The sequence below is a fragment of the Arachis hypogaea genome, chromosome 5 (assembly GCF_003086295.3).
Source record: "Arachis hypogaea cultivar Tifrunner chromosome 5, arahy.Tifrunner.gnm2.J5K5, whole genome shotgun sequence".
Lineage (NCBI taxonomy): Eukaryota > Viridiplantae > Streptophyta > Magnoliopsida > Fabales > Fabaceae > Arachis > Arachis hypogaea.
The window spans coordinates 36,932,958-37,005,046 of NC_092040.1; the positions used below are offsets into that span (position 1 = coordinate 36,932,958).

General features: G+C 35.0%; 2 protein-coding genes and 2 long non-coding RNA genes across 15 annotated transcripts; 1 reads left to right on the forward strand and 3 right to left on the reverse strand.

Annotated features, from left to right (window-relative positions):
- Positions 1-5,644: 5,644 nt before the first annotated feature.
- On the reverse strand, positions 5,645-8,219 carry LOC140184685 (uncharacterized). Its single transcript, XR_011881999.1, has 2 exons — positions 5,990-8,219; positions 5,645-5,887 (listed from the first exon to the last, which is right to left on the reverse strand). It is a non-coding gene; the product is annotated as an uncharacterized lncRNA (long non-coding RNA).
- Positions 8,220-28,507: 20,288 nt separating this feature from the next.
- Positions 28,508-32,392, forward strand: LOC114927762 (uncharacterized). The gene is made up of 4 exons (XR_011882000.1): positions 28,508-28,652; positions 28,754-29,047; positions 29,974-30,083; positions 30,955-32,392. It is a non-coding gene; the product is annotated as an uncharacterized lncRNA (long non-coding RNA).
- Positions 32,393-32,684: 292 nt separating this feature from the next.
- On the reverse strand, positions 32,685-38,394 carry LOC112801245 (uncharacterized). Of its 12 annotated transcripts, XM_025843870.3 has the most exons (8): positions 37,602-38,074; positions 36,926-37,070; positions 36,463-36,522; positions 36,270-36,333; positions 36,028-36,128; positions 35,449-35,597; positions 35,267-35,343; positions 32,685-34,233 (listed from the first exon to the last, which is right to left on the reverse strand). In XM_025843870.3, exons 6-8 carry the CDS (start codon positions 35,532-35,534, stop codon positions 33,440-33,442), a joined length of 957 nt encoding a protein of 318 aa, XP_025699655.1. In that variant the 5' UTR covers positions 35,535-35,597; positions 36,028-36,128; positions 36,270-36,333; positions 36,463-36,522; positions 36,926-37,070; positions 37,602-38,074; the 3' UTR covers positions 32,685-33,439. The 12 variants fall into 12 exon arrangements, with proteins under 12 accessions (XP_025699655.1, XP_025699656.1, XP_025699657.1 ...); XM_025843871.3 differs by lacking the exons at positions 36,028-36,128; positions 36,270-36,333 and adding an exon at positions 37,154-37,195 and having other exon boundaries at positions 37,602-38,029; XM_025843872.3 differs by lacking the exons at positions 36,028-36,128; positions 36,270-36,333 and adding an exon at positions 37,154-37,218 and having other exon boundaries at positions 37,602-38,012.
- Positions 38,395-40,901: 2,507 nt separating this feature from the next.
- Positions 40,902-42,286, reverse strand: LOC112801246 (2-hydroxyisoflavanone dehydratase). Its single transcript, XM_025843879.3, has one exon. It carries the CDS (start codon positions 42,054-42,056, stop codon positions 41,073-41,075), a length of 984 nt encoding a protein of 327 aa, XP_025699664.1. The 5' UTR covers positions 42,057-42,286; the 3' UTR covers positions 40,902-41,072.
- Between the last annotated feature and the right edge of the window lie 29,803 nt (positions 42,287-72,089).

Genomic DNA, 72,089 nt, shown 5'->3' on the forward strand with positions numbered 1-72,089 from the left:
GGTGTGGTAAGATTCTCAACCCTAGTGTAATTTGTTGTTCTATGATGTTTGAGTATTGAGATGTTGTGTATGGGTATGATGATTGTGGCTTAGGTTGTGTATGTGTGAATATTGGAGCTTGATTAGTGATATTGAAAAGCTTGAAAAGGAATTGGTCGTGAAAAATCTATTCTTGGAGGTGTTGAAGCCTTGAGAGCTTGAGGAAAAGTGGTTTGGAAGTGCTCCGGTTGAGCTTGGGAAATCGGCTAAGGTATGGTCTCGGTTTCCCGTATCTAATATGTAATGTGGTAGGAAATACTTAGGCTAGAGGCCCTAAGATAGGCATTGAATTGTTGATGTTGTTGAATGGTTGAAATATATGATGTGGTCATATATGTGATGATGATTATTGATGCCTTGATGGTATGATGTATGAGAAATATGCATGTTGTGGTATATGCTTGATGATTGATTATGGTTGAATTGTGGGTGGAACCATGTTGATGGTACGTATGATATTGATTGTGTACAATGATGATTTATTGGAATTGGTGTTGTTGAAAATTGGCATGATGAAGAGTATATGATATGTCAATATGTTTGAGTTTGAGCCACTTGGGTGAAGTGGGTTAAAATGATGGGATAGTGATTTTGTAAATTGTGGTAATGTGTCAATGTGTGAGTTGAGAAGGCTTGATGTTGAATTTGATATATTTTGATTGATTTCAAAGAAAAGGAATGAAATTGGCATGTTTTGATTGATTTTGAAAAGAGTTGAAAATGGCTTGTTTTGAAAATGGCACTTTGTGGTTTTGTATGAAAAACATGGTTTTTTGGGCATACTTTGGTGGGACATAACTTGGACTACGGATCTCCGTTTTGTGCCAAATCTATTTAGAAATGAAATTGGATCTGGGATGTCCATGCCGTTCGAAGAACGGGTGAAAAACGATTTAAAATTGGATCCGGGATGTCCATGCCGTTCGATGAGTTTTGTGGCCATCCACGCGTGTGCGTGGAGTGCGTGTACGCGTGGCCCTGTTTTCATTCCAAAGTTGATTTTTGAGTTTTAAAAGCCAAATCTCATACTTCTAAGCCTCCGATCTCACCACTTATATCCTAAATCATTATGATATGCCTAGCTATTAGAAAAGGAGCTAGGGGATGTGGTAACTTGCGAGTGAAGCAAGGAAAAAATGAATGATCAATGAGGATCAAAGATGATTATGTGAGAGGCGGAAAATGGCGGTGGAAGTGCTTGTTATGCCATGGGCCGAAAGGCCGTAATTGTTAATGGAATGGCTGGTTATAGATTTAACCGTGAGCCGAATGGCTGGTTATGGATTTAACCGTGAGCCGGATGGCTAGATTATTGCCGTGTTACGGCAGAGCCATGATTATGGCTAAGTATAAATGCATATATGCTGTTGAATGAATTGTGAATGTTGCACTTCCCCTATCGGAGATGAGAGTTTCCCTGGAAGGAAGCAGTGGCTAGCCACCACGTGCTCCAGGTTGAGACTCGAAGCTCTTTTGACCCTATGTCGTAAGGGTGGCCGGGCACTGTGAAAGCCCCGGATGAGCTCGCCCCCGTAAATATTCACCAGTGAAGGTGATGGATATAGATCATGATTATGATCAAGTTTATGATGAGTATAACTCGAGTTGGGGATGCGCGACAGAGGGACAGTCCAATGGTTAGCTACCAGGACTTGTCGGGTTGGCTCTATAACCGACAGATGATATCATCAGCCACTAGGGACAGGAATTCATCATATGCATACTATATGAATTGTTTGAGATTGCCTATTTGACTGCATATTACTTGCTAATTGTCTGAATGCCTTATATGTTCCTATTTGTATATCTCTTGTTTGATATAACTGTGTTTGCTACATTATACTCCTGCTGGTGATTGGGAGGTTTGAAGGAATTGGAAAGGGAAGTATTAGTTAGACTGAAGAATCTTTAGTCAGTCGCCACATATGGTTTAGCTTGTTTATAAGCTTTGATATTATCTAAAGGAAGTTCTAGGATTGCCTTTGGCTTTCCTCTATTATTATGTATTATATATGTGGAAGCTGTTACCATGCTGGGGACCTCTGGTTCTCACCCATGCGGATTTTATGGTTTTCAGATGCAGGACGTGAGGTTTCTCGCTGAGGCCTGCTGGAGACTTCTGGATTAGCGAAGATCTTTTGTTCTTGGGGACTCTGTTTTAGTTTATATGTTTTGCTTAGATACTTTTATCTCCATTAAATAATACAAACTGCGATGGCTCCTCTTATAGGAGATTTTGGAGAATAGGTTTTATGTATTTGTGTCCCTTTGGGTTTCCTTTGGGGTTTTCCTTATTTTATCATATGTATATATTGCTATGCTCGGACCGGTTATCTTCGCAGCCGGATTTTGAGTCTCGATATTCCTGTTTTTGACACTCCTTGTATATATACAATCTCGCGTTGGTTATCCTTGTTCGTTACGTTATCGATCGGAGTGTTGCGCTTTCGAGTTGCGATTTTTGTTTACCCCTTTTTCTACAAAGGCTCCTAGTTATAATCAATCATTCATACTACTATACTTACTAAATTTTTATTTTAGAGGTCGTAATACCTTGCCATCTCTGAATTATGACTTAAGCATAAGACTCTGTATGGTAGGATGTTACATCTAGTCCTTGCGCGGCCATGAGCTCATGTGTCGGTTTACATCCCACAACCCGACATTACCTGGGAACAATTAATGTGGACATTCCTGAGTTCAATAATCAAACAGTACCTGCACTGGGCATTGGGCAAGCAGGACAAAACCCTCGCCCTTGCCAGGCGATCCTTCAATCATTTAGTTCTCGTTTTCTAATCCTTATATCTTTCTCAATTAGTCTTAGCCATTCTTATTCTTAATCATTTATTCTTTCATATCAATTCTGTAAAATATTATTTCAGTCTCCTTTCTCTACTTTCTATGGCAAATATCCTTTCAATTATTTCAGTTTTTGTTAAATATTCTATTAGAGCAAAAAAAAATTCGTTATTTAAAATTCTTCCTTACCTTTCATCTTCAATGTCTTACATACTCTTATGTCTTCTCTCATACCTTTTCCTATATGTTTTATGAAGAAAATCAAAGGTTCTAAGATTAGCTTTGTCTTTCTAAAATTTTTAGAAAAACTTGTCTATTTACCACTTTTAGTTATATTTTGTTTTATTAAAAGATAATTATTTAAATAAAACAATAATTTTATAATATTTTGGAGATGAAATTCAATTAACAATATTTAGTTCTTAAAACTTTTGAAAAATCATTTTGACTACCAAACTTTTTAAAAATTGCACTTTAATCACTTAATTTTTAAAAATTTTGCTTTAACTCCCAAACTTTTTTTAATGAACTTTTAGCCCCAAAGTTTTTTTTTTCTTATTTATATTTTAACCACAAAATAATAAAAAATATTAGGATTTCATGTTCTTCAAAGAACGGAAGCAATTTCATCAAAATTCATCAAATTTTACTTGATTTTTAACCAAGTTTTCAATCTTTTCAGTAACTGATTTTTCTTAACTTTTACTTTAACCTTTTAACCTCCAAATCTTGTCAAATTCCTCAAGATCAAACTAAAAAATAGCACCAAATACCACCACAATAGTTTGGTTATTGGCTGGTCTATATTGATCGAACCACAAGCCAAAGAAAATCAACAACATTCAACTAATTTCAAGTTCAAAATCACTTAATTTCAAGCATAAAACATCAATTTATTAATCACATATCAAGAACACATTTAATTATCACAAATTATCAAATTCTACCTCCGCATAAAAATCACCAAAACCGAAGCACTAGGGTAGATTTTTGATCAAGAAATTGAATAAAAAAACGTCTAAAATTAGCTACTCCATAGTTATTAGAACTGAACCAATAATTAACCCGATTATACGACTGGGTCACTGGGTCACTAGTTCAATCGGTGAGTCACTGATTTACCCGGTTGACCCGGTCATAATTAAATAAAAATATAAAATTAAAAAGTTAACGCATGTTTTCAAAAATATATTAATAACAATCAAATATTAATTCTTAAACATAATTTATGGTGCAAAAAGAGATAATAAATTAATCACTAATAGAAAATATTTTCTCAATATAAATGAACGAGAGAAAACGAAAGATAATAAGATCAATCAATATATCAATATGTTTACATATCATGTGCTGTTATAATTTATTATATATATATTTTTTGTAACATGTATTATTGACAATTAAGATGGCGTGGTGGCAAGGAAGGAGGCAGAGCATGCAATATACTCCGTGTTTGAACCCTCTAAGCAACACTTTTGGAGTTATAGTGCATGGTTCCTATGGTGGTTCAGCAGTGCGCAGGTGTATCGTGGACCCGTGCAGGTCTGTCCGGTCTGAAGCGTGAACCGACTGGTTTTTAACAAGTCTACCTACCATTCACTAATTGAACTGGCCAAATTATCAGTTTATCGATTTTTCGGTTGAATCGACCAGTACAATCCAGTTCTAATAACTGTGGGCTACTCCATCTTGCTCCCACTTGGCCAACTCAATAGGTTTGACTTCTCAAAACCTAAAAGATGAATAAGATCTTACAAGTCAAATTGTTATGTATATTTATAGCAAGAATATATTATAATCCTTTCAGTTGTTAATACTTGTCACGGTATATGCACATTGATTAAGAAGCACATTATCAATATTTGACTATAAATTTGTTTACTTAATAACTAGTTTATGGTGTAAATGCTTTGTTGTTTATTGTGCTTAACATTGTGTGTGAAGGGTACATTTGGAAAATGCTTAATAGATGTGACATTGAAATATGAAAACAATGGATATATTGAACTAAGTTGCAGATATTGTGAATCAGAAGAATTATTATATTATATTATATTATATTATATTGCATAACATTATGAATTCTGCAGTTACCGAGAATAGGGAAAATTGGAGCATGGGTCAAAGACAGTTGGTCTGCCTTGGCCGCGTCTTACTAAAAAAAGCAAGATCCTAGTGCTTGACGAGGCTACGGCATCAGTTGATACAGCCACACATAATATTATTTAGCAAACAGTTAAGCATAATTTTTCAGACTGCACAATAATTATAATTGCTCATAGAATAACTTCAATCTGACAGTGACATAGTTCTGTTTCTTAATCAAGGCAAGAACCACTTCCCTTCTCTTTCGTTGCATTTCTCTTCTTTATTTGCCATACTTTTTTCTCTTGCCGGGAATATGAGTTATGTTAATATTGATCCTTCAGGAGTTATTGAGGAATATGATTCACCAAAAAAGTTGCTTAAGAACAAATCTTCAGCTCTTGCTCAACTAGTTGATGAATACACTCGAAGGTCAAACTCTTGTTTTGAAAGTTGAGACACCACTGAATTGAACCTTGTGTGGAACCAAATGTCCCATGGCCTATATTTTAGTGATCTTCACATATTTCATTGTTGTTGAGACTTGTATAGGAATGAATGCTTATGGCTGTAGTAGAAATGTAGAATGAGTAAAAGTTCTATTTTATGTGTTACTAATTAATAATAAATTTATATAGTAGTGACATATGTTAAACCATTTACGCGTTTATCACATATGTATGGAGAATGAAAAATTGAACTAACATCATAGCAAAGCTAAGTAAAATGACTATCGGTTCCAACTCTTCTTGATCACGAAAAATCTGAATGAGTTTATGAAAATCCTTAATACAATACAATACCCATAACAAACACAATATCAGAAATTACATATATCCTTCTATACTTCTCGAGTCACCACTCTAATATTGCTATGAAGATAATCGGTGATGCATTACAATATTACATGCTTTGCGCACCAAAACATCCACATATTCTATACCCTCTGTACTATACAAACCTATCATCAAAACCAAACTTGTTAGTTTAAAAACTAACATTATCGGGGTCGAAGTTCACAATTGAAAACAGCATAAATTAGAAACTAATACACAGATCACACCTTCTGAATACAAATTGCAAAAAAACAAGAATCCCACGTTAGACAAGATCTGGGAAGGCAATGGGTGTAATGTAGGCAATCTAACTGATCTTACTGTCAATGACTGATTCCGTAACTTGAACCCATGACCTCAAGACTCCTCCTCTACAACTGAATACAAATCACAGAACCAACAACATTAGCAAGCTATGCACCATTATGTAGAAGTTTCCATCCTTTCCACATTCATTAGCTGTGGATTTTGTTGCTTAGTTGAGGCAAAAAAGTATAAAGATCACCTGTTGTATACTTAAGATAGCATGCCAGTATATCTGAGATGTGAAAAAAATGCTATAGGTTCACCATGTATATATTATGTACCATTTTACCACCTAGATGTATTCACCCAAGAAATTCAAGCAAAAGGGAGAGAATACTCCCATCCTTCATCGTGTTTCTTTTAAATCTTGAATATGATTTCTTTTCATTTGATCCTGCAAGCTTGTTAGGGAATATGATTCACCAAGGAAACTACTTAAAGAAAAAATCTTCAACTCTTGCTAAATTAGTTGTACACATGGAAGCCAAACTCCTGTTCATATAATTGGTTTACATGTCCTGGTTTTATTGATTACAAAGTATATTAATGTATCAAACATCTTAGTGAAATAACGTATTAAGTTAGGATCAAATTTTCATGTACCTCAATGTGAGAGTTATTGCTTCCTCCCTTATGCAATTCATGTTCAAGCAAAATCTCTACAATCTCCAGACATATATAGTTAAATTTCTTCAATAACTAAAGACTGTAGTAGAAATGCAGATCGTGGAAGACACATTGTTACAAATTTACAGTGGTTCAAATATATAGGATTTTTAACACAAATAATGGAGTATAAATTAAAAACAAAAACAAAAAACAGATTAGGGGAAAAATTTATAAAAAAAAGAACGCTAGAATTCTAACATGAGTTTCCAAAGCTTCCATGTAATGGCAGGACAAGAGTAAAGTGAATCAAGTTATATCATACTTGCTTTATCAGAATTCTTACTAACATGAATGTCATTTCACGATGGAGAAAAGAAAAAGTTAAAATAACATATAAACTCCCTAGGTCAACATAAATAGCAGTAAATTCAACATTATTATAATAGTAATATCTCTATCACATTAATAAACACAAGAAAACCGTCACGGACAAGTGGCAAAATAAATAGAACTATTATCGCTGATTACTAATGGCATCAGAACATAGTAAATTCAACATGAACCAATCATAAGTCAGTTGATCATCAAACAAATTGAAGTAAATGCTTATAAACAAGCATACTGTTGAAATCTTAAGCCCCTTACGAGAATCTGCATTATAAAGAAAATACCCAAATTAGAGATTGCAATTCCAATTTTCTTCAAAATCGAATCTATCGACCATTCAAATCCAATCATCATGATCGCAGATAAATCATCAACACGTCCATAACTAAAATAAATATATATAATCGAACCCTATCTAAACAATTTAATTGCACTTTATTAATTTGAGTTTGAACCCTATCTAAACAATTCTTTTGCACATATAATCGAACAGAAGTACTACAAAGAGCACGTCGATCTACACATCTAAACCACTCTACATACTATAGCCGAATAACTGCCTCTGAAAGAAGAAAATCAGAAACGAAGGAATGTTTTCAATTGGCCACTATGAAGTCACTGCCGAAGAAGTCAATGACCAAATCGGGAGAGTCCGCGACGGGACTGACGGGAACGAACATAACGGACTTGGTGGCCATGAGCTTCTTCCGCTGCGGACAGCAAGGTCCGTATATCCTGGCAACGAAGAATGGGAAACCGTCAAAGGAAGCGGCAGCGTTGGCCTGAGGTTAAGCGGCCGCGGTGTCCTGCGGCGCATGCAACGTGGAGGAAGGAGGAGAAGTGCGACGGAGAGGGATCTGGCAGATGGAGCCGATCCGGTGAGATCTGGCGCTGATGATGCACGAATCGCGGATTCGAGCTAGGGCACCCGGTTTTAGGTACTTGTGGAAGTTGTGGTGGTGTTGAGGGATGGTTGTTCTAACCATAGTTGTCAGAACCGAACCGATGAGGTTATTGGGGCATGGGGTCACTGGTTTAACTGGTGGATCACTGGTTGAATCGGTTAACTCGGTATAATTAAATAATTATATAAAATTTAATTATTTGACTAGTTTAACCAAATATCATCTAATAATTTTCAACTATCAACCTCATATGAAGACAAAAAATAAAATAATATATTAAAAAAATAATATTAATAGATATCATATAATCATTAAAAAAAATAAATTGTGATTAATTAAATTTTTTGTTTATCTTTTTAATTTGTATATATTTAATAAAATTTATAGTTAAATAAAATGTAATTGATTTAAAAATGAGTAACTTTGAAATTAAAATAAATTGGATATAAGTGAAAAGAAAATATGCTGTATGTATTATAATTTCTATATTAATTGATGAGAAACATTTTAGCTTGGTGGTACAAAAATCATCACAAGTTTGACACTTGGCAGCGCCGCTGGAGGGTTTAGAACATGGTGGAGTTGCAGATTGTTGGTCCATTGTAGAATTTTTATCATTTCAAATCCCTATTCTTATTCAACGTTGACCGAGCGGTCCGAACAGGTCCGATTTTTGTCGGATTTGACCGATTTTCACCAGTTTACATCGGATTTGACCAATTCGTACCGGTTTTCTATCTTACACGGTCCAAATACCGAATCGGACCGACATAAGGTCTGGTTTATCGGTTTTCCTGTCGAACCGGCCGATCTGGTCCAGTTCTGACAACTATGGTTCTAACCCTTCGGTTCATGGCAGTGAGAGCGAGAGAGAGAGAGAGTGTGGTGAAGAAATGGAGGGATTAGGGATTTTAAAGGAAGAAAATGGGGAAGAGAGAGAAAGAGAGGGAGAGGCGGGAAAGGAGTGAAGGAGGATAGGAAAAGAGCGAGGATGGGATAGTGAGAGAGGCGGGATTTTTTATATCAATTCAAAAAGGGAAAGTATGAGGAGCCAATGAAATACTTGTACAATGTGTACAATGGAGGTTTATAGAGTATTAGAGATATAACCATTAATGTTACATTTTTCCATCAGTTGGATTTTTTAGAATGAGTGGTATCATGACATGATATTAAAGTACTAGATCTGAAAGGTCAAGAGTTCAATTCTTGGTGAATCCCAAAATCAGATCAAATATTCTAAGTATTTGAGGGATAAAAAATATACCAGCAACAGAAGAGAAGCTAAATCTTTAAAAAATTAGGTGAATATTTTATTTCTTTTTTACCAATCCTACCATTTATTTTCTTCTATAAAAAGGATACTAGTAATTATTACCTTCACAATAATTCTCTGTACTTCTTCCTACTTCTTTATAGTTCTTCGTTCCAATTTTTTTCATTAAAATAGTTCAGATTTGTTTTAATCACTAGCAAATTGAATATTTTAATTTTTTTATTATTTTTAATACTCATTTTCATATTTTAATTTTTATTTTCTTATTGTATTTTTTACTTATATTTTTTATTTATATGATAAATATTTTTATATTATTTGTGTAGTGTTCTGATTTCTTATATTATGTTTTTATGAGTTTTTTATCATTTACTGTACTATTTTTTATATGTATATTTTTTTATAAAATATTTTTTAATTTTTGTTTGACTTTGTTCATATGATTTTTTATTTATTTTATTGTATTTCTTTTATTCATATGACAAATGTTGTTGACTTTTTTACGATATTTTTATTATTTTTTTGTTTATATGAATTCTTTTTTTTATCCTTTACTACATTATATTTATGTTGTGTATGAAATTTTTTTATTTTTTATTTAATTTTATTCATACGAATTTTATTTATTTTTTATTGTATTTTTTTGTTTATATGATATATGTTGTTGATTTTATGGAATTTTTATTATTTCTTATTTGTATGATTTTTTTCTATTATTTGATGTACTCTATTTTTGTTTTATATTAATTGTTTTATTTTTTAGTCTGACTTTGTAAAATTTGTAATTGTAATTATTATATACTACGTTTATTATCAAAATTTTGTATAATATAAATTATGATCCTATAAAAATGACAAAATAAATAAAAAAATAATTTAAGTAACAATAAAGTCATAAATAATGAAAATTTATAGTCCAAAATAATACTAAATTAAAGAGTACTAACAGTACTAAAAAAATTATAGAATATTTTCTTTTTGTTTGACATTATAAAATTCATAGTACTCTCTTTCATATTTTTATTTTTTTATTGTATTTATTTTATTTATATGATAAATATTTTTTATATTATTTTTGTTAGTATTCTCTGATTTTGTATATATATAAAAAAATTATTTAAATTGATGTCTGTTTTAGTAATTTTTCATCTAAAAGTGATTTTGAGTAGTATAATCTAAACAACATTTATTTCACTACAATCAATTTTGATATAAAGATTGCTAAATATAAATCACATTAACTCAAACTTACTTTTCATCAAAATCAATTTTACAAAATCAATTTTATGCAAACTCTCATTTGCAAACTATAATCCAAACACACACTTAATTTATTTTCAACATGTTTAGCTACATTTTCAAGAATGTTTGAATGGTAGCCTAATACACGAGGCTCCCATCAGACTGCGACCTAATTTACAAGGTTGTGCATTGTATGTAGTTCACCCTCGGCATGAGGAGAGAGTTTACAAAAGTAGAAACAAGTTTCAAATAGCATCAAGATTGTTAAGAAACATATATAACTTTGGGTAAAATACAGGTCGTGTTGTGGTTAGATTTGGAATATTTTGTCAACAACAGCATGAAGAATTAGAAATTTTATCTAGAACAACTACACTTGCTTGTCATTCATTCTTGAACTCCTACTTCTCAATTTTAAATAAGCGAAGAAAATAAAAGTGAATGAAATTGGGGTGCTAATCAAGCTTTATTTATTAAATCTAAGAGGCCTGCTACACATACAAGTCTTTTTGGCTTACAAGTCTTATAAGTTGGTACAAGCCCAACAAAACACATGCATTACACTCCCACATTCAAGAGTAAATAAACCTACGTTATTCAACCACTTCCTGTTTCCAAAGCGCGCTACTCACCATGCATTGTGAACGACTCTTCTTCTTCCTTCATGAAAATGAGTTTCTTGCCAAATTTGAAGATAATGGAACTTCAGAAATACACCCAAACGATTACAAAAATACACCTAAACAATTACAGAAATACACCCAAGGAATTACAGAAATACACCCAAAACGGTTACAGGAATTCACCCAAACGATTATAGAAATACACCCAAAGGATTACAGAAATACACCCAAAGGATTACAAAACTACACCCAAAGGATTTAAGAAATACACCCAAAATTCGTTGAAGTACACCTTATGCATAATTCAGAACTCTTTCTCCTTCTCCTTCTCATCTTCTGCTACTTTTTCTTCTTCAAAAACGATTTCAGAGCTTGATGTCAAAAAATAATGGAAATCGAGAATAACGAAGAAAGAAACCAAAGAGAAAAGCACGTAAATGAAGAAGGAGAAAGAGAAGGCAAGAAATGAAAGAAAAGAAAAAGAAGAAGAACAGGAAGAGGAAGAAGAACGTGCAGCAAGAAGAAGAAGAAGAAGGTGCAGTGAAAACGTGCAGTAACGGTTGAAGAAGGAGAAAGAGAATGCAAGAAACGAAAGAAAAGAAGAAGAAGAAGAAGAGAAAGAGGAAGAAGAAGAACGTGCAGCAAGAAGAAGAAGAAGGTGCAGTGAAAACGTGCAGTACACGTTAATATAAATGACTTGTAAAAACTTGTATAAAAAAACGCTTGTATGTGGAGAATTTCTCTAAATCTAATTGAGATCATTTTGTGCATTCATAATGAAAATTTAAACCCAAATTTCTAACCATCACAACTCAACAAAAGACACACAGTTGATTAACTCACTGATTCTTGAGCAGCTCCTTTAATACCAAGAAGCTTATTGATGCTTGAACCGTGTTTCGATAGAGCCTTATCCGGTGCCTGAGACTTAACTGCTCAATCCCAACCCCCCATCCCCCAAGAAAGGAAGAAAAATGTTAAGAAAAGCATGACCAATTGAAAAAGGAACATCAAAATTGTAACTCAAGAAAGCACAAATTACCATTATTTGTATCGATTTCTGTTGCTCTAATAGTTAATCTCCTCCCTGAAATCAATTTTCACACAAAAACACCAAAACCATTAGTCCCCATGAAGCCACAAGCACCAAAAAAGCATAAAAATAACAAAATTAAGTGTCATTTGATTCATGAAAAACTAAACCTAAGCAAATTAGTACATGTTACATAGGAACACTAAAAATGGTACTTTGCAAAATTCAATGTTGTACTCTTTCAACAACCAAGAAAACCAGAAAGTGCTGTGATGAGTCAACCTACTGGTGAATGAGAAAGGAAGTGCAGGCACCTTTGTTCTTGTGCATGAGATTGTTGTTGTTCTTGGTAGGAGCTTGTAATTCTGAAATTGAGGAAGAAGCTTCAAAGGTTCCACACCCGAAACACTATAGAATACAAGTGGTGTGTTGATTGTGTTCTATGCCGTAAGTGATAAAGTTTTTTTATTTATTTATTTTAGGTAGACATTATTCATATTAAACAAAGTTTTTTAATGAAAGGGTAAGGTACTTTAAAGAGGGGAGTGGACCCTCTCCAGTGAAAAAAAAAAAAAACTGGATAGTGTCCAGTGTGTGATCTCATCATTTATTGTTTTCTCTTTTATTAATTTCTGGTCCCACTTATAGAATTAAAGGTGAGAGATTACACTTTATTCTCTCCAATAAAAAAATGGAGAGGATCCATTTCCCTTTGAAGTGTACGAGATTTGTGGTGTTTATGCTTATGGGGCGTCATTTGATTGCTTTGTTTACATATACTAAAATTAATTATTAATATAAAATATATATTAAAAATAAATTAAATAATATATATTAATATATAATAATTAATTTTAATATATAAATAATATTTTAATTATTCTCGACGTAAAAGTTATTTTTTCATACAAGTCATTTTACCCTAATTCACTTCACGCACCTCTTAATTTAACTAACTTTTTAATCAATGCCCGAATATATAACTATCTTTTTTGAAAGGATTTCGTTTCCATTTTCGAATTTTCTCGATGTTTTTTTATCTACGTTCTCTTTCATCTCTGCGTTCTCTGCGTTTCTCTTTGTTCGTTCTCTATGTTTTTGAAATCAAACTCTAAAATTAGTTTTGAACAGTTATCTCATTGTTGAAAATAATGAATAATTCAAGTTCAGATTGTCAATTGAACAAGAACGAAGTTTATTATTGTTTTGAATCCAATCAAGTGGATGAGGTGTGGTTCGATTCTAGTTAATGTTTTCGTTAGTAGTTTATGATTCTATAGGTGAATAATATTGTTTTTGTTTGTGAAAAATTATTGTTTATCGTTGATGGTTTGAATTGAATGTAATGTAAAAGTTCTGCATTAAAGAAATATTTTTCTGTATTTGCAGTAAATTTCGGTGTAGCACGAAGATATTTGAGTGTTTTGTTTAAGAATTTTCGGTGTATGTGTATTGATAAGTTTTGCATAATTCAAAACTCTTCTTCTCCCTCCTCCTCATCTTCTGCTACTTCTTCTTCTTCTTTTTCATCATCATCATCATCATCATCTTCTTCTTCTTCTTTTTTCTTGTTTTATCTTCTCAAATTTCTTCTTGTTTTACTCTCTTAACAAAAATAAAAATAAAAAAATTAAACAAAGAAGAAGAAGAAAGACATAATGGTAAAAAATTACTTGAAAGAGGATGAATTTACATTCATTCAATTAAAAGAAAGAAAGAAAGAAAGAAGAAGAAGAAGAAGTAGCAGAAGAAAATATTTTTCTGTATTTACAGCAAATTTAATTTGGGTGTAACACGAAGATATTTAGGTGTAACACGAAGATATTTGAGTGTATTGTTAAAGAATTTTCGGTGTATGTGTGCTAATATGTTCTGCATAATTCAAAACTCTTCCTCTTCCTCCTCCTCATCTTCTACTACTTCTTTTTCATCATCATCACCATCTTTTTTTTTCTTATTCATCTTTTTCTCTTTATTTTACCTTCTCAAGTTTCTTATATTTTATTCTCTTAACAAGAATAAAAACAAAAAATCAAACAAAGATAAAGAAGAAACACATAATGCTGCAAAATTACTTAGAAGATGATGAACTTACATTCATTCAACTAAAAAAAGAAATAAATAAGGAAAAAAAGAAGAAGAAAAAAATGCAGCATTAGAGAAAATATTTTTTGTATTTGCAGCAAATTTGGGTGTAACACGAAGATATTTGAGTATATTGTTTAAGATATTTCAGTGTATGTGTGTTGATAAGTTCTGCATAATTCAAAACTCTTCCTCTTCCTATTCCTCATCTTCTGCTTCTTCTTCTTCTTTTTTTTCATCATCACCATCTTCTTCTTTTTTTTTCTTATTCATCTTTTTCTTTTTGTTATACTACCTTTTTAGGTTTCTTATGTTTTACTCTCTTAACAAGAATAAAAACAAAAAAATTAAATAAAGAAGGAGAAGAAATAAATAATGCTGTAAAATTACTTGGAAGAGGATGAACTTACATTCATTCAACTAAAAGAAAGAAATAAATAAGAAAAAAGAAGAAGAAAAAATGCAGCATTAGAGGAAATATTTTTCTGTATTTGCAACAAATTTGGGTGCAACACGAAGATATTTCGGTATAACACGAAGATATTTGAGTGTATTGTTTAAGAATTTTTGGTGTATATGTGCTGATAAGTTCTGCATAATTCAAAACTCTTCATTTTCCCCCCTCATCTTCTGTTGCTTCTTCTTCTTCATTTTCTCATAATTCTTTTCGAATCTAACTTCGCAACTTTTTTCACTTTTCGCGACGATTTTCAGAGATTTTTGAGAGATTTTGATCCTTGTTTGAATTTTGAGTGTTGCTGTTTTGATTGAAGGAAAAAATTGTTTGCGTTATTCAAGAATTAGAAAAGTACATGTTTACATTAAATCTAAAATGAAGGTCGTTTTGTTGGGTTTGGGCCAACTTATATACAAAAAAACTTATATGTGTAGCAGATCTCATAATATTTTTATACTAAATTATATAAGGTCTACTTTATAGGAAATTATAGCATGTTTTCGAAACAGTTTAATAACTGTTCTAAGAATTTCAATATCGATTAATTTTTTATTTTATATTTAATTTTAAATATTAAATATTATAAATAAAAATAGTTTTTTATAAATATTTAAAAAATATATATTAAATATGTTTTAAAAATATTATGTTATAGTAATAACATTGTTATTAGGGTTAGAAGTGAGCCGAGCTAAACCAAGTTCAAGTTCGGCTTACGGAAATTGAGTTTGGTTCACGACTCAACTCATTAACAATTGAGCATATTTCTTAAACTCAAGCTCGACTCATCGAAAGCTCATGAACTGACTCGAGTTCACGAGCTGGCTCAAATAATAGGAACATAATCTATAATTCTATATCAATAATTATAACTTACATATTTTTTAAAATATTTAAAATATCAATTTTGTATATTCTGTATCTATCAATAAATTATAAATATTTTATTTATGTTTTATATCAAAATTATATATAAAAAATAAATATAAAATTTTAAATAATTAAGATCATCAATATATATATATATATATAATTTTCTCTTTTCTTACTTTTTCTTTCATTCAAATAAAAAATTCTTCTATTTTCTTTTCATCTATTTTCTCTTCATCCAAACATCACACAAAAAAGAGATAAATATGATTTTGGTCCCTAATGTATAGGTCAAAATTTTGTTTTCGTCCCGAACCTTTTTTTGCATACAAAATGGTCCATAAGATTTAACTTTGTTTTAAAATCGTCCCTAAAGTTAACTCGGTTTTAAATTTTGGTGGCGGAAGTAGAGGTAGAGGTGGATCATGGATAGCTTCTTCTTCTTCTCCCCTTCCCTCTTTGTAGGAGTAGAAACACTCTCCTTCTCTTTTTTTATTTTATAATTTTTATATTATGGATAATTTGGTCCAAAATTTTTAGATTTAAGTAAAAGGAATGATTTTAAAACTTGGTTTTAAACTTTAAGGACGATTTAGTATACAAAAAAAGGTTAAAATGAAAAAAAAATTTACCTAAAACTTAGAGACCAAAATCGTATTTAATCCCATAAAAAAATCCAATTTTTCTTTTATTTTCTTTCCTGTCATTTTTTCCTCTCAAATTTTCAGGTGAAAAAATAAAAAGTGATTTTACAATTGTTGCAGAGCTTTGCCTTAGGTGGAAAAAGTATATTTAGGTTCTTGGTGTTTTAGATAAAAAAAATTATAAAATAAAATAATAATTACATAAATATTCTCATCTTCTTCCTCTTCTCACATCTTCTTTCAACAACCACCAGGGAGGCTGCCGCCACCACCGTTCGTCGCGTATAGCTGCATCATCGCTGTCGTTCTGTCGTTGAGCTGCCGCCGTTGTCGTAGAGCCATCGTAGGGGAGAGAGAGATGCGTGAGAGAGAGAGAGAGAGAGAGCGCGCGCGCTAAAGGGAGCTGCTACAAACTCGCCATCGGGAGAGCCTGTATCCCCGTCACCTTGGCTTTTCCCGCCGACCCCTCACCGTTGCTGCTGGGTTGTCGTCGTCGTCGAGGGAGAAGCAGGTCACGCGAAGTTGGAAATTTACATTGCCGTCGAGCTGCTGAGGGTTGCGCCATCGCTCCTCTAGACACCGGAGAGTATCACTGACGTCGTCGTCTCTCTGCCACTATCGGAGTTTTTGGTCACCAGAAACAACGTAACTGTAAAGAAGAGGGGACAAAGGGCAAAAATGAATTTTTTTTTTTGAAACAAAGGAGTTCAACATACTAAAGTGGAGCAAATAGAATTAGACAATAAATAACAGAAAACTAAAAACCAAAAACACAAGACAATTGGTGCACGAAATTGTGATCAATACTTTTCACAAATCAAATAATCCTCAGTAATGAAACCAAAAACTTGGTGTTCAATACCATGGCATAAACACAACTTCGCACAACTAACCAGCAAGTGTACTGGGTCGTCCAAGTAATAAACCTTACGCGAGTAAGGGTCGATCCCACAGAGATTGTTGGTATGAAGCAAGCTATGGTCACCTTGTAAATCTTAGTCAGGCAAACTCAAATGGGTATGGTGATAAACGCATAAAACATAAAGATAAAGATAGAGATACTTATGTAATTCATTGGTAGGAATTTCAGATAAGCGTATGAAGATGCCTTCCCTTCCGTCTCTCTGCTTTCCTACTGTCTTCATCCAATCCTTCTTACTCCTTTCCATGGCAAGCTTAAGCAAGGGTTTCACCGTTGTCAGTGGCTACCTCCCATCCTCTCAGTGGAAATGTTCAACGCACCCTGTCACGGCACGGCTATCCATCTATCGGTTCTCGATCAGGCCGGAATAGAATCCAGTGATTCTTTTGCGTCTGTCACTAACGCCCCGCCCTCAGGAGTTTGAAGCACGTCACAGTCATTCAATCATTGAATCCTACTCAGAATACCACAGACAAGGTTAGACCTTCCGGATTCTCTTGAATGCCGCCATCAGTTCTAGCCTATACCACGAAGACTCTGATCTCACGGAATGGCTGGCTCGTTTGTCAGGCGAGCACTCGGTTGTCAGGCGATCAACCATGCATCGTGTATCAGGAATCCAAGAGATATTCACCCAATCGAAGGTAGAACGGAGGTGGTTGTCAGTCACACGTTCATAGGTGAGAATGATGATGAGTGTCACGGATCATCACATTCATCAAGTTGAAGAACAAGTGATATCTTAGAACAAGAACAAGCGGAATTGAATAGAAGAACAATAGTAATTGCATTAATACTCGAGGTACAGTAGAGCTCCACACCTTAATCTATGGTGTGTAGAAACTCCACCGTTGAAAATACATAAGAACAAGGTCTAGGCATGGCCGAATGGCCAGCCTCCCAATGATCTAAGAACTAGATGTCCAAAGATGATCCTAAGATCAAAAAATGATCCAAAGATCGAAAAATACAATAGTAAAAGGTCCTACTTATAGAGAACTAGTAGCCTAGGGTGTACAGAGATGAGTAAATGACATAAAAATCCACTTCTGGGCCCACTTGGTGTGTGCTTGGGCTGAGCAATGAAGCATTTTCGTGTAGAGACTCTTCTTGGAGTTAAACGCCAGCTTTTATGCCAGTTTGGGCGTTTAACTCCCATTTTGGTGCCAGTTCTGGCGTTTAACGCTGGAAATTCTGAGGGTGACTTTGAACGCCGGTTTGGGCCATCAAATCTTGGGCAAAGTATGGACTATCATATATTGCTGGAAAGCCCAGGATGTCTACTTTCCAACGCCGTTGAGAGCGCGCCAATTGGGCTTCTGTAACTCCAGAAAATCTACTTCGAGTGCAGGGAGGTCAGAATCCAACAGCATCTGCAGTCCTTTTTAGTCTCTGAATCAGATTTTTGCTCAGGTCCCTCAATTTCAGCCAGAAAATACCTGAAATCACAGAAAAACACACAAACTCATAGTAAAGTCCAGAAAAGTGAATTTTAACTAAAAACTAATAAAAATATACTAAAAACTAACTAGATCATACTAAAAACATACTAAAAACAATGCCAAAAAGCGTACAAATTATCCGCTCATCAACAATCCCCAAGTCATCTCCAGCATCGCCATCAACAACAAAAGGGATCCACACCTCTCCACTCATTGCAGCTATACAAGGTCATGTTGATAATTTCTTCTACACCTTTGCTTTGATTCTAAAAATTCCTTCTATTCCTTTCCAACCAAAGGTTCTAGACTATCGCACAGAAGCACATCAACCACTGTTTGCGATCCTCTTTTCTACGTGGTTCTTCTGTCCAGCTAAGAAAATGTTCTTTTAATGAACCCAGAAAAGACCACTGCCGGCCAAACACAGCTATCCACGCACACCATACCTGCCAAGCAAACTCACAGCCCAGAAACAAGTGATGGACCTGTCCACATCCTTGTTACAAAAAATGCACCCATTATCTTCTTGACTAAGAATCCCGAACCGACTCAGTCTTTCCTTAGTATTCACTCTTCCTACCAAGATAAACCAAGTAAACAGCTCCACTCTTGGGGGGACTACGCCTTTCCATATGGTCTTAGTGAAGTTATAACTGGATATTTCCTTTGGCAATAAATCCTCATGCAGTACCTGCACAAATGAGTTAGTCGAAAAAATACCTTACCTATCATATTTCCACACAAGTCTATCCTCTCTGTTATTTACTAGTTTCCCAGGTTGCAAAGCCTCATGTAGCTGATCCATAAGGTCCAACTCCCACTGAAAAAGCTATCTCTTCCATTGGAAGTTTCAAATCCACTTCAATCCATCCTAAAACCCACAATCCCCTATAACCAATCCATATTGGTTTGAAATAGAGAACAGCCTAGGGAACCGATCTTTCAAAGATCCACACTGTAACCATACATCCTCCCAAAATGGAGTCCGTCTCCCATCACCAACCTCCATGGACAAACCTGTAATCATCTTGTCCCTTATAAGTTGCTCCTTGATTTGGATTTGGCAAATGTCCTTCCATGGTCCTCCTCTAGTAGGTAGCACTTGAGTGGACAATAGCTCATTCGGATTCAGATTATTACAGGAGCAGACCACCCTCTTCCATAGCGGGCACTCTTCCTTTGCAAACCGCCACCACCACTTGAACAAAAGTGCAGTGTTACGAACTATGGCGTCGCCCACTCTCAACCCCCCAAGCTTCTTAGGAGCCCACACCACTTCCCATTTCACTAAAGCTATACCATTCCTCCCATCCACCTTGCTCCAAAAAAATTTTCTCTGCAAAGAGATCAGCTTCTCAGCCACAGCCTTTGGCATCTTATATAAACTCAAATAATACACTAACAAGCTATTCAACATCGCTTTTATAAGCACCAATTTCCCAGCCTTACTTAGCACCTTAGCTTTCCATAAGCTGAGTTTCTCCTCCACCTTGTCAATAATAGGCTTAAACAAGCTACATATGCGATCAACCCATTGCCCTTCACAATTGATTGGTATCAAGCTGAACTTGTAAAAATTTATACTTAGCCCTGACATCAATTCAAAGCAACGTAGAAGCCGCTTGTAATTCTTCACAGCCTCCTCTTCTGGTGGGGAAAACAGAATAGTGTCATCCGCGAAGTGAAGATGCGACAACTCTATACTATCCCTTCCAACCACCAAAGGTGATATGCACCCATTTCTGACTGCCTTTCCAACTATTTTGTGCAGAACATCTACTACAACCAGCACAAACAAAAAAGGAGATAACGGGTCACCTTGTCTCAATCCCCTTTCCATTTTGAACGGCTTAGATGGCGATCCATTAATCAAGATCGACATAGATGTGGTGGTCACACACTCCATTACCCATTCCCTCCACCTACTTCCAAACCACATTTGTTGCAACACAATATCTACAAAACTCCACTTGACTCTATCATAGGCCTTTTGAAAATCCAGCTTGATAATTGCTGCCTCCTTTTTCCTTAGTTTAAGCTAGTGAACAGTTTCACATGCAATGAGAGCCCCATCATGTATTTTTCTTCCTTTTACAAATGCACTCTGAGTCTCCCCTACCAGCCCTGGCATCACTGATCTCATCTTCCTCACTAGCACAAGATAACCTTATACACACACCCAACCATACTAATAGGCCTCAAGTCTTTGATCTCCTTCACACCAATGAACTTAGGTGCCAGAGCCACCCAAGTGATATTGGTGTCAGCCGGTAACCTGGACGTCTGAAAAAACCCCATCACAGCTGTCGTGAACTCAGACTCAATCTCATCCCAGCACCTCTTGATAAAATTCGTGTTATATCCATCACAACCTGGCGCCTTAGATGTCTCACAATCCCAAACCGCCTCTCTGATCTCCTCAGTGGATGGTATAGCCTCCAAATTCACAGAATCAACCTCATCTATCCTCTCCATCAGACCATCTCTGAACCCCACCAACGGAGACACTTCCTGATGATACAGCTCCTTATAGAACTCTCTAATAGCTATTTTAACTCTAGCTTGATTCCTTACAAGCCGGCCATTAACTACCAGAGCATCAATCATGTTATTCCTCCTTCTTGCTAAAGCTACATTGTGAAAGGATCTCGTGTTTTTGTCCATATTCGTCGCTTGTCGAGACCTCGACCTCTGCTTCCAGTGTACTTTTTTCCTCACATACCACTTTTCACAGCAAGTAACTAACGCCTTTCTTCTTGCCTCTATCGTGCCATCATACACTTCACTACCTACCATATCATCAATTCTCTTTATCTCATCCTCAAACTTTGAAATCTTCTTGTCCATCTCACTAAAGTTGACCTTATGCCACCTACCCAACGGGGCCGTCAAAGCCTTTAACTTATCTGTGAAATGCATCTCCCCTAGACCTCTCCATTCCTCATTCACCATTCTAAGAAACCCGTCATGTGTAAACCACGAATCTAGGCTACGAAACGGCATCAGGCCCCCTCTTTGCATGTTATCCTTCACAATTACAGGACAGTGATCTGACAAACCCCTTAGCCCACCTTTTAACCGAGTCTCTGAAAACACTTCTAGCCACTTCACACTAACCAGAGCTCTATCAATACAACTGCACGAATGGCCCCGAAACCAGGTAAACTTGCGGTCAGTGAGCGGCTGATAAACCACTATTTTATGGTTTATCTTGTGCTCAATTGAGTGGTTTTTATCAACTCTTTACCCACTTATTCATATGATTTGCATGGTTTTACAATTCCTTCCTGATTTCGTGCTATGATTAAAAACATGCTTCTTTGGCTTTTATTTTCTTTTATTTAAATCCTCTCTTATTACCATTAGATGCCTTGATATGTGTGTTAAGTGATTTCAGAGATTACAGGGCAGAAATGGCTTAGAGGATGGAAAGGAAGCATGCAAAAGTGGAAGGAACACAAGAAGTTGAAGAAATTGCTAAGCTGTCCAACCTGACCTCTCCGCACTCAAACGGTCATAACTTGAGCTACAGAGGTCCAAATGATGCGGTTCCAGTTGCGTTGGAAAACTAACGTCCGGGGCTTCGATTTGATATATAATTTGCCATATTGGCCGTACAGGTAGACGACGCGAACGCGCACTTCACGCGGATGCATCGCATCTGCGAACCTCAATCCACGCAAACGCGTGGACGACGCCTCCGCGTCACTTTCCCGCGACCTGTACGTACCAGACTTTGAAATCAGCGATTTCTGGGCTGTTTTTGACCTAGTTTTCAAAAAGCACGGATTAAAGGCTACAAAGTGGAGGAATGAGGGGGAGACGCAGAATTCACTTTCCATAATTTTAGATGTAGTTTTAGAGAGAGAGAGGCTCTCTCCTCTCTCTTAGGATTTATGATTAGGATTTTTAGAAATTAGGATTTATTTCTTCTTCATCACAGGTTAAATATTCCTTTTACTTTATATTTCTCTTCTACTTTGAGATACTTTAATGCTTTTATTTATGTTTGATTTATGTTGCCCAATTGGCTTATGAATATTTTCCATGTTAAATTTGACTGCGTTGAATGTATGTTGTTTGAGGTATTCCAGATATTTATGATTTTAATTTAGCTTTTTATATTATTGGCTTTAATTGATTAACTGGAAGCTCTTGAGTTATCAACTATTCATGATTGATTGTTATGTCGGCTAATTAACTGGAATTCCACTAACTCTAGTCTTTCCTTAGGAGTTGGCTAGGACTTGGGAAATCTAACCAATTGGTTCACTTGACTTTCCCTTGCTTATGCAAAGGTTAACTAAGTGGGGATTAACGTCCATTCTTATAGGAGTAACTAGGATAGGACTTCCGAATTTTCATATCTTGCTAAGAGTTTATTCTATAGTTAATTATTTATTTTATTTGTCATTTAATTTACTTGTTCCTCACTTTCAAAACCCCAATTTACAAAACCCATAACCAATAATAAGAACATACCTCCCTGCAATTCCTTGAGAAGACGACCCGAGGTTTGAATACTCGGTTATCAATTTTAAAAGGGTTTGTTACTTGTGACAACCAAAACGTTTGTAAGAAAGGTTGATTACTTGGTTTAGTAACTATACTTACAACGAGAGTTTACTATAACTTCTAAACCATCAATCTTCAGTTCTTCAGCGGCAAATCCACTAAGTGCATATCTTGTATCCAAGTCTTAAAATCCTCAGTAGACAGAGGTAGACAAGCAGTCCCTTTTCGTTCCTCCACATGAACTATCTCATTAAAGTCTCCCATGAAACAACAGGGAACCTAACATAGCCCAGAAACATAACTCAACTCCTTCCATATATATCTCTTCTCTTCTCTACTATGCGCACCATAGACCAAGAAAAAAGTACAGTTAAAACTATTCTGTAACATGACCCCTTCAATACACAGCCATCTATCCCCCTTATAGTAATTATTCAATTTAAACATCATCTCATCCCAAATGATCGACAGTCCCCCGGACGCACCTTCAGAGCCTACAAAATCCCACCCTGTACCGTCATTCCCCCATATTCTTGAAACGCTGAATCTCGTCACTACTTGCATTTTAGACTCAACCAAGCCTATCAAGCTTAGTCTATGTTTATTTTTTAGGTCCTTCACCATCCTTATCTTCCCATCACCCTGCAAACCCCTAACATTCAAAGAACCAAAAATCATTTAAAACTATTTTGACACACCTGTTTTTTGTTTTTGGGTCTGCACCGCCTCATCTTTGCTTTTTGTTTTGCCATCTTTCTTTTCTGAGCTATTTCTTCATTCTGTTCTTGAAGAATTGCCATGATATCGTCCGCCTCATCATACAAGACAGCACCTGACTCAATTGCCAACTCCTAAGTCTTTTTGTTTTCCAACATTTGTTCCTCCAACTTGGAGCACTGGGTGTTACAATCTCCGTCATCCTTTCTAGTGACCTCCTGCCCAACATCAGCCTCTCTAAAGCCTTCCCCATCCTGTTCGCATGCCCCCTACCCTCCATCTTGATCATACAAGATCCCTCCAACAGGCCCCTTTTCAACCTGCTTCTAGCCCCTGTTCCCGCATCAGATCATCTAACGTGGTCACCAACCGCAGCCGCATCACCCTCCTTCAAGACATTAAGAGAGCTTGCGTCACTTGCTGCCACAATAATTGGTTCCGCCGAGACCTTCCCTCCTTGCCCCACCGCATCTGACGGAACATCCGTCCCACTGGCGAACGTGGATCCATCATTAACTGAATCATCTCTGCCGGTTTGGTATTGTTCATCCCCAGCACAACCCAATCGGGCCCCTGGAACCACTAACCGCCCGATGCCCTTGTGACCTTCACTACCGCAGTAGCCACCAACGCTGTCAATGGAGTCCACACAATCAATGTAGGTTTGTTTCCCTCTACGTGTTTTGGTGAGCCCCCTGCTGCCTCTCTTCGGGTCTACTATTCCGCCTGGATTCACCAGCTCGGGTTTAGGACTAGGACCCGCTTGAGTTGTTCGGTTTAGGCCCAACCAAAAGGAGCCCCTTTCCATGTCCTTATAATTGCTTTTAGCCCAACCCTAATTTAGACAGCCTTGTTTTTGTTTCACCTTATTTGGGCCCATAATCAGCCCATTATCCAAAGTACCAAAAACACATGTTTCAGTTCTTTAAGAGTCCGTCTCATAACTCAAACCATAGCAACCCCCATAATCATCAATTCCTTGATTATCGCCATTCAATTCTTGGTATGTTACGTTCCTTTCGCAGAATTGACCGGTTATGTCTCCCCTCCATTCATTCAAAATAATATCCAGAATTACTATTCTACCCTATCATCTTCCTCTCCCCTCATCACCGCCATTAACAAACCTTCATCTCTATATTCCTCACTTGACAGATTCCGATCTGGACTCCGACTTGTTATCTCTTGATTCAAGGGCTCATAGGTGATACCTCCGTTATCAACATCGACCCTCTTACGCTGGACGTCACACGTCTCCTGTGCAATTTCCTTTACCAAAACATCAAATCCACCGGCTCCAACTATGATATGAATCCACTCGTGAATCACGTCCATTATACACGTATCAATCAACACCTGACTTGCACCGAATGAACTGCATAATTCCGTGTCTTCTAAACATCCAATTACTTTTTCCCACCAACCTCCTATCGTATTGAAAGTAGCTTCAAACCATGCGTGCAAGGAAACTCCAACTCATTGGAGCCACACTCTTCGAGTGTTATACCGCTGTGACTCCTTCCACCTCCATACCCTGTGAAAGACTTGTAACAGGCCATTCAAATGGAAGTTGTAAGTCTCCTCAGCATGCAGAACACTATCAAAAATCAAGAGGGCTTTATGTGCTCCCATATCCCGAATCTGAACAACAGAAGGAAAGCTCTTCACCATCGTTTCTGACAAGGAGATGAAATCCATAGGCTTTGTCATAGTTCCAACGAGACTTCTCTGCAACCATTCCATATTGTCTTCCGCCACCGCAACTTCCACCTTCCTCCTATCTTCATACCCATGCCTGTTTGCTACTATTTCGTCCGTCTGTAATTCTCGTCCAGCTAACAAAGGACCATCGTGGCCTACCTCTCGATATGTCTGACGAGAATTTGGGTCCCTCGTGCCATCTCCTCCCCGTTTCCTATTTATGTCCATGGTTTTCGATACTCTTTGATACTTAGCCTCTCCCAGAAAGATGACCTTGCCTCTCAGTCTCAGTCGATTCGTCTCTGCTATGGCTTTCAAAGTCCCTCCTTCAGTGGTATACCGTATGAAAGCAAAAATGTATAACTCACCATTTTTTAGTTTTCTTGAAAGGTATATATCATTGATGCGCCCAGTCCAGTGGAATAATTGGAATAACTCTCTCTTCGAGACGTCATCAGAAAGATTGTTCACAAAAATTGAAAAAGACTCATGTTCTAACCGTCGATACTCTTCTCTGTTCCAAATCCTTGGATCTTTGCCACCCCCTCCCTGTGTTTCCCACCCCCACTCTCTCTCGCGCGCTCTCTCTCATGTTCTCTCTAACATTTTCTAAAACTCCAAATTTCAAAAATGAAATTTTAAAATAGAATTATTTTTAAAAATATTTAAATATAAATATAATTATTATATTATTAATAAAAGTTTTAAATTTTAGCCATTGATTCAAAAAAATCTTGAAAATATTTTTTTTCACTAAAAAAAATTCCTTGTTGCAGTAAAAAAGTGATGGGTTGTTGATGATTTCTTCTTTTATGAATTTTTATCGCTGTGTTACCATGTTTAAAAAAAATTAAACTGAAGAATGAGACTATACATAAAAAATTAAAAAATATTATTCATTGATCATTAGTACATTAGAGTGAAATATATATATATGCGCTTCCACTACTAACACCCCTAAGTAACTAATTTTACTCTTTATAACAGAATTATTAAAAAGCTGCTTACTTAATTCTATTGGTTACAATCTATTTTTATAACAGATTCTTTATATATGTTAATGTGTAATCATTCGGTTAGTGGGTTAGATCAATCGGTTAGATCTAGACCAAATGATTGGAAGAGTAAAAATTTAAATATTTTATACAATGGCTAAAAAACACGATGGATTCGATATATAATACACTTGATCAGATAAGTATTAGAAAGCCTACGACAACTAGTTGATAAAATGATTCATTATCAATAATTTTTTGCAAGATAAATACCTATAAATAAATACTTTCTAGAGAATTTTGATTTTTTTCTCTCTCTGAGTATCACATTATAAAGAAAGAGTTGTGTAACTCTCTGTTGATTCTTGAAGATGAAATTACTTCAATGTATAATTATAATCGGTGTCTCTAAAAAATTCGGAGGTTAATACACATTTGGAGAAGAATATTGTATGTGTATTAATAGTGCCCATTGTTGTGAAGAAATAGTGTGATATCATTTTTTGCTTTAAGAATCACTTAGAACAAGGATTTTTTATTTTATTAAATAAAATAAATATAATATTAACCAAAATAAATATGTTTACGAGAATTTATCGATTTAAATTTTCTTGTCATATCTCGTTTACAATGTAAACGAGATGACAATGGGTATATCTCGTTTACACTGTACACGAGATATGGCACGTCTGAGTGTAAACGAGATATACGCATTGTCATATCGTTTACACTATAAACAAGATATGGCTTGTACGTGCCTATATATAGAAGTCGTTTACAGCTTAGTTCCGAACCCCAGTTCTTCACACCTTGAAGCACTACCTCTCGGCTTCTGAACCTGTGTCCGACCCAAAATTCCACACCGCCCTATAGGTTGTAATCCACTTCACAGGTATCAGAAATTGGGATCCTCTCATGCATCGCGTCTGATCTAGACTGTGATAGTGACTTGGCATAGCCGATAGCGTCAGAATCGGGTGAGGTGGAGGCAGCACATGGCGCGGCACAGCCCCTGCAGGTGTCTCCGGCACAAACTCATCCTCATCGCCACCATCGAAAGACTCACTGTCCACACTGTCCCCCACGTAATCCTCGTTCGACTCCTCCTCACCCTCCTCTGCCTCATGCTCCAGAATCGCGACATGAATGGGCAGTGGTGCGAGAGGTCGGTCGTCCTGCACATAGGTTTCGTGTACGGAACTCCCACTACCACCGTGACCTACCTCGGCGGACAACTCCATTACTTGTTCACACATGATCCTCCCATGAATGTCGAACATCAGTCACACATGCTCGTCCCCATGAAGTCTAAATAGTCGAAACTGGAAGACTCCATTTTCCATGGGTGCCAACAACCTATACGCCACCCTTCCGATTTCCCTCGCTTGTATCCCACCGAGTTTGCTCAATATCAAACTCTTCAAATCCGACAACGTCTCCACACGCTGAGTGCGAAACAATATCGGATTCTGACACTCAAATATCACCCGTTGTCGCCATTTTTCATACGACAATTAGGATAAAGAAGCACAACTATGAATGGATTGTTACTGGCCATTCAGCTTTGTTTTTGAGAGAAAACGGAGACAGAAAAATGATATGAAATGTGTGTGAAGAATACCAAGGGTTACACATTCTTTTATAGATGTTGAATATTTGTCTTATACATATATCTCGTTGTATACACGTGTCAGCCTGACTTGCCATATTTTGTTTACACTGTAAACGAAATACGTGAAAAATTAGCTCGTTTACACTGTAAACGAGATATGGTAAGGGAATTTAAATCGGTAAATACTCGTAAAAATATTTATTTTGATAAATATTACATTTATTTTATTTAATAAAATAAAAAATCCTATTTGCCTTCTACTAATTAGGCCAAATTAATTTATATTTTATTGCAATAGGCAGGTACGTTGCTAAGTTTAATATTTCAACTGGGAGGGAGTAAGTTTTTTTTTTTTGGTATTGAAACGAGACTAAAATCCAAAGAAGAGAAAATTAATTACAAATAAGGCGGGGTAAGGTAGCCCCTCTAACATCCTCCAAGAGGATAGCAACTAAATCTGCAGGAGGATTATCCCAAAACAAAAAACCCTCCTCCAACTGTATACTCATTTTTGCTAGGAAACCAGCACTCCTATTACCTTCTCTATATGTATGTACAAAAAGGACTCTTTAGTTTCTTCTTTTCATCCCAGAAATTTTTTTTACTAGAGAGTTGAGATGTTTCTCATGACATTTTTCTCTATTTACCAGGTTAATGACAACACTAGAGTCACTCTCCAGAATCACTTGCTTCAACCCCAACTCCCAGATTAGGTTCAGGCCTTGAACGATCCCCCATAGTTCTGCCTTGAAAGCTGTTCCGCATCCAATGTTGTGAGTGAACCCCGTCACCCACTTCTTCTCATCATTCCGAATGAGATCGCCACATCCCGCCCTGCCGTTGAGTCTTTGCTGAGTCTCATCGATGTTAATTTTTGCCCAGCCTGTTGGAGGTGGTTCCCACCGAATGTGTGCCTCTCTCCACTTATTCGACTGCCTCTTCAAGTAAGGCTTTCTCCATTGCTTGTTTGAACTCTGCTACTTGTTTGATAATCTTTATATGTGGCTTGTTTGGTTTTCTGTCATTCTCATAATGAATTTTCCTATTTCTTTAGTATCATAATCACCAACAAGTAGTGATGAATATGTCTTTCATGGCTGGGCTTGAGATGAACTTAGATTTTGTTTTAAGAGCACCTAAGAAGCCCACAATAATTGCAATTTGCAGCCCTCTGATTCCAATGATATTGGGAACTGGAATTTATTCTTTGGTAATAATAGTGGACAAGAAATTCTTAAAAAATTATGTTGAAACATACGAGTATAATAGACCCCAATGCTATTTTATATGGTCTATGGTTCTTAGTATCACAGGTTCCCTGTTCGTGCAAACATTCTTGTGGACCTTAAACTTCTCTACACTAGGCTTGGAAAATTGGCATTAAAAGTAGCAACACACAATGACTTCTATAATTGGATTATGTTTGCATTGGTGTTTCCATTTCTTGTTAATGGTTATAGAGCAATTTTCTCAATACTGTGTGTCATAGCTTTTATTCTCTTAAGCCACTTTGTGTTGCGCCCTTTGCTAGAAAAGATAGTGGCCAAGAAACCAAACAAGCATGATTGGACCAATTACCAGTTGTCATTTGTGATCATGGGGCTTTTCGCTTGCACGGGGCTTACCAATGTCCTCGGTGTGAATCCCCTTGTCGGGGCGTTGATTTACGGACTTGCCATTCCATGAGGAAGCTTCACCGAGATGTTGGTGGAGAGATCGGATGATTTTGGATCTAGATACTTAGCACCCTTGTTCTTTTTCAGTGGTGGCTTGAGGTGCAATGTAGTTAAGGTTTTGCAGACTGTAGATTTGGGTTTTGTTGTTATAGTGATCTTGTCTATCCTCACAAAGATTGTTACAACATTTGCAGTTACTCGCTACTATGGTATGCCTTTCAGAGAGAGTTTGGCTTTTGGGTTGCTTATGAACACCAAAGGCGTCTTGTCACTCATAGTGCTCAACATTGCATGGGATAATAAGGTGGTTAAATTGACTAGAAAAATGCTATATATTTTTTCTGTTCATCTAATCTTGATTATATATAGCATTGTTGGACATAGTTTGAATAACTTTGACTATAAATTATTGTTTCTTATCATGAAAAATTCAAATAGTAATGACTCTAATCATGAAAACTATAAATTGATTCATTTTTATAATTGAGCTAGTTCAACAAAACTATCTAAATCATTTGACAAAACTACCCAACAAATTATCTATTTTAAATAAATTTGTTGAACTAATCTTTTTTTTTTAATAGATCTCAAGTCAATTTATATCTTTTATTATTAAAATTTCAGTGCTTAAATCTTTTATAGTAAAAAACGGTAGTTTATTCTGAGTATATATATAACTCTTGTGCTTTTTTGTCTAACTCCTTCAATGTATAAACGACAAATGGTATCTGAGATTAATGTTTCAAGTATATGGAATCACAGTTGTAATAAAAATTAATCCATTTCATATAATGACAGCAAAGACATACAAATACTGATATTCGATGTGACAAGATCTAAATCTGGATCAACCCATATAACACACTTAATAATATCATCAACTCATTGTTCATCTAAAATGCCACATGATTAATGGTGAGAGCATAAAAGAGTAATGTGCTCTGTAAATACTTCATAGTTTGTCTTCTCTATATCAGATAAATTATCTCCCATTACTATTTTAGTTATTTGAAACTAGATAGAGATAATTTTATCACTTTCTATTGTCATGGTCATACGTAAATAACAGTATACTTTAGAAATGACACTTATTTTTATCATTTTTTATATTTTTATAAGACTTTCACTTTATTGATCAATACACTCATGCATTTATTCTTTTTTCCCCATTTCAGCTTATAAGTGCATACGCATTCTCAATCATGACGCTTACTATTCTGATAATGACTTTCATGGTGTCTCCAATAATCAACGTCATTTACAGGCCAAAAACAGCCTATAGGATGAACATGCTAAGGACCATACAAAACCTAGGGTTTCAAACAGAAGTTCGAATCTTGGTTTGTGTGCACAATCCTCGCCATGCTAGTGGAATGGTGAATATCCTAGAGGCCTTAAGTGGCATCAGTGTCTACTCTTTGCAAGTGACAGCAGTTCAACTCGTTGAGCTCAAAGGTAGTGTCACTAGCCTTGTCTCTGCTCAACTCGAGCATCTCGCTCGGATTCTCACAATCACAATCATTTGAGGACATGAAACCATAGCAAGTCATTTCCATTTCTTTGGCATAGCGGCAACCATGCTGAAACCAGCATGATCATGTCACCTTTCGCAAGAATTAACCGTGACATATACAATCTAGCAATGGAGAAACAAGCATCATTGGTACTCCTTCCTTTTTTCACAAGCACTGGAGCTCCGAAGGCAACCTAGAGGTAACTAAAGAGGTGTTTGGCGAGATAAACCAGAATGTGATGAAAGATGCACCATGCTCCGTGGGGCTCTTCGTTGATCGTGGCCTTAATTCATTGTTGAATGCCAATTTGCACATCATCATGTTATTCATTGGGGGCCTGATGATCGCAAAGCCTTGGCTATTGCGTGGAGGATGGCAGGACACCATAGGATACAACTCATTATGGAGAGGATTATTTTGTGTGGCAAGCTGCAATGGAGGATAAAAAAAAGGAATCTGTCCATGAGGAACTACTGTCAGCAGTGCTAGATAAGAATAAGGAACGAGAGTTGGATGATAGCTGTGTGAATAATTTTAGGATTATGGGAGTGAACAATAAGGATACAATAAAGTATGAAGAGAGATATGTGGAAAGTGATGATGATATCCCTAGAGTGGTTAATGAATTTGATCAAAAGCGCTATGATTTATATGTTTTGGGACAAGGGAAAGATAGGCACTCAAGGGTGTTGTCCGAAATGTTGGATTGGACTTATTTCCCTGAACTAGGTGTTACTGGGGACTTAGTGGCATCAAATAGCTTTGGTTCCTACTCTTCTGTGCTTGTTGTACAGCAATATGGATATGGGGGAATGGAATTTGGTAAAAATTATGAGAACAACCCTAGTTGTCATCCTCCTATTTGCAAACCACCTTCAATGACAAGATCATTAAGTAGAATGTTTTGAAGAAAGAATAACATCAAGTATGTATAGGTTCTGAATTCTGATTTGGAAGTGAGAGAGATTGAATTGTGTGGACTAATTGCTTGTACTACTAAGCATGTATACAAACCAACCCAGTTTCTTGCTTACATGCATGACCATACAATTCTTACAGCGAAATCTAAGTAAATACCGACTCACTAATTGATTTGTTTTTATTGAAATTTTACTTCACTCCAAATTATTTGTGTTCAACAATTACCAAACGCACCTAATGTATTTAGTCTAGTAGAATACATCAATTATTATCCTAGACATTTGTTATAGTCTAGACTAGGCACTTTACTAACATTTGTTTCAGTTTTGACTACATACTGATGCTACTATAGGTTAGAATTTCAATTTCATAGCATTGGAAACCATAAAATTATATACTCCAAAGAGCTAAAAACTAAGAGAGACATGACTTCAAGACTAATAAAATAAACACATAATACATACTAAATATGACTACTAGAATTCTCCATCACTGTATATATGTATACTAAGAATATTCATGCATGGATTAAATAGTGAAATATCTAATCCATTGGTATACATCATTCTCATCCAATATTAAAAAGGTTTAACTATAAATTGACTAAACTATGCAGCCGACCCTGCCTAAGAGGGTTGTTTGCGAGCTGGCATTTTGGAGGGATGGGAAGAGTAGGAAAAGAAGGGAATTGTAATGTAAAAAATTAAAAGTTTAACACTACAAGCCTTTCCTTTCCTTCCCTTTTTCCCGTAAAACCCAACTCAGAAACAACCCTAATGGGACAAGCCTTTGTTGTTGTTGTATTCTAATCTATTAGGCTACGTTTGGGAGGGAGATTGAGACTCGAAAACAGAGACTAAATTAAGTCTTTGTATTGTGTTTGATATAAAATGTATTGAACTGAGTTATGTCTCCATATTATATTTAGTTTAACATAAATACGGAGATTAAAAGGTAGATTTGGAATTTGAAAAGTTAAATGAGGGTATTTTTGAAAGGAAATGTTATCAAAGTTTCTATCTCCATTCCCAAAAATTTCAGTCCCCTATGTTCCTATTTTCTCGTACTAAAGGGAATTTTGTGTTCCAGGACTGAAATTTTAGTTCCAGTCTTTGGCCACCAAACACAATACTAAGTCCCAATCCCAGTCTCCGGAAACAAACACTACCTTAAAGAAGTAGCATAAGTAGTACAAAGGTAAACTACAATGTAAGCCCATTGGCTTTTACCTCTTTTGTGCTTTTCTCCTTCTAGCCTGTGCTTTTTGCCATTTTTTTCTTGGAACCAGTTTACTCTTTGGTCTCAATTTCAACTCAGGTGAGAATTTGTAATTTGGATCTCTCATACGTGCTCGTATGTCCTTGAAAAATTGCATATTCAATTGTTTAGGCCCTCCTTGTCGAAGCTCTGCATACTCTGGACCTGAAACAACATTCTCAAATGCTCCAATAAGAATGTCCAAGTCACTCATTACTTCCCATACATTGGTGTACCTCCCATCTGGACCTTTCTTTAGTTTCTTGAGAGCATTCTCAACAGCAATCTTCCGAGCTTGCTTTCCTGGTGACAACTCTTCCGGTTCTTGTTCGGCTTTCAACATCTCTGAGATGGTTCTATATTTCGGCATTTCATCAAACTCAAACAATTTATCTATGTACTTATCACTTTTTTCATTTGGATAAGCTTCTGTAGGAATGTCATCATCACTGTCCATTTCATCACCAGTCCACAGCGTCTTCTCTTCATCGGTGTCAGACCAAACACTTCTTAACTCATCACTGTCATCGGCATTGATCAGATCTGCGTGTTCTTTAGCTTGCTGTCTTGCCTTCCTAATCTCTTTATCAGGATGACTCTTTGAGTCCTTTTCTTCATCAGTTTCATCTTCGCTTCCTGTCCATAGAGTGTTATCTTCATCCATCTCCTTCGCCCAGGCTTTCCTGAAATCTGCACTCCCTGGTTTTCTGCTGCTAAAGAGATCATAACCTTTGCGTCCACCTCGAGCATATGTTCTAATTGCTGGAAATACAGATCATTAGTTAAGCAGAACAAAGTAGTGAATAGATTTATCAATGTAACACAACAAAAAAGAATAATAAATAAATAAATAATCATGGATAGAAAAAAGGAACTCATTTCATCTTTCATAAAATCTCATCTAATCATAGTACAACCAGAACCAGTATCAAGGTCCATGGAGGACCCCTCTTGAGGAATTTTTTGTCTTTGTTTTCCATAACACAAAAGGAATATATATATATATATATATATATATATATATATATATATATATATATATATATATATATATATGGATATTCATGCTTTGTCATCTTTTATTTAGGGACATGATAATATCATGTTCTTGAGGAGGAAAACAAATTCCTACGTAAGGGATCAAGTTTAATCCTGCTTACAAATTATTTGGGATTTCTATCATTAAATATGGTAGACACGTTGCCAAAGAAAATAGTGTATAAATGCATACAGTATTATCTATTATCTCTCTGTCACTCTTACATAGTTACTATAAGCTATTATTGGAACTTTCAATAATAACTTATAGGCAAGAATTAAGAAGCTCTTCAATATTTGCTAGTGACTTAGTAAGTCATACAAACAAGTTCGAGATCAAATTGAGTCTTCTAACCAATTTCAGTGAAGTAAAGAAAAGAAAATCAATGTTTTAGGGCAGTCCCTTTTTATTCGTTATGTTTGCACAAGACCTGAATTTAGTCCACAATTTATCGACTTTCTACCAAAAGAAAAAACCTTAAAAGATGCACAATATATAGCAAAACAATGCAAATCTTCCATGGAAATCAATGAGATATGTTCTTAATCACAAAATTCTAAAACTGAAGAAAATAAAGAAGCATTCAGTTAGTGATCCTCCAAATACAAATTTAAAAATTCTAAGCCAGAACTTCTACATTCTTTCAAAAATTTAATCATGAATATACAAATTGCTACATATAGTAATTAACTACTGCCATCCAGTCGAAGTGAACAGGAATTAAGAATTTTATCAGTGGGAGATTGTGAATCTAACCTTGAAAATTCATCACATAACCATTACTAAAACAACCTTTTAAAACACCTGGAGCTGAATAATAAAATACTTTGGACCTGGAAAGACCAAAAGAGCAACACATATGTGACACTTGACCAATATTTCACTGAAACACAAATGTATAAACAATTATCCATCAAAAAAGTCAGAATAAAACCCACTTTTGAGAGACCGGCACCGAATGTGACTTCGCAATCCTTACTACTGACAGAAAGAGGCCAGTGTAGGAACGTGATCTCCACCCCATCGGAACAAACTAACTGCTCTAACGCATTACCACCTCTTTTTAAAGTTCTTAATAATGCTTCTCCTGATGTTAACAAAAATTAGCAATTTCTATTACTCTACTACACAATTTGGTGCTACATATACATAGGTCTCAAGCATACCAAACTACAATGTTCTTACAACTTTTTTCTTAAAAATAAATAAATAACTAAAATTAGTTAATTTTAGAAGAACAATCAACATCACTGAGCTAGATATACGCAAGGCATCAAAAGGAAGGGAAAACATGAGTGCATTCTATCACTCACCAGACCAGACCATCGGTATTTGGAAGCATAAATGTGACATTTCATCAAACAGTTTGAGGGCATAAAAATTAAAACCAAAAACAATAATAAAGACAGAGACAAGGAAGCGTGAGTAATAATCAACCGGCAAACAAAGCAAATTGGGAAAACGAAGGGCAAGGAAAAAACAAAGAGGAATCAGAACGATTGGAGTAAATAACTCACCCAGAACAAACAAGTCAAGGTCTACCATGTAGTTGGAAATAGAGGTGTTCGCGGTGCGGTTTGGTTCGGTTTTTGAGAGAAAGGTCATCCGATCCGATCATCTAATTAAATTGCGGTTCAGTTTGGTTCGGTTTTTTTAGCGAGACCATCTAAACTAAACCAAACCAAACCAATTAAAATCGATTTGATTTGGTTCGGTTTATTTGGTTTTTTCAATCAATTCAAAAAAAATACTACCATACTTGTCTGGTCTGAAACAGCTAGCACTGAATGTTTGTTTAAATTGAAGTAATCCCAAATACAGGCCTAACATAATTTTTAACCAGGAAAAGAAAAGAAAGACAAAAGGGGAAAGCATTATTGATTACAGATGAGGGAAAAAGAAAGCAAAACATAACCACATAATAAAAAATATAAAAATAAATAAATAAGCACCTTTTTCTGTTCTACTCCTTTGATTTTGCACACCAGTTCATATAGGTCCCTTATGTTCGCCTAAATTATATCAGAGAAACAGAAAAGCAATAATCAGAACTACGTTGGTCTAACATTTCAATTATCACATTATGCCAAGTTAGAACCAAAGTAGATGGCCTTGGAAAATATGCTAATAAGAAAGAATAGAAGAACTTTACATATAATAGCAAATCATGTTCTTTACATGCAATAGGCTATCAAGTAATGTCAGTGTTCCAATGTCTTCCTCACAAAATACTCAACAGTATTTTTTCTTTTTGGATAAAAGATGAATATCATTGACATAATAATGCCAATGTGTATTACATATGCTTTTAAAATTGAATAGGTGTCGTACTTTAACGGATTCAATACTCATCTGTACTTAGTGCAACATAACCGCAAAACCAACAAGACAACCCCATATGAAATCAGTTGGTACCTTTTTGCTTAATTTTACAGTTGACACACTGTTATCTCTGGCACCAGTCAACTCCAAAATGAGTGGGTGAACCTCAACACTATATTGCTTCTGTGCAGCACCCTGCGAGATCAACTTCCTCGGTAATGCTGGTCCACCTTTATACCTAGACCATGGTAGACAGAAATCTGTTACATATTGTACAAATCAAACAGTAGTGACCATCAGATGACACAATTGAAATATAACCTTAACCGCCCAAGTTCCAAGACTTCTCCATTTATATGTTACCTTCATGATGTCAATACCAAAACCTATTAAAAGATAGCAGATACAATGATGGAGGTAATCTAATACTTCAAATCTGCTTCCATTTTCTCATTATTCAAATTTATCTTACCATACTGATTTCAATCTCTTCCTATCAAGATCCAGAACCTCTAAGACTTGATAAATCATACTAAATCACTTCAAAAGTAATTTTTTATTTTATATTATTTTTCCAGAAAAACTAATAATAATAATAAACCAGAAGCAGTTTCAGATAAAATCTTTAGATATTATCACTTTATCAGATAACAGATATTCAACAATACCAACAATACAAAGTACAAACCAAAGCAGTTTCAGTAATTCAACAGAACAGCAATTGAAAATGAAAAACAAACAGAACAGCAATTTCAGTCAAATTACATACCTGACTCGGTGGCTCGGGCTCCATCTCTGACTTGAATCGGTGACTGGGTGGGAGGTGTTGTGTTGTGGGTGGCCAGAAACGCTGCTGGGTGGTGGCGTGGTGCGGCCTGCTGGGTGCGACTGTGCGAGGGTGGTGCTGGGCTGCTGGGCGCTGGCTGTGGCTGTGGCTGGGGCTTTCGTGGTGCTCTCTCTGTCCGCGAGGAGGTCCTGGGAGCAGTGGGAGGAAAGATTCGGCGGCGCTGGGAGGTGGTGGGAGGAACGGTCTCGCCGGCGCTGGGGTGCAGAGAGCGAGACTGTGAGAACCGAGAAGAGAGGGGCTAGTTTCCGTTAGGGGGTGGGACGTGGGGGTTACTGACTTACTGGGTTAGAAGAAGTTAGGTCACGTTCATTTGGGGGTGCTTTAGTGTTCAACGTTCACCTTCTCTGTACACAATTTTTTTTTAATTATTAAAGATTTTGCTGATTTATTCATACAAATTATAATCTCATATTCTCGTCATTATTAATTACCACCTTATTGTGCTACACCTAGTGATAGCATCACATTGTGATTTTCACTGTCAACACCATAGAATTTTCCAATATGAAATTGATAAAGCAGAGTTGAAGGTCCCATAATATTTTAATAAGAGTCTTTTGGGTCCTTGCATAGTGCATACTAGCATGTTTACCAGTTACACTGAAACTCTAGATATCCACTTCTACACTAATTTAATAATTTATCAGATAAGACTAAAGGGTTGGTACTGCAAATACTACAATCTTATGAAATTATAAACACCGAAAAAGATAACAAAGTAAACATGGAAACAGCCGATAACCTTAAAAGTAGTACAAATTAAAGAAAGTATTGTAGAAACACGATTGCGAAGCAGAGAGTTGAAGTTGCTTCATCTTGGATACGAGTTCTCCTTCAGCAATTGTGGTCTTCCAGCAATAAAGTCAGATTCATCAAGTCTCAGTGTCACCAGTTACTACTTTTGCAAGATAGTGTTGTCAGAAGCTCTAGTTCAAGCTTACTACATTGTTTGGCATAAAGCTTGACTGCATAACTTCCATCACCATCAGGTTGTGTCTCATGGTGAAGGCTTGCTATGGCAAAAGACGCATCTTCAATTCCTTTGGCCTTCTTCATGGCCTCTTCCATATCCAATGTCCCAAAATTCTGCGTGAAAATAGACTTATTAGTGCTCAGGTGCTTGGTTATTCGCTTCACAATCTCATCTCTGGTGTTCTGACTAAGAGGCCATAACTTTATTGAAATAGGTCCTTTAAGGAAGTTCCACTCCACACCATCCATTGCCATTGCAATCAGACCTACAACATGCAGGAACAGGTGTTACACTAACCAGAAGGCAGAAGCCTTTATTCTTCTTGAAATTGGGGATAAAACTTGAAAATATTAAATATTCAATTAAACGTTAACAATCTTTATTATTGTTTTCCCTCTTCCTTCCTTTAAACGCATGAAAAGTTGGACACACGTACTCTGAAGTTTAAATAATTTGACTAAGCCAACATTGTACAGGACTACAGGGTAAATTATATAATAAACTATGATGAGTATAATCTATAATAATTTATGTTAACATAATAATACAGTTTCCAATGATATATAGTATTAAGGTAAAGCGGCAAACGAAAGAATAAACTGCAGGCCAAATAAAGTGACATAAAAATCATAAATGGGGTGAATTACAAATGAATAGCGTGGAAAGACGTATTTTGATTTTATAGTTTTAAGTGGCATGATAGTCGGTTTGAAAAATCCAAAAAGGAGTAAAACAGGAAGATCAAACAATGGAAAGTGTTTGGTCGGTCAGCAAAAGTAAACAACAGAAAAGAAAACATATACTTAGTAAGTTGGCTAGCCCACAAATCTTGCCTTTAAAAATGTAATCGAGCGATCTGTTTGATTCTGAACTGATGAGACTATATGCAAAGGGAAGCAAGCGAGGATGATAGTATGCAGGAGAAAGCGTAATGAAGCACAAAATGTGGGAGCAGTAAAATGGTGCAATCAAATTTTGATTTGTAATACAAGTTTCGCATGTATATATTAACGGCTCACATATATATTTGCCGCTGCTTGCGGTAACCACCTAATTAGAAGTAACAACCGGCTCTTTTTAAACATTATTGATTATTGAAGGGAGTTACTATTGTTGTCATATATAGATAGATATCTTTCCACTTTCAGCTTCCTTCTTTGTGTTTAACTTAAAAAATATATATTTAAAAGGAAGTTTTTCTCTTTGTTAAGTGTAAAATGATAATATAATTAACACCAGTCTGATCTTATTATTCATTTGATTAAATAGGTAATGTACTTTGGTACAAATCTTCAAAGGGATTGCAAAACTTATTATTTTTAGAGGGATATCAAAACTTATTATTGTTAAGTGCAAAACGTGACAGTGACACGCAAGATCTGCCGAATTCCTACCCAAGATAAACCCTTTTTCTGCAAAATTGACTTTCAGAGGATTGCAAGTCAAATTCACCTAGCTAAAGTTTTCCTTTTAATGGTTTTTTTTTATCACGTCTTTTCAATGAGTCGTCTTCTTCAACTCAAATATCTTTTCTTTGTTAAGCTGAGCTTTTTTTTTTTTTTGAGAAATATTCAAACGACTATCAAAATTTATTTTTTTTGTTATTAATTAATTATTAATATTTAAAAATATAAATTAAAAATATGTTATTAAATTAAAAAATTAAATTAATGACTAAAAATGATTATAAAAAATAAAAAAATTTTAAAATTTTTTAAAGATAGTTATATATAATATGTAAATTTAATAATAATTAGAATTTGGTATTAAAAACGCAGAAATAAATTTATGTCGGATGCAAGGGCAACTCATGTTTGTTGTGGTGAAGGAGGAAAAAGATAAAAAACTTTAGGGCGGGGCCCAGGGAATCAGAACCAAATATTATTAATCATAGACCCATCATCCTTCAGATAAGGGTGTAATATTTTCATTGTTTCTATTATTATTACGAAAAATACTAGATAAGTAATTTTTGTGATTTATAATCATTAAATAGTTATTAAGATAATTTTAATGGTATGAGATTAGTATAAAATTTTATTCAATAACTTATTTTTTTTTTTTTTACATATTAACCAGAATTTAACAAAATTATTAGCTCCTAAACTTTTTTTATTATTATTAGATAATTAGATAAGATGACTACAACCACCAGAAACTTACATTGAAAGAGAAAATAAACGATAGTTGAAATTTGAAAATTCAAACGGAGAATTGCGTTGAGAGGTATAGACATTAGACACCAACACTTAAGGCAAGAACTTGCATACCCATCACTTTAATTATCGAGTATTATGAAAGAAACTTTGGCAAATGCAAAATTACTCACTAGCACACAAATTGCAATACATCCCTTAATTTTAATTTTCAGTAGCATGCCTGTAATATGTAACTAAGAAGAAGAAGACACGTTATAAGATTCAGTGAAGGATAAAGTGAGCCAAGCGTTTCATGAGTTTCAAAGCATTTTCGGATTCGGGAGTGTGAATGTTAAAAACATGGTCCTCGTGTTCAGCTTCGTAGAGTTCCAGATGACCATGCCACCCACTGTTCTTAACAGCTTGATAGTACCAAACCCCTCTGTCCCTTAATGAATCCTTTTCAGCAACGCAAACTATTATCTTGGAGCACCCAAGAGTAGCCAAGCTGGGAGCCTCAGGGGCCAAGGGATTGATCAGTGGGTTATCCAACCCGCCTGGCGCATTCGGATACACCAAACCCCACACCACATACGGTGGACTCTCCTCGTGCCCTTCCACTGCTTCAGATCCGATGGGTTTTGTGCTCAAGAAGTATGGCTGAGAGAGAAAAGCACCCAACACTTTGACCCCGTTAGGTAGAGCTTCAGCACCAGCACGCAAAGCAACGTTGTGAACAAGGTTAGCACCGGCACTGTCGCCGCCGAGGAACACTCTTTGGAAATCGCCATGGTTGAGGATCCATGGATCAGAATCAGTGGAAGCCACCCATTTGAGTGCTTGCCAGCAATCATGATATGCTGCGGGGAGAGGGATCTCCGGTGCCAGCCTGTAGTCAACAGAGACAACTAAGATGTCTGCTTCTGCTTTGGAGAGGAACAAGTTGAAGTAGTTGTGGTGGCGCTCGTTGAAGGCAGATTCAAAGAAGAAGGCTCCGCCGTGGAAGTACACCAAGATGGGGACTTTGTGGGCGTCGTGGTGGTGGATGAGCTTTGTTGGAAGGTATAGACGCGCGGAGATGGAGGGGTTGCTGGAGATGACGATGTCTTTGGAAGAAACTGATCCAAGAGTCGAAGGTGGAACAAGTGGAGAGCTTTGGAGGCGCTCAATGGACCCGTCCTTGAAAACCTTCACAAGGTTTGGGATATGAATGGTAACCTCTTCGTCATCAGCCTTGGCTACGGAAATAGAAGTCATTGCAGCCATGAGCCAACAGGAAAAGTCAGAGTAGTTGGTGGTGAACAAGGATTGGTTAATTGTTAATGTTAAGGTATATTATACGAGTCACTTTGATAAAGACGCAAAGAATGTTTTTTTTAAGACCTTACATGTGTTACAACACGTATTTATTAAATCGATTAATAATTTATTTTTAAATAAATTAGAATAAAATTAATTTATTATAGTATTAATAATAAATTTAATTGTCCATATTATAATTATTAGATCCGATTAATTTATATAATTTAAACTGAATCGTGCTAGAATATTTTGAGAAAAAAATAAATATATTTTTGATTTTTTATTTTACAGATATTTAAATTCTTAAAAATTTAAAAATATAATTAGATCCCTAAAACAAACTCTATTCCTAGACTCTTGCCCAAGCCTAAATTCAATCTCCTACTAATCTCTTAATCTGATCCGAAAAAAAAATTCTAGCCTTCAGTGTAATACTTTACTATATAGAGCTTTATACTTAAATCATAAAATAGAGGTGGTGATGTATTGCGACTTCTAAGGTAATATATATATATAGTTGAAAGAATTCGTAATTAGGAGTCTTGAAGAAAAACTTAAACAAAAACCGCTAAAAGAAAAGCGCATCACACACGTAAAAAGATAACCAGATAAAAGGAATGATAAAACTTATATACATAAAGAGCAGAATACCAAAAGATACAAAATATCAAACTCCATACTCGACTTGTGAAGTCAAGGTCAGCTGGAGTATTCATATATAGATATATACATAGCTCCAAAGTTATCCCAAATCAGAAATAAAACACCTGTTTTTCCAAAAGTAACCTCTAAGAGGGTAAAATACAACATATTCATATGGAGAATTTATATACATAAATACATAGCCTAAAACCAAAATATAATATCCCCAAAAGTGATATCTTCACTTGCATAGAGACCTCCAAACGCTCACCGAGGTGCATCTCGACCTACATATGAAAAAACAGTAGAAATATGTATGGAATGAGAAATGGATGTTCTCAGTATGGTAATGATACCCACATAATTAATATATAAGATCCTAAAAAAGGCAGAGGCGATCCTAAAATTTCGATACTCAGATTTAAACTTAAAAAGTGTACTAAACCAGAAATCCAGAAATCTATTTGTGGGTTCTAGTTCTAATCTAAGTCTTTACCCCCTGTCAACCCAAACCTCCTAATCACAGGTGGAACTACTCTCAGCATTACCTCCGCCAACATGAGGGATCTCTCAATTGTAAAGACATATAAGATAGACAAATAAAACACAGATAGAATGCAATTACAGCAAATAGGACAAATAACAGATAAGCATGGCTAATTAATTAGGCAAACCAAAGTAATGCACACTCAAGCAGAACAAACAAATGCATATGATGTATGCCTGTCCTATGACTGATGATATTATCTGTCGGTTATATAGCTAGCCCGACATGTTCGGTAGCAACCGCAGACATTGTCTCTATATTGTGCTCAATTATCTCAGCACATCGGCTGACCGTGAGAGAGAGAGTGCGTTGTCACCATTAGAGGTAATATGTACCTTGTCACAATTAGAGGGAATATGTGCCCTGTCACCATTTTGCAACTGGAGAGAGAGTTCATAGACATGTTCATCATTAATCATCCTTACCTCTCATTATCATATATTATTCTCATCATATCTTAATCAAACTCATTCACTATCATCTCATAAGGTCATAGTCATTCTCATCACACCTCTCATCAACCTATGTCTTATTCAGCATTACCAATATCCCATTAACTTAATTATCCTCTTCAAGATTCCTTCTCAATATCTACTTAACTTACTCAACGGTGAATAATTTGTTGAGCTAGTTTTTTTGTTGCTTAAAATCATCACTAAGATTAATATTTTACTGATTATCATCAGTGAACTTTAAATTTGTTGTTATCTTACTCAAATAATTACTTAGCTAAATATTTTTGTTGCTAAAAAACATCTTGAGTTGAATTTGTAAGTGATTGAACCTTGAATTTATTGTTGTCTTGATGAATAATCACTTAGTACATGACAATGAATGTTAAACGGAGATCTTTGCTAAAAATTATTATTTCTCCTTTTTTTGATGACTTACTGTTTAATATCATGCTTAGTTATGCTTAGAGCAGGACATATTTGTATGGTTGTTCATTTTTTCGATAATTTACTGTTTGTTAATGTCTTTGGTTGCTAAAAATATTAGCTAAATACATATAATTTATTGGCTAAAACATTTGATATTGGTTAGCAACTAAATTTCTAGATAGATTTGAATTATAGATATAATTGAGGTTGAGGAAAAACAGTTTACATAAGATATAATGATTGAATATATTTTAAATGATTGAGTGGCAACTGGTTAATTGCATTGATTATATTGCCTTTTTTTATTCTTATAATTTTCATAGTGGTTTAAAAGTTATGATGGATAATATTTTTTTTGGATTTGATCAGATTCTGATGGAAAAAATAAGGTTTGATCAGATTTAAAAGTGAGTCTCAACAGTCAGCATGATCGAATCATCTTGATAACATTATCGTTCTTCGACATAAAATTTTTTGGTTTAATTGATGTTCTGATCAATATTTTACTTAAACTTACTCGACTTGAGGTGTGCTGTGTGCAAGCTAAAGATGAGACTCTTTAAACTTCCTACATATATTTCTCTAATATGCGATTTCTCCTTTTGTACAAAACGAAAAAAAAAGTTCATCTAATGAAATTATGCTATATTAGTTTATATGGTCAATGTTTTCTTTAAAATTTGATTGCAACAACATTTTCATCCATTGGCCTATAATAGGCTCAATTCTTTATGTTAAATGCAATTGTAAAGAAGTAAAAATTATAGCTTTTCTATCAGTTATGCGTAAGTTCTTGGTAGTTAATACACAATCCATAGCCATTCTATACATTAATATATAAATGTATTTAAAATGAGAGAAAAAAAAAAAACAGAAGATTGAAATTTAAAATTGAAGGTAGTACTTATACAACTAGTACATATTTGGAATTTGGTGACATTCTAAATCAATGGCGCTTATCTTGACACAATCGAATGTTGAATCTTTTGTTCAACACCACATGGTAGGGTAATAAGGTTGCTAATTAGCTAAAATCGTAAAATTGCTTCAAGATAATCATGAAAAAAAACCTGTTAGTATTTCGGTGTTTGAAATAATATATTTTTTATTATTTTATCTTTCTGTTTAAATATTATAATCATGTACAAATAATATAATTTAGTTGCGACAGTTTTAATATATTAAAATTGTTCAGTTGGCCACAATTAAACGAAAGTAAAAGTTACAATTCATTTAAGCATGTTGATAATGAACTAAATTAAAAAAAAGTAATATACTTATATATACTCACATATACATATAAAGTTGTATGCTAAATTGTTAATTTTTTTTTTTATATAAATGCTTTTGATGAAAATTTTTTAATCATAAAACAATTGCATAACGCTTTTAAGAATAGAAAATAAATTATTAGTTAATAATATAATAATTCGATTCTCTAATTTAAAAATAAATAGTTTGTACAATTACAGTAGAATTTATATAATTTAGGAAAGGTATAATTAGTAATAAGTAGTAAAAAAAATGAATTTCTTTAATTATTTATTTTTTTCTTAATATAATTATTTAGGCTAATTATGATACAATAATACTGTTTTGTTAAAAAATTTAGATAATATTTTTAATCAAGAACAAGTTTAAAATAAATTACTAGTAATTTAATACAAATTTAATAAAGTATTAAAATAAAATTATGATAAATTATGGTTCAATTAATATAGTGATATCATGAATTTAATTCGTTTATAGATTTGTAACTGAGTTAAGACAAAGCATTAGCCAACTCAAACTTAGGTCGTTAATAGTTTGATAAGTTATGATATTGGGGACATAGATTTTGAACTATCATTTGAATTTATATATTAATGTGAATTTAATATGGTATTAAAAAGAAATTAAGATTTTTTGTGTGACATAAAATAAAGTCAAAGTAAAAAAGGATAAAACAAAAGAGTTCTAACCTTTGCTGTCTCTGTCTTGCTAAGAGCAATTACCTGAAAGTTCTTTCAAAAAGATATACACTCTGCATACTCAGCTACATTAATTTTTTCTCTCTTTGCAAGCAAATTAAATATGGAATTTACGGTCTCTAACATAAGCACTAAAAAAGACAACGGTAAATATTATTCGATCCGCACTATCCCCGGATTGGATAAGATTCACACTCTAAAAGGATCGGTGTGGTTGTAGAATATGACTAGCTCTTCGTTAATCATCTAGGATAGATACCAATTTAGAGAGACAATTTTATTAATGCTATAAAGATATATTTATCTCTTGAGTATGATAGAAAATTAGAGAAAAAATATGTTTAAAAGAATGAAATAAACATTCCATAGATTTATTCTTTTAATTAATATATAAAAAATAAAAAATATGAGAGTTTATTAATAGTTATAATATTATATTCTTTTAAAAAACAGTAATAGGTTCGCTTCTGGTTTTAGAATTATGATTTTTATTTATTAATTAACATCCTTTACATTATACCTTAATAACATCAATACATATTTAAATTATAACTATTTAATTAGTATAAGTAAAATCTTATTTCTCTAATGAATGACTAAAGTTAGAACTTCTGTCTATTTTTATCACTAAATTTAAAAATTCTGTAAAATTTGATTTAGAAAAATTACTTTAAAAGACTATTAAGAATATTTAATTATTAAAAAATTTTAATATATAAAAATTATTAGGTAACATTAATTATTATAATATTTATAAAAATTATTTTTTTAAATTTGGAACGTATATGTAAATTATAGCTCACTTTATGATGAACATAAAATCTATTATGATTATTATTTTTTCGTTATTATAATTATTTATACATGTTAATAAGTTCAATTTGCCACTTTTTTTTGTAAAGATTTAATTTTGATATTGTTGTTAGATAGTGTGAATTTTTTTTCTTTATTATTAACCTTGTACAATTGAACTTGATTACAAAATTTTATGATGACAGACAGAATTAATACATTATAAATGAATTGAATTCTTTTTATAATTTTATAAAAAAATAATAAATTAAAAAAATATATTTTGGGTGTAAGTTTTGAGTTAAAAAATATTTTTGTTTAAAATTATAAGGTATAAATTTATTATAAATATATCTACCAACATAGCAACAAGCAACAATATCATCTTCATTCTACTATCATTATAGTTATTCATTAGTATTTAACTTTAAATTATAATAGGGTTATCTTTATTTGATTTTAAAATAAATGTATAATTAAAAAATATATTAATTACTATGTTCAATTAATAGAAACCTAATACTCAATATTTCATTTTTACTTTTCACATTTTTCTCTTTTCCTTCTCCCTCCACTCACTTTTCAGATCTCTCAATCCCCAAGCTAGAGTTAAAACTCATTTTGGCCCCAAAAATTATCACCCGACCTCAATTTCGACCTCCAAATTTTGAGTTATCCAATTAAGACCTCCAAATATTAGATCGTGCCTCACGTTTGTCCCTGGAGTTATCTCTGTTAACGGAGATCTGATGTGACATATTAAGTTGACATGTAAAAAATCCTAAAACGACGTCGTTTTATGTTCCCTCCCAATTTTCACTCAACATGACGTTGTTTAAGGGCTTGGTTGGGGTAAAAAAATTGGGTCAACCAATAGATGAAGACACAGACGTAACTTGACCCTTCTTTTTCTTTCTCCTTTTCTTCTATTCTTCTTTCCTAAGCTTTTGTTCTTCACCCATGCTTGATTGTGAGAAAGGAAAATCAGAGTAATATTCGTCGTGTATTAGACTTTTGGGTGAGGTTGTTGAACAAATAGCATTACCGCAGAAAGAAACGGCAAAGATCAGGTTAGGAAGTGAAGTTTTTTATTATAAATTTTTTGATACTCTGTTCTTGGCTTTTGTTTCGGTTTTTATATTGCGTTATTTTTTTCGAAGTAAGCTGTTGTTTATATCTAGGGCATTGTAAGTTATTGCATGTGAATGATGCTAGGATTTATTTTTTGTTTTCGTTGGTGAAGAAGAGAATGTCATTTGTATCTTTTGTTGTCTTTGGATAAATGCTATTATGTGTGTGTTATTTCTTGTATTTAAAAAATTTGTTGTTTAAAAATCAATGATGCTCTGTTTTGTTGTTTGGAGTTTGAACTCAGTTAAACAATGATGCTTTATTTTTTGAAATCATTATTGAGATTTTTGTTATTTTGCAATGTAGATGGTTGATGATATAACAATTGTCATCAACTATGGAGGAAGGTTTAAGACGAAAGAAGATAGAAAAGTAGTGTATGTCAATAAAAAGTTGTCATCCACCATTGAACAATTCTTTGGGCTAGAGGAAGATACAATGAATGTGTTCTCAATAAAAAATTACTACAAGGTTCTTGGATATGATAATTTGAAGGAGTGCTAGTGGCTAGCTCCTGGGAGGCCCTTGAAATTACTACAAAGAATTTACTTGTACTTATTGTGGGATAAAAGGTCACACGGAGAGAAGCTATTCCCACAAAAAAGCTGATGATATTGCAGCTGCCCTTACTACTGCTGCAGCAGCTGTAATAGCTAAGAAGAAAGAAAAGGGTTCCAATATAAATAAAACCATAGAGGGTGAGTCTGCCCAAGACAGAGAAGGAAAGGATGCCCCTGCTTTAGCCACTGATGTTGTTACTTCTGAGGCCCCAACAAATGCTAATGCTCCTTTAGAGATTGTGCTATCACAAGACACCTTTTTTACCACCAGATAATGGAGAACAAGTAACCATCCAATTGTCCTAATATTTGTGGGTTTAAGGTTTATTTTAAATATATGGTTAGTTTAATTGTGCCTCAAATTGATTTGAACTTGTATTCTACTCATGCAACTATAGGTAACTCCTACAATGAGGTCAAGCAAATTACAATCTAAGAGAAAACCATCTCTAGTCCCAGGATCAGCAAGTGTTGACCCATTGTAGAGAGCAGATTCTAGAACATCTTTAAGAATGGCTGAAGTCATGAAATTTGTCCCTACACCAAGAGTGAAGCCAACATTCAAACCTCCCAAGAAGAAGTGAATTATCTTCATCAGTGATGGATTATTATAATTAGGATAGTTATTTTCTTAATTATGTTTATCTTGTATCATTGGAACATAGTTATGTGCATCCAAATACTTGGTTATTTTGTTGAAGACTTTCTGGATGTATTTTATTCATGAATTTCTGGTTATTTGTTCGGTTATTGGCAAACAATGCCTTTTGGTTATTGACTATGATTGCCTTTTTTTGGACCCTAAATGTAGAGACCTTATTTCAAGTTTATGAATGGTACTAATATGGTCAATACTTAGCTTTACTTCTTCACTGTTGCAACATTACATATGATCGGAGAAGCTAAAACATGCTTATTTTTCATAACTGTTGAATACAATGCTTTCATTAATACTAAACATATACACCTTTAGGTAAACACTTTTAATCAAAATTTAACCATATTTACACTATACATAACAATCACAAATACACTTAAACAAATAATCAAACTTAAAATACTAATTCATAGTTTCAAACACCTAATTTCAACTTTCATTGTAGTAATTCTATATTCTAAATTTATCTTTCAACTATCATCATTGCTTGCAGGTTGTGATTTGCCCACTAAACTTTGTTCCACTTCGGTATCTGCCCACATAAAGAAATCATACCACATTCTCCTAGAACTCTGTCAATTCCTCATCAACCAACAAAAAGAAAAAATTTTAAGCAAAATCATCAAACAAAAGTACCAGTAGCAATACATTGAAGAAGAAGATATTGAGAACTTACATTATAATTTGGACACTCATAAAAGAGTCTCTCAAGATTGGTATTCATTTCAGACCATCAAAGCACTGGATACATTTCATAACCACACCAATCAGGAATCTTCCCCAATCTCCCACGAGTAAGGTTCCACACGGAAGCCCCATGTGAACGTGATCGTGCAGAACTCTCCGCAGCTTAGCTTCCTGAATAATCATTTCTCTAGCAAAAATTTAAACATTTTGGAAAAAGAGGGCTGCAAATTAGGATTTTAACATCTTTGGAGGGGTTAAATTGAGTGGATTCAAATTTTGCTACATCATTTACTCATCACACATCCAATTTGGCAAGCTGAGTGCCACATAGATGCACACCATATCAACTTAATGTGCCACATCAGATCTCTGTTAACGGAATAACTCCAGGGGCAAACATGAGGCACGATCCAATATTTTGGGGTCTTAATTGAGTAACTCAAAATTTGGGAGTCGAATTGAGGTCGGGTGAAGATTTTAGGGGCCAAAATGAGTTTCAACTCCCCCAAGCTACTTGTGTAAGACCCAAAACTTTTCAAAAGTCTTACTATGAGTCAATTTTAAATTATTTATTCATTTAAGACTTTAATTTTAGAAATTATTTTATTAAAGCTAATTAAATCAAGTTTTGATAATTAAATTAGAATTTTTATCTAATTTTACAATTATTAGATAATTTCTATATTTAAATTATAAAGTATAGTAATTGTAAATTAATAAGAATTTTATGTAAATTGATTTAAATAATTGAGATTTTGAAATTTAATATTCTCATTTTTATAAATAAAATTAATCATATTATCTCTAATTTTTGAATTAGAGTATTTATTAAAAAATAATTTATAAATTGATGAACAAATAATATTTTTATATATGATTATTGTTGGATTAAAATTGGTTTTCAATTACTATATTATCCCTATTTTTATTTGAAATTACCAAGAATTACCCTTACCTTTTTTAATTCATAAACCCTAATTTTAACATAACAAAACCCTAATCCTCACATAACTTCCATCTACTAGCTGCCATACTTCTCCCTTTCCTTCTTCACGCTGTCGAGCCCCCACCCCCTCCTCACACACCCTCTTCGTGCAAACAAACCCATGGACGCACTCACCTCGCCCACCTTCATGCCGTTGCTCATCCCCACACACACACCTCTACACCAACGCAGAGAAAAGAGGGATGTTGCCTCCGATTCATTTCCATTGCTGCTAGTTGCGCCATCACGGAGGAGCGTCTCTATCAAGGAAGAGAGTAACACAATGGAAGATACTAGAGAGGAACACAATGGAAGATACTAGAGAGGAACGTTGTTCCATATGCACCGTAGTCATTGGAGTTGGACTGCCATCGTGGAGGGAGGTCTCGCCGCCAAGCTGCTGTCGCTGAAGCCCTGTGTCACTGTCGTGGATTTCGTCATCGTCAGATCAAAGAAGAAAGGAGAAAACTTGCGCCGCCGTGCTCCTGGCTGTTGTAGCCATCGACGTTCAGGGTTATGCACCGCCATTCATCCCTGCTCAGTCATCGCCGAAGCTATCTATCGTCGTTCTGTTGTTGGTTCCTTTTTTATAGTAAGTGTATTTTGTTTCGGAACCCTTGAAAATTAGTATTCTATTCTGTTGGCTAGAGATTCTAAGGTTTTGGTAACGTAGGGGAGAGTTCCGGTTATTACGTGTTGCATTTGGAGTTGCTGCTGTTGTTGCGGAAGCAACACGGAGCTGTGGTTCCGGCTGCCGCTGTTACGGGCAGATAGAAAGAGTTTTAACGCATTTTATAGCTTTCAGGTTTTGACTATTCAAGGTAGGGGCACTTTCCTTAAACTCATTTTTATTTCCGAGAATTGTTATAAATCGATATTGATGCAAAAATATATTTTTGGTGATTATATGTGTTTTATGGATTGAACTGAGTTGCTCTAGATAATTGTGATTGTTAGTCTAGTGGAATTGTTGATTATTTGAGAAGGTTGAATATTTTGAGTGATTGTTTTTGTTAAATTGGCAGTTGCCGAATTGGTTTCCTTTAGGTTTGGAAACGTTTTACTATTGAAAATGATTTTATTTTAAAAAATGTTTAATATTGGAATTGGTCTACTTTTGGAAGTGATTTGAAAAGAGTTTGAGGAATGTTGGACGGGACCAGAAAGGGTGGCAGAATCCAAGTTTTAGAGGAGATGCTGTCCAAATTTTTATAAAATTGGAGATTCCATTTAAGTGCTTATTAGAACGCTTTGGATTTTTAAAGAGTTTTCTAATTTTATTTTGAGTTATTCAGAAAAGGATTAAGTTTTGAGTTTTGCTTTATTTAGAAAAGAATGAATTGTAGTTGAGAAAATGCAAAAATGATAATTTGTAAATAAATGAGACATGTGACGCTGGGTAAGAGGCAGTGGCATTGTCCACTTGCTCTGGGAAAGAGATGAGGAATAAGAATGATGAAAACTGAGTTTGAATTATGAAATTAAATTGAATGATATTGAGAATAATGGATTTAAAAATGAAATTGAAATTAAATTAAACTTTGATTTGAGAATGGTATTTTACTATTTGTTCCTTTGAGCTATTAGGAGGTATTTGTTTAAGAATTCTTCTATATTCTAATTCTGATGCATCTGTTTCTACGATTAATTTGGCCAATGGATCTAATATACTTATACAGGATATTTCTTTTATTATATTCTTTATTTTTATTAGTATAGAAGTCATTTCTTCTGTCCATGGAGATGGATTTTTTCTTAATCTCTTATAAAGAGGTTCATATGTGACTCTTATTCTTGGTAAGAATTCAGCTACATAATTTAAACATCCTAAAAATTTTTGTAATTATTTTTTGTCAGTTATTTCATTTGAAAATTTATCTACAAATTCAATGTCTCTTTTAATAGGTACTATAGTCCCTTGATAGATTTTATATCCTAAAAATCTTACTTTTGTTATAAAATTTTTTATTTTCTTTTTTGATAAAACTAACCCTTGTTCTTTTATAATATTCATAAATTTTTCTAGATAATATATATGCTGGTTTATTCCCTTTGAGTATACTAATACATCATCAAGATATACTATAGTAAATTCTATATAAGGGTAAAATATATTATTCATTATTTCTTGAAACTCACTTGGAGCATTTTTTAATTCTTGGGGATTACGTTCCATTCGTTATGTTCAAAGGGTACTATAAAAGTTGTTTTATATCTATCTTCTTCTTTTATTGCAATTTGATCATATCCTGATTTTAGATCAAATTTGAAAAAGATATTTGCTTTATTTAATCTTTTAATCAAATCACTTTTATTTAGTAAGGGATACCTAATCCATTTTAGTACCTTGTTAAGAGGTTTATAATTGATGACTAGTCTTAAAGCACGTCTTTCTATTTCAGATGCTTTCATCACATAGAAGTCTGTACAGCTCCTTGGTGACTTTGAAAGCCTTATTAATCCTTTATCCAAATATTCTTGTATTTCTTTTTTACAGTATTCTAGATATTCTTTATTCATATGTATGGATTTTATTTTTGTCGGTATATCTTTTTCATTGAATCCATCCTCATATGATAAAGATATCTCATGTAATTTTCTATGATAAAAAGTTTTGGGATTTAGACTACATAATTCTTTTTTAATTTTTCGTTCAATTTCTTTTATTTTATTTTGTATTTCAGAAGTTTGTAATTGTTCTTCTAATCTTTTATATATAACTTCTTGGTTTAAATAGTTAATTTATTTTCTTTTTCTTTCTATAATATTAACTTGGGTAGATAGATGTTAGAGAATATTGAGTCATGTTGTTTTGGCTTAGTGATAAATTCAAAATGAACAGAATGATTTGGAATATGTAAGCAAGTTATTCCGTCTATATCGACATTAAAGTGATATAATAATATAGTAAATGAATTTTCTAATATGACTTGATGAGATATATTTCTTGCCAAAAAGAATGTAGTGAACAAACTTACCCGATTTTTATAAATTTTTGCTTTGGTTAATTTATAGTCTATAGTCATTCTGTCATTTTTGGCTTTATAAACTTTTTCTATAGTCTTTTCATAATATTTTTTAGGTATTAATCCTTCTTGTATACAATTAACATCAGCACCTGAGTCTACGAAAGCTATGAAATCATATTTTTCTTCTCCTATAATTAAGGTTATCGTAGTGAACCATTTTTGGTTTACTAATAGAGTTAGTACATTTATGTAATTTTTCGTCCCATATTAACATAATTTTCTGGAATTATTATATTACTAGTTTCTTCTATTTTACTAGTACTATTTTGTAAAGTTTATTCTTGGATTTTTATTATATTTTTCCTTCTATTTTTAGCAGCCTGTAATCCATATTAATATTTTGTTGTTTTAGTTCTAAAATTTCTCTTTTTAAAATTTTTATTTCTTCTCGAAGAGAATTAAGAGAGATTTCTTCGGTTTTTAAAACGATTATAAATTTTTTTTTATTTCTATTGGTCTTATTTCCAGCTTACTTTCTTCTTCTTTTTTAACTATTCCTGCTAGTTAATTTATGAATTCATCTCTTAGTGGTGTATCCTCTAATTTGTCAATTATTTTTATTAATGTAGAGATTTGTTCTCTAGTTAAAACATTTAGTCTTTTCACAATTTCTACAGTTACATAATCCTATTCCTAAATAATTATTCTGCTCATCTTTTTCACTATTTTCTCCTGAGATTTCTTCTTCTGACATAAGGTCTAATTGTTGTATAAAGTAATCTTCAGTTTCAGAAGAGTCTTCATAAGTTGATTCTTTTTCTGATTCTGAATTGATTAATATGGTTGTTAAAGCCTGTTTAATCTCTTTATTTTTTTATTTTATTTATCTTTTATTCTGTTGTACACTTATAAGCGTAATGACCTTATTTTTTTACATTTCCAACATGTTACTTGTTTTTTCTTATTAGAGGATTTGGATTTTCCTTTATAAGTTTTATAGAATTTTTTATAATGATTCTTTTCATAATAAAAGGGTTTATCTATATTATATCTATTTTATTTTTTTATAAAATTTTTTCTTTTTAATTTTGTTTTGACCACTGGGTGCCTTTTTTTGGAGTTATTCCATATTGATAACAAAACGTTCCTAGTTCTCTTCTCCTCGTAATAGTTTTTTGTTTTATTTTTTGTTGTATCTTAGTATCTGTGCATATACTTCTATACTTGTTTGTACTATTATGTTATGTAGTTGTCCAAAAGTTAATGAATTATAGAAAATTTGGATTCCAAACTGTGTTTGTAGTTTTTGTAAAACTTTTTCAGAGAATAAATCTTTCTTTCTAGAAAGGTGCATGTGCATAATCTCTTATCATAACTTTTGACATAAAAAAATCTTTATACCATCTATAATCAAACATAGTTGGACATCTTAAATTCATTAATTGGGTTCCTATCCTATCTTTGAAAGTACTTGAATCTCCTACAAAATTTTTAATAATGGTATAAATTAATGTGGATGTAGCATCTTGTGACCGATATTCTTGTTTAATGCTATTAATAATTATTTTTTTTCTTGGATACTGAGAAAATTATCCCACCATCCTTTTAATTGTCCTGTAAACCCTTGGGTTAACATGATTACTGCCTCTTTATCGGAAGCTTTTCCCATCTTATAAGCAGTTGCGGCCATAGTCATATTACACATTTGATCTAAAATGACTTGTTCACTTAATCTATCTATATTCCATTCTACTAAATCTAATCCAAAAAAACTGTTTTGTACTAATTGTGTTCTTTCTTCTAAGCCTACTGGTGTGGAATTTAAAGTCTACAAACTAACCGGCAAGTGCACCAGATCGTACCAAGTAATACCTTAGGTGAGTGAAGGTCGATCCCACGAGGATTGATGGATCAAGCAACAATGATTGAGTGATTGGCTTAGTCAGGCAAGCAAAAAATAGTGTTGAGAGTTCAATAGCATTAAACAGTAAATTTAGAGAATTAGAGGCAAACAATAAATTGATGAGAAGAATATATGAGAAAACAGTTAAGGTTTCGGAGTTGTTTATCTTCCGGATTTCTATTTCTTACCAACTATTTTAATCATACAAGATTCAATTTATGGCAAACAATAAGTGACTAAACCCTAATTCCTTAGCAATTTAGTCTCCTTTAATCTAGTTAACCGCCAATTCCTTGGTCACTTAATTTCAATTAGAAGGTGAAGTTCAGTTATAGTTTATTAGCCGCAAAAACCCTAATTATCCAAATATAAGAGGATTATATGTCACGTTTAAGTCCAGATAAATTAGTGGTTTAGGAGAATTTGTTTTCAAGCTATTGTTCAAGTAAATTGCTTTTCCAAGGTTTACAAGAACTCAATTAGAATAGGGGTTATTCTTCCGATCTACTCAAATCCTTAAGATGAAGAACGAAAACAAATTTTTGAAGTTAAAATCAATACATTAATTAAAATAGAATAGTAATAGTATCAATCCATAGAATAAACAGAGCTCCTAACCTTAATAATGGAGGCTTAGTTCCTAATGGAGAAAATAAACCCTAGTAGAGAAAAGTATGAAAATGTGGAATGAAAATTTGGAGCCGAGCCTAGGTCAAGATCTCTTCTCCTTTTTATATCTAATCCTAATTAATGTAAAATATATTTTTAAAACTAAATAATATCTTTTCCTATTTGTAAATAAAATAAAAGTTTTAATCAAAATAAAACCAAATCTTGAATGCATCATTATTAGCGTGGGGACCATTGCATTCTTCAAGGTTGGTGCCTAACTTAGAAAATTCCAGGTTAGGCGCCACTAAGGCAGCGTGGTTTAGAGCTTTTCTGTGATCTTGGCGCCTAACTTAGAAAATCCCAAGTTAGGCACCACCAAGGCCGTGAGTTCAGACGAAAAGTGTAGAATATTATATATCGTTGAAAAGCTTTAGAAGTTGGTTTTCCAATGATGTTAGAACCGAATCAATTAGTTCTCTATAGCTCAAGTTATGCTCATTGGAGTGTGAAGAGGTCAGAATTGACAGCATCTATGAATTCTCTTTGCATTTGTGTTCAATTCTTGATTCCTCCTTGTGCTTTTGCTTCTCTTTTCCCAAATTTCTCTACATGAATTGTGAAATAAAAAGGATGAAAGCAATATCCAATTTAAACACCAAAACTCTCCATAATTAAGTATTATACATTTATTTCGTATATGAAAAAGCATAGAAAAGCACAACGTGATGCATATGCATCACAACACCAAACTTAAACTTTGCTTGTCCTCAAGAAAACAAAGAATCATACAATATAAATTGACAATCCAAAGTGATAAGAATAGCAATTTTAGTGTTTATGGTTGGCTAGTTAACTAGGCATGCAACACTTACAAAAGAATTTCAAATGATTGATGATTTTATCTTTGATCACTTTATGAAATCTTTTCATATATTCCTACCTTGAAACAAGCTTTTCATTTGTTTCTTTTCTTAGCTTCTTGGATGCTTTGCACCATTTGTTTTTATAGCTTCGACTCTAAATACTTTGTTTTCAAGTATTACCACCGATACATAAGCACCACAAGCATATAACTAGAGAATTCTTTAAGCTATGCTTTTGTATCTTTTCTTTACTCTCTAAGTGTTGATGCTCAGAGCCTTGAGTTTTGAGGGGGTGCTTTGCACTTGAGTCTAGCTTTGACTGAAAGTGTTTTGTTTTCAAACTTTTTGCTTGATACATAAACACTACAAGTACTTGACTAATGAGTTGTCATTGGTACTCAGAACCTTCAACTTTCTCATTTTCCCCTTTCTCTTCTCTTTTTTTCTTTACTTGATCATTAATTGACAAGCTTCTTCAAGATTTTCAAAATTTCAAAGATTTTATAAAGTGTTCTTGATAAAAATTTCAATCAAACAAAATTCAAATGTGGTTGAACAAAAATAGTCATGCTAGCCTTCCAATACTCATATGTTTATACTAGATTCTTCTTTAATTACCCTATTTGTTGATGATCATGATGCTTAATTGCTTTGACTCACAAATTTCAAGATGATAATCATGGTGTAAAGGCAATATGTTACAATTCGAAATTATATTATGCTTATCTAAAAGGAAGAACACACATGCATATAATTAAAAAGGAAGAAAACAACCTTAGCTCTCTCTGCCTTTCTCTTCATCATCTTCTTCTTTATCCCCTTTTAAGCTATATAGAACATAGCTTCCAACACCAAACTTAGAATGGTTGCTTGTCCTCAAGCAACAAAGAAAGAGAAATAATGGTGATGGAAATAAGAGTAAATAGGACTAGCAAGTGAAAGGAAATCAAGCAATGCAGAGGCCTTATTCAAAATAAATTAATCAAATTAAAACAAAACTCAAGAAAAACTAGAATAGTATAAAATAGCTAGATTGCTAATGTGTTGCATGGTGATAGTGGTAACACCAAACTTGATGTGAGGACACCAAACTTAGTGTGATACAATCTATGTAAAACTAGGCCAAGTACCCAGTGGGATGCAAATTTGGTGTAGCACACCAAACTTAATCCATGAACATATACACAATCTTAAGCAAAACAAAAAGGAAAATGAAAAGAAAATACCAAACATTGGGTTGCCTCCCAACAAGCACTTCTTTAATGTTGCTAACTTGACGGTTGTTCTTGAATTTTCTTCCTTTTCTTCCAGTTGGTTAAAAGAAATGACACCAAGGGAGAAGAGGATAAAATTAGTTCCCCCTGATATAAATTCTTCCTAACAAGCTTTCTTTTATTGTTATCACCTTGATTCACCTTGCTTGTTGGGGTAGAGGTTGGATTGCTTTTTGCAGACCTTCTCTTTTTTATGGATATTTTCTTTTGTTTCTTGGTCACAATCCCCTTTTCAGTACTTTCCTTGGTTGTCTTCACTTCTTTGATTTCAAAATTTGGGTGTTGTGTGATGGTTGGAGTGTACCCTTCATCAAGAACTTCTTGAATTTGTGGTTCAATAAACTTACCCTCTATGCCATTCTCTGCTTCATTGGAGTGTAAATTCCCATAATTTTTTTCATCCCTTACAACCTCCTTTATTTGTGCATCTTCCTCTTCTTCCATATGTGAGGGTGGAGAGTTCTCTAACTTACTGAAATATGAACTCCTTTGATTGATTTCCTCACTTTCTTCCATAGGAGCTTGCATTGTATCTCTTCGGAAGAAATTTGCTTATTCCTCTTCCTATGGCTTGATAATCAACTCCACATATTTCTCTATATTTTTCAAAATTATCCTTATATCATGTATGCATTCTTTCATGACAAGCTCAAGAGCTGATGGTTCTTGATATGAATAAGGAGATGGTGGCTCTTGATATGAATAAAAAAGAGATGATGGTTCTTGATAAGAGTAAAAAGAGGACGGTTCTTGGTATGAATAGGGAGATGGTGGCTCTCGATATGAGTAGAAAGATGATGGTTCTTGATATGGATAGAGAGGTGGTGGTTCTCGGTATGAATATGGAGATAGTGGTTCTTGATAGTTGGAAGATAGAGCACTGAAGTTTCTTTGGTCTTGACTTTTTCAACCGAAATTCGAGTAGTTCCTCATCCACAACAATATGAATCACTCCTTGGGTGTGAGTAGTAACCCATGTGATCTCTCTTCATTATTTTTCTTAACACAAAACACCAAATAGAATTAAATACACTATGTGGTAAACAGAAAAGTTAAGAAGAAAGAACAAAAAGATATATTAATTTTTTTTTCTTTTTATTAAAAAAATCATTATTTTTTTATAAAAAAAATTTAAAAAAAGAAAAAATATAATGTAAAAATAAAATAAGAAAATTAAACAAAGAAAAAGTCTAATCTAGGTAATCAATCAACTGGTAGTTGTTAATCACAATTAGTCCCTGGCAATGGCGTCAAAAACTTGGTGTGGAATTTAAAGTCCACAAACTAACCGGCAAGTGCACCAGGTCGTACCAAGTAATACCTCAGGTGAGTGAGGGTTGATCCCACGAGGATTGATAGATCAAGCAACAATGATTGAGTGATTGGCTTAGTCAGACAAGCAGAAATGGTGTTGAGAGTTCAATAGCATTAAACAGTAAATTTAGAGAATTAAAGGCAAACAATAAATTGATGAGAAGAATATGGAAGAAAACAATTAAGGTTTCAAAATTGTTTATCTTCCGGATTTCTATTTCTTACCAATTATTTTAATCATGCAAGATTCAATTCATGGCAAACTATAAGTGACTAAACCGTAATTTCTTAGCAATTTAGTCTCCTCTAATCTAGTTAACCGCCAATTCCTTGGTCACTTAATTTCAATTAGAAGGTCAAGTTCAATTCTAGTTTATTAGCCACAAAACCCTAATTATTCAAACATAAGAGGATTATATGTCAAATATCCCGTTAAGTCCAGATAAATTAGTGGTTTAGGAGAATCTATTGTTCAAGTAAATTGCTTTTCTAAGGTTTACAAGAACTCAATTATAATAAGGGTTATTCTTCCAATCTACCCAAATCCTTAAGATGAAAAACGAAAACAAATTCTTGAAATTAAAATAAATACATTAATTAAAATAGAATAGTAATAGTATCAATCCATAGAATAAACAAAGCTCCTAACCTTAACAATTGAGGCTTAGTTCCTCATGGAGAAAATAAATCCTAGTAGAGAAAAGTATGAAAGTGTGGAATGAAAATTTGGAGCCGAGCCTAGGTAAAGATCTCTTCTCCTTTTATATCTAATCCTAATTAATGTAAAATATATTTTTAAAACTAAATAATATCTTTTCCTATTTGTAAATAAAATAAAAATTTTAATCCAAATAAAACCAAATCTTTGAATGCATCATTATTAGCGTGGGACCGTTGCATTCTTCAAGGTTGGCGTCTAACTTGGAATTTTCCAAGTTTCCAAGTTAGGCGTCACTAAGGCAGCGTGGTTTAGAGCTTTTCTGTGATCTTAGCGCCTAACTTGGAAAATGCCAAGTTAGGCGCCACCAAGGTAGCACGTATGGGAGCGTTTTTTCTTTATCTGGAGTTAGGCGCCACCAAGGCCATGATCTAGAAGGAAAGTGTAAACTATTATATATTATTGAAAAGCTCTTAAAGTTGGCTTTCGAATGCCATTAGAACCGAGTCATTTGAACCTCTGTAGCTCAAATTACGCTCGTTGGAGTGTGAAGAGGTCAGGGTTAACAACATCTATGAATTCTCTTTGCACTTGTCTTCATTTCTTGATTCCTCTTTGTGTTTTTACTTCTCTTTTCCCAAATTTCCCTGCATGAACTTTGAAATAAAAAGGATGAAAGCAATATCACATTTAAACACCAAAAATCTCCATAATTAAGTATTATGCGTTTATTTCGTATATGAAAAAGCATAGAAAAGCACAACGTGATGCGCACGCATCACCTACATCTACTGGTGATGGTCTGGAATAATAATTTCTTGTTTTAGGGTAATTTATTTCATGAGACATTTTATTTATTTCTAATTCTTCTTATATTTTTAAATTATTTGATGGTAATCAGTGGCTAAGAGAAGGGGGGAGGGTTGAATCTTAGCCCCTTTTTGCTGAGTGTTACTTTCTGCCATTTGAAATAGCTTCAGGAGATTTTTCTTCTTTTTGTATCGTAACTAGTCAAGAGACATTTTCTTTTTGACCTCCCTGCACTCGAAGTGGATTTTCTGGAGCTACAGAAGCCCAATTGGCACGCTCTCAACGGCGTTGGAAAGTAGACATCCTGGGCTTTCCAGCAATGTATAATAGTCCATAATTTGCCCAAGATTTGATGGCCCAAACTGGCGTGGCAAATCAGCCTCAGAATTTCCAGCGTTTAACGCTGGAACTGGCATAAAACTTGGAGTTAAACGCCCAAACTGGCATAAAAGCTGGCGTTTAACTCCAGAAAAGGTCTCTACACGAAAATGCTTCATTGCTCAGCCCAAGCACACACTAAGTGGACCCAGAAGTGGATTTTTACGTCATTTACTCATTTCTGTATACCCTAGGCTACTAGTTCACTATTAATGGGATCTTTTGACATTGTATCTGTACCTCATGACACTTTACACGTCTCCTTGTGTACTTTCCACAGCATGAGTCTCTAAACCCCATGGTTGGATTAATGCAATTACTACTGTTTCTTATTCAATCATGCTTGCTTCCATTCTAAGATATTGCTTGTTCTTAAACCGGATGAATGTGATGATCCGTGACAATCATTATCATTCTCAACTATGAACGTGTGCCTGACAACCACCTCCGTTCTACCTTAGATTAAGTAGATATCTCTTGGATTCTTTAATCAGAATCTTCGTGGTATAGGCTAGAACTGATGGCGGTCTTCAAGAGAATCCGGAAGGTCTAACCTTATCTGTGGTATTCTAAGTAGGATTCAATGATTGAATGACTGTGACGTGCTTCAAACTCCTGAGGGCGGGGCGTTAGTGACAGACGCAAAAGAATCACTGGATTCTATTCCGGCCTGATCGAGAACCGACAGATGGATAGCCGTGCCGTGACAGGGTGCGTTGAACATTTCCACTGAGAGGATGGGAGGTAGCCACTGACAACGGTGAAACCCTTGCTTAAGCTTGCCATGGAAGGAGCCTTGCGTGCTTGAAGAAGAAGACAGTAGGAAAGCAGAGATTCAGAAGATGGAGCATCTCCAAAACCTCAACCTATTCTCTATCACTGCAAAACAAGTACTTATTTCATGTTCTTTTACTTTTCACAATCAATCCTGATAATTTCTGATATCCTGACTAAGATTTACAAGATAACCATAGCTTGCTTCAAGCTGACAATCTCCGTGGGATCGACCCTTACTCACGTAAGGTATTACTTGGACGACCCAGTGCACTTGCTGGTTAGTTGTGCGGGGTTGCAAAAGTGTGATTGCAATTTCGTGCACCAAGTTTTTGGCGCCGTTGCCGGGGATTGTTCGAGTTTGGACAACTGACGGCTTATCTTGTTGCTTAGATTAGGACTGTTTATTTTTGTTGGTTTAGAGTCTTTTAGTTGAGTCTAGTTTCATATTTTAAGTTTGGTGTCAATTGCATGCTTTTGTTTTTCTTTTAATTTTCGAACTTGCATGTCTTTAGTCTCTTTTTGATCTTTAAAAATTCTAAGTTTGGTGTCCTCTTCGTGTTTTTCCCTTAAAAATTTTTCGAAAAATTAGTGTTTGATTTTCTAAAAATTTTAAGTTTGGTGTCATTTTGTTGTTTTACTCTTTCCTCTTTTCAAAAATCAAATCTTCTTCATCAAAATTTTTCAATCATATCTTTCTAATTGCTAATCTCAAAATCTTTTTAATTAACTAATTGATTCAGTTCTCAATTTGCTTTGATCTTATTTTTTTTATTTTCGATTTTTTATTTTGATTTCCTTTTATTTTATTTTATTTTTTCAGATAATTCAAAAAAAAAAACAAAATTTATCTATCTGCAAAACAATCCATATCATTTCCCTCTATCCATTATGGACCTAAGTGGGATTGATCAGTCCAAAAGGACTCTGGGGTCATATGCTAACCCCATTACAGCTGCATATGGGAGTAGCATCTGTACACCTCCCATCAAAGCAAGCAGCTTTGAGCTAAATCCTCAACTCATTATCATAGTGCAGCAAAATTGCCAGTATTTCGGTCTTCCACAGGAAGAGCCTACTGAGTTTCTGGCACAGTTCTTACAAATTGCTGACACAGTGCATGATAAAGAGGTAGATCAGGATGTCTACAGACTATTACTGTTTCCATTTGCTGTAAAAGATCAAGCTAAAAGGTGGTTGAATAACCAACCTACAGCAAGCATAAAGACATGGAAACAGTTATCAGACAAATTCCTGAATCACTTTTACCCTCCAAGGAGGATGACACGGCTAAGGCTGGACATCCAAGGCTTTAAACAAGAGGATAATGAATCCCTTTATAATGCCTGGGAGAGGTATAGAGGTATGCTAAGAAAATGCCCCTCTGAAATGTTTTCAGAGTGGGTACAGTTAGACATCTTCTACTATGGGCTTACAGAAAAAGCTCAGATGTCTTTAGACCACTCAGCTGGTGGATCTATCCACATGAGGAAGACAATTGAAGAAGCTCAAGAGCTTATAGACACTGTTGCTAGAAATCAATATTTGTACTCTAGCAATGAGTTCTCTCCAAAAGAGGAAGTCATGACAGTAGTCACTGATCCTAATCCTCAAGAACAGATGATTGAGCTTAATCAACAATTGCTCCTGATGACAGAACAGTTAGCAGAATTTAAAGAAATGCTCCATGAAACTAAAGTTGCTAACAAGAACATAGAACTGCAGTTGAATCAAGCAAAACAGCAAATATCTAAACAGATAACAGAGGAATGTCAAGCAGTTCAACTAAGGAGTGGGAAGACACTGAATAACACTGCTCAAAGTAGCAAAAGGCCAAACAAGGAACAATTGACAGGGGATAACCAAACCACTGTTCAAAATCCCTCTGAGGACAGTAAGAGCCCAGAGAGGAATGTTATTGGCGTTCAAACGCCAGAAAGGCAGGGAAAGCTGGCGTTAAACGCCCATTCCCTGCCCAGTTCTGGCGTTCAAACGCCAGAAAAGGGGGAAAAGTTGGCGTTAAACGCCCATTTTCCACCCAATCCTGGCGTTCAGACGCCAAGGGAGGATTAGACACCTGAGAGTGCTGACAGTAATCCCTCTAACAAGGCTTCTTCAACCACTTCTGTAAGGAATAAACCTGCAGCATCTAAGGTTGAAGAATATAAAGCCAAGATGCCTTATCCTCAAAAACTCCGCCAAGCGGAACAGGATAAGCAATTTGCCCGCTTTGCAGATTATCTAAGGACTCTTGAAATAAAGATTCCATTTGCAGAGGCACTTGAGCAAATACCTTCTTATGCTAAATTCATGAAAGAAATCTTAAGTCATAAGAAGGATTGGAGAGAAACTGAAAAAGTGTTTCTCACTGAAGAATGCAGTGCAGTCATTCTAAAAGCTTACCAGAAAAGCTTCAAGATCCAGGAAGCTTTATGATACCATGCACATTAGAAGGTGCTTGCACCAAGACAGCCCTATGTGATCTTGGAGCAAGCATCAATCTAATACCTGCATCCACTATCAGAAAGCTTGGGTTGACTGGAGAAGTCAAACCAACCCGGATATGCCTCCAACTTGCTGATGGCTCCATTAAATATCCATCAGGCATAATAGAGGATATGATTGTCAAGGTTGGGCCATTCGCCTTTCCAACTGACTTTGTGGTGCTGGAAATGGAGGAGCACAAGAGTGCAACTCTCATTCTGGGAAGACCTTTCCTAGCAACTGGACGAACTCTCATTGATGTACAAAAAGGGGAAGTAACCTTGAGAGTCAATGAGGATGAGTTCAAGTTGAATGCTGTAAAAGCTATGCAGCATCCAGACACACCAAATGACTGCATGGGCGCTGACATTATTGACTTTCTGGTAGAAGAGGTCAATATGACTGAAAGCCTAGAATCAGAGCTTGAGGACATCTTCAAGGATGCTCAACCTGATCAAGAAGAATCAGTGGAAACAAAGGAATTTTCGAAAATTCCTCAGGAGGAGGATAAGCCTCCCAAACCTGAACTCAAACCACTACCACCATCCCTGAAGTATGCATTTTTGGGAGAAAGTGACACTTTTCCAGTGATTATAAGCTCTGCTTTAAATCCACAGGAAGAGGAAGCACTGATTCAAGTGCTAAGAACACACAAAACAGCTCTTGGGTGGTCCATAAGTGATCTTAAGGGCATTAGCCCAGCTAGATGCATGCACAAAATCCTGTTGGAGGATAATGCCAAACCAGTGGTCCAACCACAGAGGAGGCTAAATCCTGCCATGAAGGAGGTGGTGCAGAAAGAGGTCACTAAATTACTAGAGGCTGGGATTATTTATCCTATTTCTGATAGCCCCTGGGTGAGCCCTGTCCAAGTTGTACCCAAAAAGGGAGGCATGACAGTGGTTCATAATGAAAAAAATGAACTGGTTCCTACAAGAACAGTCACAGGGTGGCATATGTGTATTGACTACAGAAGGCTCAATACAGCCACCAGAAAGGATCATTTTCCTTTACCATTCATAGACCAAATGCTAGAAAGACTAGCTGGTCATGATTATTACTGCTTTTTGGATGGCTATTCAGGTTACAACCAAATTGCAGTAGATCCTCAGGACCAAGAGAAAACAGCATTTACTTGCCCTTCTGGCGTGTTTGCCTACAGAAGGATGCCTTTTGGTCTGTGTAATGCTCCTGCAACCTTTCAGAGATGCATGCTATCCATCTTCTCTGATATGGTGGAGAAATTTCTTGAAGTCTTCATGGATGACTTCTCAGTATATGGAGACTCATTCAGCTCCTGTCTTAACCACCTATCACTTGTCCTGAAAAGGTGCCAAGAGACTAACCTGGTTTTAAACTGGGAAAAATGTCACTTTATGGTGACTGAAGGAATTGTCCTTGGGCACAAAATTTCAAGCAGGGGAATAGAGGTGGATAAGGCAAAGGTAAAGGTAATTGAAAAATTACCACCACCCGCCAATGTTAAGGCAATCAGAAGCTTTCTGGGGCATGCAGGATTCTACAGAAGGTTTATAAAGGATTTTTCGAAAATTGCAAAACCTTTGAGTAACCTGCTAGCTGCTGACACACCATTTGTGTTTGACTCACAGTGTCTGCAGGCATTTGAGACCCTGAAAGCTAAGCTGGTCACAGCACCAGTCATCTCTGTACCAGATTGGACATTACCATTTGAACTAATGTGTGATGCCAGTGACCATGCCATTGGTGCAGTGTTGGGACAGAGGCATAACAAGCTTCTGCACGTCATTTATTATGCCAGCCGTGTTCTAATTGACGCACAAAAGAATTACACAACCACAGAAAAAGAATTACTTGCAGTGGTCTATGCCATTGACAAGTTTAGATCCTATCTAGTGGGGTCCAAAGTGGTTGTGTACACTGACCATGCTGCTCTTAAATACTTACTCACAAAGCAGGATTCAAAACCCAAGCTTATCAGATGGGTGTTGCTTCTGCAAGAGTTTGATATAGAAATAAGAGACAGAAAAGGGACAGAGAACCAAGTAGCTGATCATCTGTCCCGAATAGAACCAGTAGCTGGGGCGTCCCTCCCTTCTACTGAGATCTCTGAGACTTTCCTAGATGAGCAACTCTTTGCCATTCAGGAAGCTCCATGGTTTGCAAATATTGCAAATTATAAAGCTGTGAGGTTCATACCCCAGGAGTACAGCAGAATGCAAAGAAAGAAATTAATTTCAGATGCCAAGTACTACCTATGGGATGAACCATATCTCTTTAAGAGATGTGCAGACGGAATGATCTGCAGATGTGTACCCAGAGAAGAAGCACAAAGGATCCTATGGCATTGCCATGGATCGCAGTATGGAGGACATTTTGGAAGTGAGCGAACAGCCACTAAAGTCCTCCAATGTGGCTTCTACTGGCCTACTCTCTATAAAGATTCCCGAGAGTTTGTGCGTAACTGTGACAGTTGCCAAAGAGCTGGTAACTTGCCTCACGGATATGCCATGCCTCAACAAGGGATATTAGAGATAGAATTGTTTGATGTATGGGGCATTGACTTCATGGGGCCATTCCCACCATCATACTCAAACACTTACATTCTGGTGGCAGTGGACTATGTATCTAAGTGGGTAGAAGCAATTGCTACACCCACTAATGATACCAAGACCGTGCTGAAATTCCTCCAGAAACACATCTTCTGCAGGTTTGGTGTTCCCAGAGTACTAATCAGTGACGGGGGCACTCATTTCTGCAATAGACAGCTATACTCTGCTATGGTTAGATATGGAATTAGCCACAAAGTGGCAACTCCGTATCATCCACAGACAAATGGGCAAGCTGAAGTCTCTAACAGAGAGCTAAAAAGAATCCTGGAACGGACTGTGATAGCCCGAAGAAAGGATTGGGCAAAGAGCTTCGATGATGCTCTGTGGGCATACAGAACAGCATTCAAGACTCCTATAGGAACCTCTCCATACCAACTGGTGTATGGAAAGGCCTGTCATCTGCCCGTGGAACTGGAACATAAAGCCTACTGGGCAACCAGATTCCTAAACATGGATGCTCAGTTAGCTGGTGAAAAAAGATTGCTCCAGCTAAATGAACTAGAGGAGTTCAGACTCAATGCCTTTGAAAATGCAAAAATTTATAAGGAAAAGGCAAAGAAGTGGCATGACAAGAAGTTGTCAACCAGAGTCTTTGAGCCAGGACAAAAAGTTCTGCTCTTCAACTCTAGGCTCCGATTGTTTCCAAGAAAACTTAAATCCCGGTGGAGGGGTCCGTATGTGATTACAGGAGTGTCACCATATGGATATGTTGAGCTTCATGATACTGATTTTGACAAAAAGTTCATTGTTAATGGACAGAGAATCAAGCATTATCTTGAAGGCAATTTTGAGCAGGAATGCTCAAAACTGAGACTTGAGTGATTCTCAGTAAAAGTCTAGCTAAAGACAGTAAAGAAGCGCTTGCTGGGAGGCAACCCAGTCATTAGCAGGTTATATGTTTTGTTTTTACAAAGGCAAGTATCAAAAATGAAGGAATTCACAGAGTTATAGAAGGATTCAGCTCAAAAAGCAGAGAAAAAGAGCTTACTGGCGAAAAAACACCAGTAAGGGGCATTTTAGGCGTTAAACGCCAGAATGGGCACCATTCTGGGCGTTTAACGCTAGGTGTGCAGCATCCTGGGCGTTTTAGAAAAATGCCCAGTGATAAAGGAATTCTGGCGTTTAACGCCAGCCAGGGCACCTGGCTGGGCGTTAAACGCCCACAAGGGGCAACAAATGGGCGTTAAACGCCAGAATGGGTGCCATTCTGGGCGTTTAACGCCAGAAAGGTGGGGGGATCAAGATTCTGTTTTCAAATCAAATTTTTTCAAACTTTCCTTTTCTTACCCATACTTTTCTACATAAATGCATCTAAACCTTTCATCATTCACTTTCAAATTTTCAAAAATCTAAAATCATTCTTCAAATCTCTCAAATCAATCCCAAATCTTGTTAAAAAACTCACCCTTCTCTCAAATTCTTTCCATATCTTCTCAAATCTTCTTTCAAATTTTTCTTTTTTTGCGAAATATCTCCTCCCCACTTTATAAATGCACGTTTGGCCCCCTAATTCCCCCACACCATTCGAATTTGCTCTTCTCTTCTCTCTCTCCTTTCCTTTCTTTTGCTTGAGGACAAGCAAACCTCTAAGTTTGGTGTGCTTTTCCGTGATCACTAAGCCAAGATTCATCAAGATCATGGCTCCCAAGGGAAAACAAACTAATTTAAGAGGAAAGAAAGAGAATAATCCAAAGAATCTTTGGAATCAAGAGAAGTTCTTAACCAAAGAACATGAAGACCATTATCACAAAATAATGGGTCTTAGGTCAGTGATCCCGGAAGTTAAATTTGATCTGAAAGAAGATGAATATCCGGGGATCCAAGAGCAAATTCGAAACAGAGGATGGGAAGTTCTAACCAATCCTGAGATAAAGGTTGGAAGGAATATGGTTCAGGAATTCTACTCAAATCTGTGGCTAACAGATAAGCAGAGAATGACTGGAACTGCTTACCATACCTACAGAACCATGGTCAGAGGGAAAGTTATGTACTTCCATCTGGACAAAATAAGAGAAATCTTCAAATTGCCTCAACTGCAAGATGATCCTGAATCCTTTAATAGGAGAATGGTGAGAGCAGATAAAGGGTTGGATCAAGTTCTAGAGGACATATGCCTCCCTGGAACTAAGTGGATAACCAATTCTAAGGGTGTCCCAAACCAACTCAAGAGGGGAGACCTCAAACCAATTGCAAGAGGTTGGCTAGACTTTATTGGGCGTTCCATATTGCCCACTAGCAACCGTTCTGAGGTCACTATCAAGAGAGCAGTGATGATTCATTGCATTATGCTTGGAAAAGAAGTGGAGGTTCATCATGTGATTGCTTGTGAGATCTACACAATTGCAAATAAAAATTCCACTAAAGCCAAATTGGCTTACCCAAGCTCGATCTCCTTGCTCTGTAAAGAGGCTGGGGTAAAGATGGGAGTAGATGAATTCATACCCATTAAACATCCAATCACCAAGAAGTCAATGGAAGGACAAATGCAATACAACTCTATCAAAAGGAGGGCGCAGGAGTTCCTCCCTGAATTTCCTAAAATTGACTACTGGACCAGCCTAGAAGCATCTATCATCAAGTTACAAGAAACTATGGAGCAACTGAAGGAAGAACAGCAGAATCAAAACTGCATGCTCTGCAAATTGCTGAAGGAACAAGAGAAGCAGGGGCGTGAACTCCAAGAGTTGAAACGCCAAAAGCTCTCATCTCAAGTTGAGGGAGCATCCACTTCTCAAAATCAAGGTTGTTGAGTCCTAACTCTGTGAAAACCTCTATCATTAGGAGCCTATTTAAAAATTTTTGTTTTCTATTTTTATTTTCTAGTTTAATCTTATATCTATTTTTGAGTCTTGTTCTTATTTCATAACTAATAAAATTTAAAATTCATGTCCTAAAGCTATGAATGTCCTATGAATCCATCACCTCTCTTAAATGAAAAATGCTTTAATCACAAAAGAACAAGAAGTACAGGATTTCGAAATTTATCCTTGAAACTAGTTGAATTAGTTTGATGTGGTGACAATAATTTTTGTTTTCCGAATGAATGCTTGAACAGTGCATATGTCTCTTGAATTTGTTGTTTTGAGAATGTTAAAAATTGTTGGCTCTTGAAAGAATGAGGAAAAAGAGAACTGTTATTGAGGATCTAAAAAAATCATCTAATTGATTCTTGAAGCAAGAAAAAGCAGTGGATACAAAAAAAAAAGAAAAAAAAATTTTGAAAAAAAAAAGAAAGAGAAGAAAAAAAAGAAAGAAATAAAGTTATGATCCAAGGCAAAAAGAGTGTGCTTAAGAACCCTGGACACCTCTAATTGGGGACTCTAGCAAAGCTGGGTCACAATCTGAAAAGGTTCACCCAATTATGTGTCTGTGGCATGTATGTATCCGGTGGTAATACTGGAAAACAGAGTGCTTTGGGTCACAGCCAAGACTCATACACTAGCTATGTTCAAGAATCATTATACTTAACTAGGAGAATCAATAACACTATCTGAGTTCTGAGTTCCTATAGATGCTAATCATTCTGAACTTCAAAGGATAGAGTGAGATGCCAAAACTGTTCGGAGGCAAAAAGCTACTAGTCCCGCTCATCTAATTGGAGCTAAGTTTCCTTGATATTTTGGAGTCTATAGTATATTCTCTTCTTTTTATCCTATTTTGATTTTCAGTTGCTTGGGGACAAGCAACAATTTAAGTTTGGTGTTGTGATGAGCGGATAATTTATACGCTTTTTGGCATTGTTTTTAGTACAATCTAGTTAGTTTTTAGTATATTTTTATTAGTTTTTAGTTAAAATTCACTTTTCTGGACTTTACTATGAGTTTGTATGTTTTTCTGTGATTTCAAGTATTTTCTGGCTGAAATTGAGGGTCCTGAGCAAAAATCTGATTCAGAGACTGAAAAGGACTGCAGATGCTGTTGGATTCTGACCTCCCTGCACTCGAAGTGGATTTTCTGGAGCTACAGAAGCCCAATTGGCACGCTCTCAACGGCGTTGGAAAGTAGACATCCTGGGCTTTCCAGCAATGTATAATAGTCCATACTTTGCCCAAGATTTGATGGCCCAAACTGGCGTGGCAAATCAGCCTCAGAATTTCCAGCGTTTAACGCTGGAACTGGCATAAAACTTGGAGTTAAACGCCCAAACTGGCATAAAAGCTGGCATTTAACTCCAGAAAAGGTCTCTACACGAAAATGCTTCATTGCTCAGCCCAAGCACACACTAAGTGGACCCAGAAGTGGATTTTTACGTCATTTACTCATTTCTGTATACCCTAGGCTACTAGTTCACTATTAATGGGATCTTTTGACATTGTATCTGTACCTCATGACACTTTACACGTCTCCTTGTGTACTTTTCACAGCATGAGTCTCTAAACCCCATGGTTGGGGGTGAGGAGCTCTGCTGTGTCTTGATGGATTAATGCAATTACTACTGTTTCTTATTCAATCATGCTTGCTTCCATTCTAAGATATTGCTTGTTCTTAAACCGGATGAATGTGATGATCCGTGA

Excerpts from the sequence above, each read along its gene's own strand:
- LOC112801245 (XM_025843870.3), bottom strand. The coding sequence starts at position 35,534 with ATGGGGTGGAGATCACGTTCCTACACTGGCCTCTTTCTGTCAGTAGTA. Across the intron at positions 35,344-35,448 it reads TCGGTGCCGGTCTCTCAAAA|GTCCAAAGTATTTTATTATT; the intron begins GTGGGTTTTATT and ends TGGTCTTTCCAG. Across the intron at positions 34,234-35,266 it reads TTATGTGATGAATTTTCAAG|CAATTAGAACATATGCTCGA; the intron begins GTTAGATTCACA and ends CTGTATTTCCAG.
- LOC112801246 (XM_025843879.3), bottom strand. The coding sequence starts at position 42,056 with ATGGCTGCAATGACTTCTATTTCCGTAGCCAAGGCTGATGACGAAGAG.